Below are 68,978 nucleotides of genomic sequence, written 5' to 3'. Positions count from 1 at the left end.
TCTTGGTGAAATCACATGCGCCGTTGATTTTATTGGATAGTCCTCGCTTTTGACCAACCACACGGATTTGATGTCACACTCAGCCAACCAGAAGCTCCATTACTATCCACCACAGTAGACTTTCTACACCAGCGTTGGAAATTATTTTTGCAGACAGAGGTAACGAGGAGCGGGAGATTTATCTGAGCCCGATCAGTGAGAATGGTTCGCAAAACACGCAAATATAGCAGCAATCGCCAGTTGTTGGGCTAGGATAGGAACATTTTGACAGAGCGCCCAATTGTCAAAGCTTAATACAATTAACTGACCATTGAAGATTTTTCTCACCTTTTGGAAAATTATTTTTGTTCAAATCGAATTAACACCTCCTATTTTAATAGGAAATATTATCTTGTTTTTCGGGTCATAGCCCCACTTACAGCCTCGAGTACTGATTATCTAAGACTTTCCAATTTAATTTTACACACAGTGTGCTCTTAATTTTATGGTCTTTGGCCGGATATGATAAGAGAGAGCAGATCAAGAAGTGTGCAACAAGTGGGTGTTGAGTATGTTCAAGATCAAGAGATTATTTGTCACATACATGTACATGCTTTCCTTTTCATGGTACCAGGCATCAATTCTAGTCTGTTTAAAAAAAGGAGAAATATATTCCCATAAACAAGATCATAAATGGCCTAATGGAAAATCATTTCCTTGTTTTAGTTGCGCAGAAACTTTTTTTCTTCAATACACCGGGAGCCAATTATCCCAAGAGATGTGACTTAAAATTTGCAGCAATTTAATTTCCAAGTTGGTGGAAAAATAACTGGTATACAATGCTGCTATAAATAATAATCCAATGCCAAGATGGATAAACACCAGAATAGCCTCGTCATATTTTGGCTGTTTTGATCTGCTTTCACAGCCAATTCTGCCGGTAACCAAACACTGTATAGAGGCCTCCAACTAGTTGGGGAAATCATTAAAGTATCTATTGGTATCTATTGAGCACAGACAGGATGCCGGTTAATACTTTAGCACGGTGCCATCTTTTAGGTTTGACAAGCAACACAAAAGGTGAAAAGGTAACAGCAGACAATCCTTACATATGCAGAGCTTACACCACCTGTAACAAAATGCTTTAAGTCCCAGATACACAGTGGGACGCACATGGCAGCGCAGCATGAAAACAGCAGCTATCAGGATGGATCAAGTCAATTCACAGGAAGAAGCCTGTCCTAAATTCACGCCATGGAGACTCAGCAGTGTACGCACCCTAGGACACACAGTATACGAGGTCAGTTCCATGAACACTGATCCTCACTGATCCCCTGTTTTGGCATTTCCAAATAGCAACACTGGTGAACTCACAGTTTTGAAGTCGCGCTGGTTGCACTCCTGGCCCTGGTAGCGACAGTAGAGCATCATCTCCTTGAGGTCGTGGCCTACCCTCTCGGTGAACTCCTTCATGCTGAACATCTTGGGAGTGTACGCGGTGAAGTTGGCCCGCTCCTGGAGGAAGGCCAACACGTCGGGCTCGGCCAGGTGAGGCTGGGGGATGGTGAGGTGCACGTCCAGCAGTGCCAGCAGCTCCCCGGCATGGTACAGGTCATTGCGAGTCAGCCGGCTGAAGCGGTAGGCGTTCAGGTTGCAAATGGTGACCGCGGGGAAGACAAGGCTGCCGGACACCACGGCTTCCACGCTGGTCACGTGAGGGTAGGATAGGAAGTACGTCAGGCGCTCGGCACTCTCAAGGGCCAGCAGTCCCAGGCAGGCCAGCAGGGCGGCCGCCCAGAGCAGGCGGCGTGCTGTGGGCTGGCCATAGGGGAAGATGAAGCGCAGGCCGTGCAGCGTGCTGGAATGGGCAAAGGCCTGCCAGGACGTTGGCCGCAGGCTGGAGCTCTCGTGACTGCCCTCGCTCCCACAGCTGTCCTTCAGGTCCATCATCAATGCTCCGGCCCCTCCGGGGCCCGGAGGGGAATTCACTCCTGGAAAACACAGGTGAGAGACATGGGTCAACATACTCCCCATAGACACACAATGAATAATATTCTGTGATGTGCTGACCTTGCTCTACTATAAACTAGTATGAGAGATAGTCGAGCAGTGGTAAACAGAGAAATAGAGAGAAATCATGAGAAAGAAAGAAACGAAAAGACTTACGAAACACTGAACGAAACAAATTAGTAGAAAAGCACATCAATCAGAACGCCAAAGACAGAAAGGATCCGGTCAGATAAAACGATGCAGGCGGACAGACAGAGCAGAGAGCTTCACATCCTCTGTGACAAGAGGGAAAAATTGGAGGAGAGAGAGGAGAGGAAAGGAAGGATGCTCCCTCAGGGCATCCCCCTTCATCTCCCTCCCCCACTCTCAATCACTCCCTTGAGCGGTGAGTTACTGAGGATGCCAGCCAGCCTGTGGCTTGCGGCACGCGCGCACACACACCACACACCCCACACACCCCACACACACACACACACACGCGCACACACACACACACCCTCTGTCCAGACCCCTTAACCCCGACGGCCTCTGTTGCTCTCTGTGACACTTTGTTTTGTTTTTTTGGTTGAAGAGAATCCCAGAGGCAAGTCCGCAGAGCAAGAGTCACTATATGATTCCAGCCAGACGACTAAAGTTGCCTGTACAATCTGCCAACTTTACAGTCCTTCTCGTTCAAAATAAATCACCCAAAGACACACAGGAGTGCAGTCACATGCACATGCACGCGCGCGCGTGCACACACACACACACACACACACACACACACACACACACACACACACACACACACACACACACACACACACACACACACACACACACACACGTATGCACCGATTCCAGGACAACTAATAACAAGTACCTCTTGTTGAGCCTGGCGAAGTGATATCCAGCAAGTCTGAGTGTGTGTGAGAGAGAGAAGAGAGGGAAATAAATTGAATGTAGGAGAGAGGGAAAGAAGGAAGGCGCAAGGGAGTGAGTCAGGCAGGGACAGTGAGAGAGAGAGCGAGAGAGAGACAAAGAGAAGGATCAGAGCCGCCGGCTTGACGTTTGCGCCGATCCAAACTCCTCCCGCTCTCCCCCGGTCAGCAGCAGCCGCCGCCTCTCCCTTCTCTTCCCTTCCCGGCTCATCTGTGGCGGCAGCGGAACAGCGGCGGAGCTGGGAGAGACACACTGGAGGAGAGCGAAAGGGAGAGGGTTAGACAGCGGGAGAGGGAGAGAGAGAGGAAGAGAGCGCAGGGAGGGCGGGCAGACGACGCGCACAAAACGTGCTCCTCGCTCGGCTGTTCTTGAATCTGTTCCTATTTCAGCGTCCCTGCTAACAGCTGGTGATGGATGGATGCAGGAGATTTGTTGAGTGGATGGATGTATTATATTGTTATATCCATTTTTTTCCACCGTAGTGCAGACAGTATTATGTACAGATTTATATGAATTCAAACCTGCACAATTTCCACATTTTGACATGGGAATTTTTGATAGAGGTTTTATTTTTATTGTTTTAGGTTTATTGTGTACTGCAAATTGTTTTGATATTTTATGTATTTTAATAAGTAAATTTGTGAGTTTATTTTATATTGCCATTTTTTGTAAACTTTTGGTTTATTGTATATTGCCAATTTTCTTATTCTTATTACTTGATTATTATTGCCTATTGTTTTGATGTGTGCTGCTATAACACCGCAGTTTCCCTCTCGAGAAATCCATCGGTCTGTCTGTATGTCTGTCTACCTAGATGATTGGGGGGGGGCTGATGTACCAGGAGAAGTGGAGCATGAAATAAATAGAAAGCTAGAGAGAGGTGACGGGTCAACTACAGGTAATACTATAATATCCAGATATATATATTAAAGCAGAGAATTTAAAGGGTAGGAGAATAATGTGTGTGTGTGTGTGTGTGGGGGGGGGCGGGCATTACACAGAGCCAAGTCATGCACACACACATCACACATGTGTGGGGGAGATGAGCTGACACGCATGTAAAGGGAATAAGTCAATTAGTCAAGAAGGATGGGTACATGTGTGTGTTTTTCATGTATGAATAAATAAAAATGGCATCAGCTTTGGATTCTGTTGCATGTGTGTGTATTGCTTGTGCAATTGAAGACTTTATTTCACATTTCACGGTCAGGACGTTGGCTGGGGAGAAGGGTAATGAAGGAAATTTAAAGAGATAGAATGAGGCAGGGAGAGACAGGGGAGAGTGAGAAAACAGGATTGTAGAGTGTTAAAGGGCTAAAGGGGGGTAACAGCGAGCGAGGGGTTGGTGGGGGCGGGGGCTTGAATTCAAATGTAGAAAATGAGATATCATGAGAATAGACAGTGCTGACAGTGTGAGCTTCACACGGAGGGACAAATTCACAAAGAAATGGATTGCAGCCGCTAATAGCACCATGAATTGCGCATCAGTTTTTTACAGAAGAAGATTCTTTATTTATCACACACACCACAACACACGCACTCACACACACACATGCTTAATATGGTGGCTGGTGAAATGAGTTCTCAGCTTTCAACCCATCCTGGCTTGTCCTTCCTCTGGGGGGCAGCCAGGATCAGTGGACAGCATACAGCGACATGCCTGGGGACCAATTACAACTGTCCATTGCTGGTCAGATAATGATGTTCTGCATGTTTTTTGGGGGGGGGGTCCTTACTGATGTTACATGGAGGAAACCCCATGTGAGCACGGGGAGAACATGCAAACTCCACACAACTAGGAGCCTAATTGGGAGATAACCCGCCAGAGCACGGTGCCAACAGCGTACCCAGGCACTTCTTGCTGCAAGGCAGCAGCGCAATGCACTGTGCCACTGTGCCAACAATTTCACCCGCTATCTGCATCATCTCAGTGTTCGATTTGCAAAAGATATTGCGCTCACGATACGCCAGCGCAAACACGCCCATAAAGTTTTGCTGCTGAGAGAAATTTGCCCTTGTTTTGCGTCTGAACCCTTGGTCATTACGCATTTATGCCACTGCTCCATACTTGCCTGTTTTACGAATAATCAGCTTTAAATAAATAAAAGAATATCACTTATCAATTATAAAAATAATAATACTTGTAATACGTGTCAGACAGTTATTTTGGTTGTGAAGTGTTTAATGAAAATGTTCAATTGTAAGCAATTCCTTGGAGGTGCTGTGCCAGTGCTGTGCCAAATCCTAAAATGTAGAAATGATGACATTTGATTTAATATATTTTGCTCTTTAAAGTTCTGGGCCGCTGCACGGGAAAGGCCACGGCTTGCGAAGCTGTCTATGGTCCTATGAAGTCCGATTCCATCTGTGGTTCAATGCCAGTTTTGACCACTTTATCTTTATTGCCTATAACTTTACGTTGTTTTTTCAAACTATTATGAGATAAATTGGAATTATAGAACTGTCTTTGTCAACGTTTGCAATTTTTTGTACAATTTATTCAGGGCCTCAACAAGTTGCTTTTGGAGTGATTGAAAACCACCACGGACTGCTGCTCTGCTACCTAGAGATGCCATGACAGTAATAATAATAATAATAATGTCAAAATATTATTTACAGATCACTGGAAAGTCCGGGCCTGACACCCATGATAAATGCGCTTCAGTTGCACCAGCTCTCTGAAGACAGTGACGCAGCGCTGCCTTTTTTTAAAATATATAATTTAATATAATAATAATACCTAATTTAAATACGCTCAAAAAGTACCAGCCCACCGATGCACTATTTGCGTGGCAGCGCATTAAGGGGTGCACTTCACCGTTCACGGGTGCTTTGTGAATTACACGCTCACTTTTTCAGTTATTTGGACCTGTTTCCCGGTAGGGTAGTACAATTTGTGAAAATGATCAAATTGTGATTTTTTTTTTTTAGACCAATATTGCGATTTAGTGTGGAATGTCCTTTAAGTTCCTTATCTTCTGTATTATTCACTAAACACAAGCAATAAATCATTCTATAGTAAGAGAGTCATGGAGAAAGTGTCCCCATCACGCATGGTTTTGTTCCATACACACTTGTTTTGTTCCATAGCGAGGCATAAAATAAAATCACTGGTCGCAGGCATCCCGTCGCGGGCACGCACATCGTCCAGGTGCGCAAAATGCGCCCCGATCGCTCCTTCCCCACACCCCCCCTTGGGATGGCGCCCCAGGCGGCCGCCTATTTTGCCTATTGGAAGAGCCAGGCTTGTGTTCTACTACATTGCGAGGTCGGAATGAATGCCGTCAATCGTTCAACACTTTTTAGTGGCCCGCAAAAGCCGTGCAGTCCTTTTGTTAATTCACCCCTGAGTGTTCATCCACCTTGGACTGGATCGGAATGGAATAAAGGCTCGACTTTGCAGCGATATCAACTTGGACCACTAATGCGTTGTGTACATTCCCGTTGAGCCGCATAGCCTCGTCTATTCGATGAATACAGCGATCGAGTTCGGTCTCGCAGTGGACAAAAAAACAAAACAAATGTCACAATATTTTCTACAAATGATGCAGAATAATATTGATAATTTGAGATATTGATATTTGGAGTGATGAATAGGAGGCTTTAGAATAATGGAGAAACAATCAATCATCGCCAAATAGGTAGCAGTTTGATTATAACTACGAAGTTTCGGAAATGTGTAATTTTGCTGTAATGCAGCCTTAAGGACAACATTTAACTATATTGCGACCAAGATCCCGGAGAATAGTCTCAGACTGGTGATGTCAGACAAGCCCAGTCCAAGTTCATATTTTCCGTTTTTGAAATACTGTGCTGCATGGAAGATTTGACAGAATTTTGGAGTGTCTTCTACTGAAGGAACAGGGTATCCTACATGGATGCGAAAGTATTGGATTTGATTCTGAAAACACTGGGTAGAACATTAGTAATGTCTTGGACGGACTAGGAAGAAGAAAAAATACCCCTTTTGACGGACGGCTACGTGATGTATGATTGGTCTTATGTATGATTGGTCTTCTTGTGTTCTAAACGGATGGAATACACAATGGAATTCAAATATTTGAATTCAACAAGTCCCTCTCAGAAAATAGCTCAACATTATTCATCACAATATGACAGCGCAAAGTATTTATCTTGCATTGACAGTGTCGCTGATTCGTTTTTAAATGAATAACCTCCAAGCACATACGTGATGTATCCCTTATATTTTTTTATATGTTTAAATATTTAATTACTGGTTGTAAAGTTTATTAATGTATAAAATAGAGCATTTTAGCATTTGTTATTGGTTAATAATATGTAATAATTCATATTTGTGGTTTAACATTTAAGAAATTAAACTCTATATTTTCACCTCATCTCACAATGGACAACATTATAGAACAACAAATATATAAATTGCTCGGCTGCTGAGGCAATGCACCGCGTGTGGCGTGCAACAAGCAGGTGATGCAAGCCAGAGCGATAGTGACGCTAGAAAATGTATTAGGTTGACAGCTGCCAATTCCTATTAAGTCAAATATGAAGTTTTGAAAGCTGCGAGAAACATAGGGATGTGAACAGACTCCTTTTCAGATTGCATCCGATTCATTTGTGCCATGGAAAACGTCGCACTTTACAAGATCTATTGCACAGTAGCACGGTTCCGTGATTTATTTTGGTCTAAATCCGAAGTACTGCCACACCTGGGATGTCGTACTTTTTCGGGAGCCAAATCCTCTACCCTAATGTTACACTTCAGAAGTCAAGGTACAGCCCTCTCTCACTGCTATTGTGACTGGCATGCAGTGAACACTGAGCTATAATTTCACACCATTCCAGCAACATCTTTTCACCCACTCAGCACAAGCTTTCAGGATATTTGCTCTGATATAAACACAATGTTTGACCTTGAGGAAAAAAAAGTCTAAGACTCTAAGATTCTATAATCAACATCAATCCGCTTTGTAGGTTCAATGTAATGACAACCTGTCATGGCAACAGAGAGCTTTAATCAATGGTCTGAGAGAAAAAATATATACATATATAGCGTATTTCCTCAAATAAAAAAAAAAGGCCTCAAAAACAAGCCCAACCCAAGCTTGTTCATATTCTATTAGTAATTTCCCCCTGGGATTATTAAAGTATTTTCTGATTCTGATTCAGATTCTGTCTTGAGACCGGCACGCGCCTCTTTGATTGAGTGCATTTATGGGCCCAGCCGAGGAGGTGACACGTCACGTGCACATGTTGAAGAAGAATAATCTTTATGTCACACGACGTGCCACTACAACACACGCACACACACATGCACATGCTTTGGATGGTGGCCGGTGAAATGGCTCCTCTGCATTTGACCCATCCTGGCTTGTCCTTCCTCCGGGGGCGGGCAGCCAGGAGCAGTGGGCAGCATTCGACGACGCGTTGTGCAATGCACTGTGCCGCCGTGCCACAACTCTAACAATGCAATATTATAAGATCGAATGTTAAAATATATTTAACATTCTGATTATCACGCCTACGAAAATAACAACGTGAACATAACTCAAGCGTTTTCTCCTCAGCAGTGCGCCTTAGACACCGCCGATCGCTTCTGCGATCCACGACCTACACAGATGTATGTAGACAGATCTATTTATTTCCGTTAGTACTTGTATGAAACAACATTTTTAAACCCAACTAAGGGACTGTCGCATTAACTCAGTAAAAAAAACCTGTCTCCCGTCACCGTGCAGAACCACACACGACTCCCTGTTGCTGTAGGACTAAATTTAGGAAAAAATGGATGCTTCTGTGTAAATACTTGACTTGTAAATAATAAATCCTGCACTTCTGTAACGTGGAGACTGAGTACATTCTTCCGCTTACGCAGAGGACGTCAGTTGAGTAGGTGGCGCTTCAATGTGCCCCGGGACAAATTGGAGTTTACACTGCTTAAAGAATGTGGTCACATGTGGCCCAGACCATCTCGGAATGCGGTCTGAGCGATTGGATCTGAAACCGCATTGAGGACCCATGGGGTGCCTTTTCATCTGGCATTAGAGCTGTTCACTAGTGAACATCACCAAAGACGCATGTGACTGCCAGGTGTGAACGGGTCTAAATCCAAAGCTTTGCACCTCATGCTTAAGAGAGAGTGAAATACGTTGCAACATAATGTGTTTGCATGGCATTGGCACCCAGGACAGAAGTTTGATTTAAAAGTCGTACTAAAATGTGATCAAATATACTTAAATTAGACATGAGGGGATTTGATATAAAAGCCTGCCTCTAATGTAAGCCTGCTTCCAACAAAGGCCTGGTGCCCTCTGCAGTTGAGGAAAATAATGGCCCCTGTCACTACTTGAGGAAATACTGTTGACTGCATATATGTGGAAGCTTGTTGACTTAATTTAGTTCATTTTTATAGAAAAGTCGTAAAAAAAAAAAAAAAAGTTTGTTTTGCTAGCTGGTCACTAGTGTCATTAAAATCGATGAAATCCCAAAAAATGTTGACCATGTCAGGCATTTAGATCAAACGGCCTGTGCATCGTTCCTGATCCCAGAATTGGGTGACGTGTCCTGGTTGACGTCAATCTGGTTTGTTATAATACATTTTCATTAAATATTGAGCAAAGGGCCTGCCTATCACGATATGGACTGTGTTATTGGGTTCAAATATAGTTATTTCCCTGATAACAGATGACAGCAGTACCATCTTGTATGAAGATAAGATTGTACTTTATTTATCCTCCGAGGGGGGAATTCAAGCGTTGCAGCAGCTCAATGGGGAAACATAAGTACATTGTGATAGGAGCAGCAGCAGGAGAATGTACATTCAATTACGCTAAATAAATTAAAAAAAAAACAACATAAAATAGGCAATAAAGCAGTATAGGTGTAACTATTAGTTTTCTCTATGCGATGTATGTCTGGTAATTACATATTTTTAGACTGGTGAAAAAGCTGGTTGTCGTGTGGCACGGTGCCACTGCCTCACAGCAAGAAGGTCCTGGGTTCGATTCCCGCCTCGGGCGCTGTTGGCACCGTGCTCCGGGGGGGGGGCGATCTCCAAAATAGGAGACTTTCTGTGTGGAGTATAATGTTCTCCCCATGCTCTCATGGGGTTTCCTCCACCTAAAGTCAGTAAGGACCCCCACTGCTCCTGGCTGCCGGAGGAAGGACAAACTAGGAGTGAGTGTGTGAGAAGATTCTTCTATTCACATGTTCCCATACGGCGGCCATCAACATGTTTTACAATAAACGGGTTGCCATGGCTGGACAAACGTACACTCCATTTACATTTACATTTAGTCATTTAGCAGACCCTTTTATCCGAAGCGACTTACAAGGGAGAATAACATTCAAGTTACATTGCGACAGAGACATTAGTGTAACAATAAATACTGCTAGGTAGTGCTAAGTAATTGTAGGTTAGGAGAGGAGATACTCACTGAAGAGCTGGGTCTTCAAGTGCTTCTTAAAGACAGAGAGGGAGGCCCCTCCAACAGCAGTTCGGTTGATGCTTCCAAAAGTGACAGTTTGCTTGAAGTGTAAGATATATTAACTTTACTGCAAAATAACCCCTGACAGGACGATTATCACATCAGTGGAGCCTGTGCGTTTTCTACCAATTCTTTAAAGACGGGGGGGGTGGGTACCTTTTTCGTTTGTTTTGTTTTTTTAATAATTTAAATATAAAAATTGTATTTACTTATGTATTAATACATGGATCTATTCACTTACATTACAGCTGTTTGCTTTAATTTTCAAATTTTCTCAACAATAAAATGTGGCTTTTCAAATGCCATTCCAGCGGGCACCACCTCAAAGGTCAAAGGCCAAAAAACCATCAACCACCAAGACAGGAAGAAAATAACATTCATAGTTCTCCGGTTAACACGCATACGGTTGAAACCAGCCCGAGTAGGAGGTCAGTGTCATCAATGTTGATGTCAATCTGTCAATCACACATTATCATCATCATCATCTTCCTCCACCTCATCTACCTCCTCCTCCTCTCAGATGAGATGCAGTGCAGTCTCAGGCAGTTGCAAGGACTGCCGCTTCCTTGACAACTTAATTAAGCAAATCCCGCTTTTTCCAGTGAGGTAATGAGCACAGTTTTACAGGGATTAGCCGTCTCCGGGGCTGAAGATAAGTCTTTATTATATTTCCATGCTAAGCAAACCACATCCATCTTTAGAAGATTAAATTGAATACATTCCACTTTACTGTTTTTCTTTTTTTTTTTTTAATCCTAGAGATTGTTCAGAGCGCCCAATTAGCTTTGCCATCCTATTATCCTAGGGTAATTTGTAGGGTATTTATATTATTATATTATTATCTATCTCATGAGTATATATTTTTTTCAAGCTGGGGGCTTTTTCTTCAGTCTGGTGTTAAATGGAAACAAGTTTATGAGGAAGCATTTCACGAAGTACAAAATTCACAACGATAAGATTGTACGGGTACAAGCTGTATTGTAGAATAAGAGACTGATTTTGTCAGAATTCACTTTTGATGCTTGGGGAGATTGAAGAGTAGTAAAAAATAATAAAAATAAAAATAAAAATAATAAGCCTTCACGAGGAGATAATCCTGATGAGCAAGTAGCAGAGTATGCAAGACTTGGCCCAATTACCATATCTGGATAAAAAGCAATTTCAGTTTGAGCGGCAAATTATTCTGGCACATTGAGCAACAAAGATTTGATGCTGGTGTAATTGGCGGACATGCAGTTCACTGAAACTTGAAATCCAGCTGCTTGTATATAACGGTCTCCATATGAGAATTCTCTCTCTCTCTCACTTGGGGAAAGACATCTGAGAGCTAGTTTTCCACGGCCAGTAATAGTAAGGATACAAGATACTGCCACCTGCTGGTGCCAGTACCTAAAAACATTGGGGGACAGCGAGGTGTCGATAAAAACCCACTGGTCAGGCCGGGTCTAGCACGGACGCCCCGCACTCCCCCTCAGACAGGGTTTGGATAAACACTCCAGGGGCGGCTCCCAACATTACCTCCTGAAACGTCCCCGCCAAATTCGTCATGGACGGTGAAGAAGGACGGTCTCCAGCTTAACCGACAGGGGGAGAAATGAACCCTGCGAACGTAAATTGATGAAAAAAAAAAAACAACAACAAAAGAAAGCGCAGTCCTTATTGACTGCAGAGCCTTTTTCGCAGGCTCTCATTGGGACTAATTGGAAAAATAATTCAGTGCAAGTGTGATGATCGATAACAATTAGATGGGAGGGCGGGGAGATTGCACCCTCGCCATTTCAAATGTCAGCCTAAATGCGGCAGTACAGTAAGCATCCAATGGACGAGGCGTTTTTTTTTTTCCTCTCTTCCCGGAGCCGTTTAATTGCTGAGCGTGTTTCACAAACATATTTTCACAGCACATAATTATGGACAGTGACATCATTTTTCTTTTTTTATACAAATAAAGTAAGTACATTCCACCTCTGTGGACTATTGTGTTTTTTAATAAAGGAATACTGAAAATAATCACTTTGCTTTTTACAGTGCACATACTATACCAACCATTTAGTTGGGCGTGACACAGCGACTAATGAAGAAAAACAAGACGTGTTGTCCGTCAGGTGAAAAGGTGACGGAGGGACCTCCATTTGTGGGCTTTTCTTTTTTTTTTGTGTTTGCCTTCAGGTTAGAGGCCGTGGTGTTCTTCAAGTAACTCTCCCAGGAGCTCGTTCAGGCCATCGTCTGGACAAGAAAAACAACTGAAAGGTCAGGGTGCAAAATAAAGCAGGCTTAGGCACACACACACACACACACACACACACACACACACACACACACACACACACACACACACACACACACACACACACACACACACACACACACACACACACACACTTTATGACCTCATGAAGGTGGATGTTGAGAAGCGAAGAGAGGATTAAATCAGTTCTGAAGGAACCAGATTTTCTCTGTTCTGTTTACCTTAGGTTCAGGGTTAGCCAAAGGTAAAGCATCTGAAAATGTTGATGAGATTTGGTGGTTTTTGTAATAGCCCCATTTTTTTTGTAATAAGCCACCATATATACACACACACACACACATTTTACACACATTTTACACACACACACACACACACACACACACACACACACACACACACACACACACACACACACACACACACACACACACACACACACACACACACACACACACACACACACACACACACCACCTGCATCCCAGGCGGGGTCCTCCGGTGCAGTAGTGTTGTAGGTCCTGGGGGGAGGCTCCTCCAAGCTTGTTCGTCTGTCCGCTCGCACTCGTGGGGATTCCTCTCTCATCTCCTCCTCCTCTTCTTCTTCTTCATCATCATCATCGAACACCAGCTGCATCGCAGAAACATGACCTCCGGGGATGGCGGCGGACCGGGTGGTCGACAGAGACACGGGTTTCTAAAACGGAAAACAGTGCAAAGGAGACAGCTGGCGGCTTGACGGAACATCAAATATTTAATCAAAAGAGCAATTCATCTTTGGAGCTCCACTGTATTCCAGCTCCACGGCAGTGTGCCATGCCACTCACCAGTTGCAGTTTGGGGAGGTCTGCGGTCGAGGAGAGCGAGGCTCCGTCGGGAGGGTAGATCCTCAGCAGGTTGCTGGACGTGACGTTCAGGTAATGGTTGCGATGGGAGGGCGAAAATACTCCCACCTGTTAAAAAGAAATGGAGAATCTCATCTAAATCTGCCTATGTCAGCAAACAGTAGAGTCACTAAGTGTGTGTCCTGCCTGTTTGAGCAGCAGCACGGCCCCAGCCTTGAGCTCCCCCTGTCTGTCCTCCAGGAGGCGGCGATGCACAGTTCCCTGAATCTCTCCTAGGAAGAAAAAACATTCACACACAAGAGACAAGGAGGAGTGATGAAAGGTTCGGCTCTTGACAAGTAACTATGCGAAAAGACTTTCCGACTTTTGCACGGTGAGCAAGGGAGGACTTTCGACTCCATTTAATTACAATTATCGGAACGCAAAGTGTAAATCGGTCACATTCATGAGCCGTTTAAAAGACTCGTCCAACACGATCACATCGTCCGTGGGTATGGCATCACGAAGCAGGAGAGGAAGTGAGTGATGGTATGAATTAACACAGGCTCTGCTCACCCCTCTGCAGCCAAACCCGTTGTTGCATATGAATATAATCGCATGTGTTGCAATAATGATCCACATACTGTCCTGATCCACGTGAATTCTGATTGACAATGGACTGACTGATTCTACGGGTGCGGTACCAACGCGGCTGAAGTCGTGCGTTTGTTCTCTTGGACCCACGGCCACCAGGCTTAGCGTAGGTACGCATGTCTCAAACGAAACCGAAGAGGACAAGGAGGGAAACATAGCACGGACGTGTTCAGCAGACACAGCCTGGCTTTCAAAGCCGGTTTCTATGGTAGTTATGTCCACTTCAAACTGTAGAGTGAATCTTCGTAATGGTTGAAAACATGCGAAGGTCGGCTTCAACGAGATGATTGGAAAGTCGCTCCACGAGTAATTACGTATGGATCCGACAGTACTTGCAATTCCAGCCGCTCTGGGCCCCGTCTCACGGTGTCTGAGGAGAGTCACAGGAGAGTGCTTCACTGTGTTCCAATGCATCGACCAATCGCCGTCCGACCCGAACGGGCTGCTTGTATGAAGTGGGGACACTCTGGCCCCCTGATGTAGTCTGTCACTGATTTGACATGACACCGCTACTGGTGTTGACATTTCAAAAAATTACTTTTATGATTACTGGTGACAGAAAATGTCTGCATTCAACAATCATGAGATCATCTTTTAGGACATCGAGCATAGCAAGTGCTCTTAGCAGGAAATGCAGCGTCAAAGCAATAGCCCTGGAAGAAAATTCTCTCAAGAAACCCAAATATATAGACACACATACACCGATCAGCCACAACATTAAAACCACCAATTGTGTAGCTCCACCTCATGCCGCCACAACAGCTCTGACCCGTCGAGGCATGGACCTCTGAAGGTGTCCTGTGGAATCTGGCACCAAGACGTTAGCAGCGGATTCTGGAAGTTGTGAGTTGGAGCCCCCATGGATCAGGCTTGTTGTCCCAACGTATCCCACAGATGCTTGATCGGACCCTAACCCCGGCCATCCACATGATGTAGAAGAAAATGTGATTCATCTGACCAGACCACCTTGTTCCATTGCTCCATAGTCCGGTTCTGACTTTCACATGCCCATTGTAGGCACTTTCTGCGGTGGACAGGACTCAGCACGGGCACTCTTGACCAGTCTGCAGCTAGGCAGCCCCTTATACAGCAGGCTGTGATTTGTGCTACAGTAGCACTAATGTGGGATCAGACCAGATGGGCTAGCCTTTGCTCCCGACGCGAAGTGAGCCTTTGGGCGTCCATGACCCTGTTGCTGGTTCACCAGTTGTCCTTCCTTGGCCCACTTTTGGTAGGTACTAACCACTGCATACCAGGAACACCCCACATGACCTGCCGTTTTGGAGATGCTCTGACCCAGTCGTGTAGCCATCACAATTTGGCCCTTGTCAAAGTCGCTCAGATCCTTACGCTTGCCCATTTTTCCTGCTTCCAGCACATTAACTTCAAGAACTGACTGTTCACTTGCTGCCTAATACATACCACGCCTTGACAGGTGCCATTGAACGAGATGATCAATGTTATTCACTTCATCTGTCAGTGGTTTTAATGTTGCGGCTGATCGGTTTATAGACATGCTATAGATTTGTAATGATGAAACTAGCCAATTAGTAGAATACAAAGTAAGAACATGGTACATGAAGGTGTTTGCAGTATTCATAAAGCTTTCATGAAGGCACAAAAATAAAGGAATATACGGTCTGCAAATGATAGCTGGTAGTTGCAGGATTTTGCTCCCTTTCTTACATAGTCAATTTTTTTAACCTAAAGCCCCCCCAGCTCTTCTGCTTCAACCACCTCTTTTGAAAGCTAGACAAAATGTCTTTGAATGTTTTGTCATTGAGTTGAATTCGCCTTGAGCTTAAAATGAGACGAAAGGCGTGCGGAAGCAGAAACCTTTCAGGTTGAGCGAGCCAGCAACGGCAGATCGAGGTGAGGAACGCTGGAGTACCTGTTGGGTCTTTGAACACAGCCTTGGCGTCGGCGTGCGTGTGCAGGATGCTCTTCAGCTGCACCGCCATGTTGGGAACCTTGTTTTTCACCAGCTGCTTCAGGGCGGCCTTTACAAAAACACAACGGATCACAGGAGAAGCAAACTTCACCGCCACTATTTATTTATTTATTTACCGATCCAATGCATAAATGATTCATGGAAAGCCTCCGCTGGCAGCGATGCATGACAGCGGGGAAACAACTGAATCTCCATTAAGGGAGATTGATGAGTGATCGCGGCGTGTTTTGATTACAATGAACACATCCAGTGGGGCTCTGTCTCTTGCCTGGATTGTGCAAATTGAACCCGAGGTTTGTTTATAAAGGAAAAATAAATTAATATTGTTAAATTGTGAATAATGATGGATGGTAGCTGTGAATGTACTTCCTCCCCCAACGACGCAGTGTTTAAGAAGAAGAAATCTGAAAAGAAACTACCTCCAGTTGCTAACAAATGGAGTGCGGTGTAAAAAAAAAAAAAAAAAAAGATTATTGATTATGAATCACAGTGGCCATTACCTTGCGTAGCACCATGACAACGCTGTACGAGTGCAGAAAACACGACAGGTTCCTTTCATCTAATCCCATTTCCGTCTTCATCGCCGCCCACGGTCCACTGCTGAAATCCTCCTCTTCCGAAATCTGTGAACTGGCACACTGTAAAGAGAGATTTGTGGGCATAGGAAGTAAAAATGTATCATGAAAACGCTTCTAAATTGCTGGATTAAGTCAAAAAATACCTGATAAACTTGATATTAAACTGAATTTGCATGCCCCTAAAATTCTATTTATAAAAACAGTCAACCTAACAAAATCCATTAATTTGAACTTTGCTATAGTAGGCTACTCTATTACTGCCAAACATAAATATACTTCTATGTCATTTTACAGGGCCAATTCAATGTCTAATAAAAGTCGAATAAATCACATAAAAAGGGTTACAAAAGCCAAATTGTCCAGTCAAGTTTTTTTTCTTCTTAGATGGGATATTGATAAAAACAGATTAAACTGTTGAGTGCACAGCAGAATATGAGATCGACGACGCCAACTCTCAGATTTAATCAAATGTTATGATGTTTGTGAACAACAAATTCTTTAAATCCATTCGGGAGCCGGAGGGGCACTGGGCGGAGATAATCACATACAGTATATGTTCCTTCTGAGCCACAACAGCTGTGACCGCCCCCAAACAGATTATGACGGTAAATATTGATTCATCGCAGTCGTTGTGGAAATACCTGGCTTGGCAATCGGGCCACAGCTCCGTGCGCAGGAGTCTGAGGAACAGACACCACGATGTCGTCAAGGCTCTGGTTCAAGGGCTGGGAAGGAAGAAAAACAAAATACGTTTTTCAAAGGTTCATTTCAAGAGTCAGATGACAAATTAGAGTAAATGGGTTTGGCATCGTTTTGGCAAGTCTCGTTTCAAATTTCTGACACATGAAAAGGTTGGATAGGAGCTGGATTGGGTTCGGTGGCAGGATGGAGATCACCTGTTGTGGCAGGAGTCCCGCGGGGCCGGGAAAACGGCGGGTCTTGGGCTGGCGGTGGCCACAGCGGGGCCTCTTAACGAGTGGTTTATTGGAGGCGGACACCAACTGGACGAGGCGATTGGTGAGGACCGGGGTGTGGATGGGCCGAGGGGTGAAACCGGGGGGGGACGCGGACGAAGCGAGGGGGGACGTGGCCTCGAACAGGCTGCGGACCAGAGGGGAACGTCCCGGGGTCGCCCACGGTCTCAGGGCCTGATGGGACCCTCTGAGCGGCCGGGGAAAGCGGATGGAGTTGGGGGAGGCTGTAAAACCGGAGACAAAACCGGTGCTCTGGGATGGGGCAGGGACAAAGCGGGGACGGAACTCGGGAGATGCGACGGGTAGGGACGGAGGAGGTTGAGGTGGAAACGCCAAATTTCTACAGGACAGGCCGCGCGTTTGGGGTGCGGCGCCGGTCACAGTTTGTATCCTTGAGGTTGGGTACCGCAGTTTGTTGGCTGAGGATATAGTTCCCTCTGTGCATGCTGCTGTCGACAAGGGAGAAGCAGCTCTACAGGTGTGTGGATTATGAACTCCGACGCCCGTATATGGGTCGCTTTCATCCAGGCCTGCTAGGTCTACATCCACGTCCCAATCATCAAAACCGTCCTCGCCTAAGAACGATCTCTGTGGCGGTTCCCGCGTTGCGTGACTCCGCTGTAGCGCTACACCGGGACGGGCTGTGTTTATCGCAGGAGGCTGCGCGGGGCAAGAAGACGTCGGCAAGGAAAGCCTGCGAACGGACGTCGACGAGATCTGTCTCAATCCCGACGTGGCGATCCGGCCGACCGCGGCCTCTGCTCGGCCCCCTGATCCTGCCCCGTTAGGGAGATGCCCTGGGAGGGAGCCTTTGTCCTGCGCCCCCGGAGCGACGGCGGAAACCTGACGCGCACCGGACGACGGGGGAAGTGGCCCACTGCCCGGCACAAAGCTAGGCGGCGCTAACCAGTCGGTCCCAAGCAGGTCCTGGGGGAGGAGGGCGGAATTGGGAAACAAGAGACAACGGTTATATGTGTATTGTGCCGACCAGGCTATTAATGGAGGTTAAAATGGAATCTGGAGTGTGTGTGTGTGTGTGTGTGTGTGTGTGTGTGTGTGTGTCTTACCTCATCGTCGAAGTCCTCGCCGATGCTGAACAATCCGTTTACCTTGCAGGTCTGCAACAAGAGGAAAACCATTGGAGTAGTATTGTCAACAAAGGCAAACTAAAAACAGTGGTTTTCAACGTAGGGTCCTTCGATGGCGCTCCAGGGAGATGCCAGCGAAAACATGGCTAGTTCAACTTCGCCGTTGTCTGGGTTTTTAATCATTGGCGTTCGGAGAACGTACAATCATGATGTTTCGCCGCGTGTCTTTATCAGCAGGTACGGCGGTTGGTGCTAAAGCGCGCATCCATCAAATCGAAAATCCGCTCGTTTACGTACCATCGCAGGCGTTCGGTTCGATGGACCCGGCGTTATCTGACCAGCCGCGGCGGCGGGACACCGCCACGATGGGCCATTGAGAGTCACGGAAAGGCAGTGCGATGCCCGCGGGGTCCTGAAAACAAGCTCCCTCGGAAGGGAAGCGATCGACGGCGAAGGTGTCCGGGCGGAAACACGCCGAGCAGCGCCGCTCGCCGGCGCCGCCTCGTTCAAACACAACGTCATGGCGTCACCGGGTTTCACCCTCCCGCACGTCGGACGCGCGGGTGACGCTTGCGCTGCCCTCCCTCTGACGTCGGAACTCGGAAGAATGAACAGAGCCTCCGTGGGAGGAAATATGTATAAAATAAAATAACAAAATGAATTTAAAAAAGTATATATATATATGTGATTAAGTGCTACAATTCTCGAGAAATTGATTTGGAAATGTATTCTCCCATGGCGAAAGATATGTATGTCTCTGTATTTTCTGCTTTAAAAAAAAAATCGAATACAGATTTGTGGATTGCGGCATTTTATTCTTAGTTTTCCATTGGACTCCCTTTCAGATGCGTGCAGATTTCACGAGTTCGACAAAACAAAACACAGACGGAGACTGCGTCCACGTTTTCCAGAACAGAAGCGATCACGGACGTAACGGCGAAAGAAATTCCGATTCCTAGGAATGCAGCGTCGGACCCGAGGGTGAGCAGCCCTTGCGTGACATCGCCACCCAGTGGCCATGCCCTGGTATGACAGCACCCGGGTGTCATGTTTTATCTAATAATAACTTTTGCTAAACTTGTTTGTGGGGAAACAATCTTGGGACCGTCGGTGACATTTTAACGGCGATTTCGATTGAAAGAACAAATTTAAGTCCAACGCGATTGATTTAGATGATTTCGAGGTGAGATTAGGTTTTCATTAAGGTTTGCATGAGAGGGACTGGAGGATACGATTCAAGGTCCAAGAGGTTTATTTGTTAGGGTGAGTAACAGTAACCTTGAACTGTGCATTGCAATATTACAATATAATACTGGATATATTGTTATAACCATTTTGTTTCCATCCTGGAACACACAGTACATGCACAGGTTTTATTCTATATACTGTATATCCCTACAAACCTTTTTTTATATAGTTTATAGTTCATTTGTAGGTTTATCGCATATTGCCATTTTTTTATTATTACTTATTACTTTATTATATTGTCTGTTCCATCTATTGTTGGACCTATTTTTCATGATGAAATAAAAATAATGAGAATAAAAGCCTTTTTTGTGCAACCCGTAGTCTCGGGGTGGTCATCATCACCATGTCCAAGGACAGCTTTCCCTTCTCCTCCACCTCGCTACGCTCTCTCAAACTGGAGCAGGAGTTCCAGGAGTGGGAGGATGCTCGCCAGGCCCTGGCTCGAAGGAGAGCCCTGACCAGGGCCCCGCTGCCCCGGGCCCCCAGGCCCCCCCCCGGGCCAAAGAAGAAACTGCAGGAGGTCCGGGTCCCCCCGCCTCCGGTGCGCTGCAGGGACACCGCCGTGCACAACACCTTCATGTGTGGGGACATGAAGGGGGTGTACGCCGTGCTGAAGGACCCGGCCATGGTCAGCGCCCTGATGGAGACGGTGCACGAGGAGATGGTGTGGGCCCCGGAGATGGGTATGAAAGGAGCTATTCATACTAATACTAAATAAACACTGTCAGGTCATCACTTTAGGGTAAGCAATTAAAGGATCATAACCATTATCTTCTCCGAGCAGTTCAAGTTTAGGGCCCTTTCTCAATACATTTCTCAGATGGACTTTCCCCTCCGCCCCTATACCTGAGCCACAGTAACAAATACACTGGTACTTGTACATTCTTCGGAATAATTTTATAACAATTTTGGAATGATATGCAACGGTGTAGGCGATTGGTTATCTGAAAACATTGCCGAACGCATCTCCAGAATATCCCACTCAGACCCCTTTGACCTTCCTGGCCCACCGTCAGGCATGTGGACCTTGACCTCCACGATAAGACAGAGCTCCGCCTTGCGTCTGGCCGCCAGCCGGGGCCGCGCCGGCTGCGTGGAGGAGCTGCTGTTCCGAGGGGCGGAGGTGGACGCCGACCCCGGGGGGAACACGGCTCTCCACGATGCCTGCAGGGGCGGCCACGCCGTCTGCGCCCAGCTGCTGCTGTCGCACGGAGCCAACCCCGACCTGCTGGCTGCGGACGGCAGCGCTCCCCTCCACCTCTCCACCTCCGCCCGCTCACTACAGTGAGTGACAGGACGACACCCAGGCTACACTGAGCTGGACTCAGCACAATAGACGTCCGTGTAGTGATGAAATGTTGGCTATTTTGCATCACTACCTCAACACTGTCAAGTTAAACATATGATATTATACGGTATATAACCTAATACTTATGTTATGCAAATAATCTTGCCCAATCCACTGGACCCTGGTCATCCTGAAAGGGCGTTTCCTCCATTTGTGACACCTTCTCAGCAGACAGAGGAGCACATTCGTATTCTGGCACGTTCCTTAAAACGTGCCAGCCAAAAAAAAGTATAAAATATGGGAGTTTCTTACTAAAATAATCTCATGTATGAACTCCCACTTTAATTTGTAAGAAATATATAAACACTGTTTTTTGTTATCAGTGCATCGGTAGAATTGAGAATTTCTTGACTTGACTTCCAGGTGTGCTGAGGTGCTGCTGGCGGGTGGGGCAGAGGTGAACGCACTGACCAGGGAGTCCCGGCTCAGCCCGCTGCACGTGGCGTCCCGCCAGGGCCTGGAGGAGCTGGTGGAGCTCTTCCTCACCCACGGGGCCGACGTGCAGGCCAGGAGTCGAGAGGGTGAGACGCCGTTGAACGCCGCCTGCTCCGGGGCCGAGAGCCCCGCCGAGGCGGGGCGCTACCTCCGCACGGTCCGGGCGCTGCTGGACGCCGGCGCCGACCCTCGCACCGCCGGCCGCAAGCTGCACACCCCGCTGCACAACGCCTGCGGCAACTGCAGCCCCCGCATCGCGGACGCCCTCCTGCGGCGGGGGGCGGAAGCCGACGTGGCCAACTGCGCGGGATACACGCCCATGGACTGTCTGCTGCAGGTGGAGTGAGGGATGGAGACCGTGGGGGACGGGTGGCAGTGTGGAAAAATCAATTTTCCTTCATTTTTCTTATTTCTATTTCCTTCTGTTCCCCTCCAGGTGGTGGAGGATTACCCGGACCAGCAGACCGAGGAGATAGCACGTTCACTCCTGAACCACGGAGCTAAGCTGGCCTCACCAGAGGTTTGGTCGTAATATGATAAATAACAGAATTTATTACACGGCTGTGTGGAATGCTCCATTCTGGTTGGTCAATAGCGGCCTATCAGCAGTCATTTTTTTTCTGTATGATGGCTGCTATCGGCTCTCTGTCCAGTGGCACAGGCAACCTCATGGCGCTCGTATTGCCCCGCCTACAGGGTAATGCTGACACTCGAAGATACTCTCAAATTCAACACTAAATATGTGCTGTTGTGTTCTTTGCAGGTCGAAAAGTTCACTGTTCGATGTTGTAGTGGACTGTCTTTCTTAAATCAGGCATACCCATTATAATAGGATTTCAAATCAGTCTTCTTTTTCTTTGGGCTGCTCCCGTTAGGGGTGGCCACAGCGGATCATCTGCCTCCAACACCTTCTGTTCTGCGCATCTCCCTCCCTTCCACCAACCGCCCGCATGTCCTCCCTCACCACATCCATAAACCTTCTCTTTGGCCTTCCTCTTTTCTTCTTGACTGGCAGCTCCATCCTCAGCATCCTTCCCCCAATGTAACTCTCATCTCTCCTACACACGTGTCCAAACCATCTCAATCTGGCCTCTCTCACTTTTCCACCAAACTGTCCAACCTGAGCTGTCCCTCTAATGTACTCATTCTTCATCCTGTCCATCCTTGTCAACTCCCAATGAAAATCTCAACATCCTCAACTCTGCCACCTCCAGTTCAGCCCCCTGCCTTTTTGTCAGTGCCACCGCCTCTAAACCGTACAACATGGCTGGTCTCACGACCGTCCTGTACATCTTCCCCTCCAATCGTGCTGGAACCCTTCTGTCACAGGACACTCCAATATTCCATCTAGATATAAAAAATATTCGCAAAATAACCCCCTTCAGAGAGCCACACTGTCCAACCCCTCAAGGGTTATTTTACGGTAATGCCCGGCTGGCCGCACATGCTCCCTGACACTGACCCCTTAATACTGCGATACCACTCTTAAAAACCCCCAATTTATCCCCCCTGTGAAGATGCTGAAACAGTGCGCCTTGTCGCCCGCCACTCTGGAAGTGCTGCTGAACGCCTACACCACCCTCCCCGTCTGCGACTGGATGGGGTCTCTGCCCGCCCAAATATACCGTGTGAGCGTCCCGTCCCTCCGAGCATCCCATCGGCTCTCTCTTTCTTTCTTTTTTTCTGGAACTGCGCCACTCTCTTTACCCCCTTCCCTTCCCCACTCCCCAGGAACGCAAGGCTTTCTTCGACGGGGTGCGTGAGATGAGCGGGCAGCCCAGGTCCCTGCAGCACCTGTGCCGCAGCGCTTGGCGACGCTCTCTGGGAGCGCTGTGCCACTCGGCCGCCGGTCGCCTGGACGTCCCCGTCGCCGTGGAGGATTATCTGCTGCTCCGCCACCGCGGCTCCCCGTGGTGAACCGACGGAGCGTTTTAAAAAACAGACCGATCGTGGACTTTAAGCTGAGATTTCATCCGCATAGCTTGGTATTGTTTTATGTGTTGGCTGGTTTTGCTTTGTTGAATTAAAAAAAAGTAATAACCGACTGTGACCTCCTGCGTGACGTTCCTCGCAAAGGCTGCGAACTTGTAAGATATATAACTTTTTATTTGGTTTAAAATGGTCATTAGATGCATGGGAAAAGAGAAAAGAAGGGAAGATTGGAAATGGTCGAATCCCTATCTTTGCATTTGTAAAATGTGGCAGAAAAAAAGGAAGAAAAATAAAATGTGAACGCTAGGGTTACACTGTCGTTTCTGATTAAATGCAAGTGTTGACTAAAGCAGGTTCATAAAACAGTCGAAACAGATACAACCTGCCGAGTAAAATAAACTGTGTGTATATATATATATATATATATATATATATATATATATATATATATATATATATATATATATATATATATATATATATATATATATATAACAAACCGATCAATATATATATATATATATATATACGTATACTGTGTGTGTATATATATACATCATTAATGATTTTGCAGAACAGTTGTTTTCTACCGATCAGCATGAAAGCTGCATTTTTTTTTACAATTTAATTGTAATCATATAACAATGAAATTATGAATCAATTTATAATCGCAGTGGTTTTTTTTTCGTACATTTTCAACTAGCAAGGCATGTTGTTACAGCGACATAACGTCACATGTCGTGTGCGGGCGTGTGTGTTTGTGTGTTTGTGTGTGTGTTTGTGTGTGCGCGTGGGTATGTTTGTGTGCGTGTGTGTGTTTGTGTGTGTGTGTGTGTGTGTGTGCGCGTGGGTATGTTTGTGTGCGTGTGTGTGTTTGTGTGTGTGCGTGTGTGTGTGTGGAAACAAACCGGCGGCGTTTGGGCGACGCCCCCGCGCTGCGTCTGACCGGCGGTGACGTCACGCTGCGTCGGCGCCCGTGTTTATGTGATCTTTTTGCGAAAGATGTTGCAAAACCAGCGACGTCGCTAAGCATGATTTGATGAGGTAAGAGGCTGCGGGCTGTGGATTGCGCCACACGAAAGGTTGTTCGGTGCTAGGGTGGCTGCAGGGTTTGGAGACCAAACACTTTGAGCGATTGGAGGTCGTTTATTCGGCCAAATGAAGTGTTAGCTAGCTAGCGTGCTAGCTAACACTTAATTATCCCGGCCAAGTTAACTTGAACAAGTTAGCCTAGCATATTAGCATGTAGCATGTACTACTGGGTATCTGTCCCGAATCAATGGCAAGTATGGACACATGGAAGTTTTTGTTTTTTTTTACATATTACACATGCTCATAAATATACACATATATTTTACAGATTACCATTGTAATGTATAAGAACTACAGCTGTCACACTTATTGCATAATCGTCTGATCGCTATTATTTCAGCTAATCGCGATATTTTTGTATTATTGATAAGATTCTATAATTATATGTTTCCACACTTATTCAAGGGGAATTCCTAAGCCAAGTTGAAGCCATTTTATTTGTTGTCTCAAATTGAAATTCGAAATTGGTAGATTTTCATCAGTTTGGGTTGATTCAATTAACTGTCAACCTGATTTATTTTTAATGTTCCAACGGTCAATGTCAGTAAATGTCTCTTCTTGATCAGGTGGAGGTGTATTATTACACCGTTATAAGCCCATAATATGTAAAGTGAACAAAGGCAAATGGTAAATCGCAATTATTGTATGACCCATACGGCCCTAATAAGAACTATGTAAATACACGTGAAAGTAAAATGTTCGAAAGACATGCGTCACCAGTAGCATTAGAGCTGAATCATGATGCAATGCTTATGATCGGGTTTAAGCCTCTACCTCTTAACTCCTTTACCGTAACTTCCCCTTTCACCTTGCTTTTTAGGGTTTGGGGACAGAAATGGCAGTGTGTGCACTGACCATGCTGGACGGAATGGGAGAAGAGGTGATCGCAGCAGGCGGACTCTTCCTCCTGGTCCTGGCCCTGATTCTGGCCTGGCTGTCCACCCACGTGGCGGATCGGGGCGACCACATATTGGGCACCATCCTCACCGTCGGGGCTCATGCCTCCCTCATCGGACTGGGGGGCCACGACAGCTACAGCGGCGGATCCGCAAGCAGCGCCGACACGCCCGAACAGCAAGCCCCTTCGCCCCCGCAGGAGAACAAGCCCGACGAGGCGGCGGGCCCCGGGTCCGAGAGCGGCGAGGGGCCGGGAGACGGAGACGAGGGTGTCGGGACAGATCTGCTACTGGACATACAGAGCAAAGCACACGGTGGCCGGGTCGCTCGTGGTGATGACGACGACGACGATGAAGCCGACGAAGACGTCGACGAGGAGGAGGAGGAGGAGGAGGAGGAGGAGGCGGACAACGAGGCTGGCAAGGAAACATTAAAGGTTCAAAAACTCGATCCGTCGGCCGATGAGGCCTCCACCGCAACCACCATCTCCGTCCGGTTGAAGTTTGTGAACGACACGGAGGAAGTGGCCCTCGTGTCGCCGGAGGACACCGTGGGTCTGCTGAAAAGGTCCGTGACGCTTCATCAAACACGATAAGTAAAATGTTGTTACCCTCAGAGTGTGTTCTCACGCCTGCCCCCCTCCCTCTCGTCCCAGCAAATACTTCTCAGGTCGGGAGCATCAGGTCAAGCTGATCTACCAGGGGCAGCTGCTGCAGGATCCAAAACTGACTCTCTCGTCCCTCAACATCTCGCACAACAGCGTGATCCACTGCCACGTCTGCCAGGTGGCGGGCGAGGCGGCGGGCCCGGACGAGGATCCCCCGTCCGGCCCGGGCTCCGGCGCCGGCGCCGGCCTCTCCGGGGGGATCCGGGCTGCCGGCCTGGCCCTCAGCACCAGCAGCCTGGTGGTGCCCGTGTTTGTGGTCATCCTGGCCGTGGTCTGGTACTTCCGCATCAACTACAGGCAGTTCTTCACCGCACCCGCGACCATCTCCTTGGTGGGAGTCACTGTGTTCTTCAGCTTTCTGATTTTTGGGATGCACAGCCGTTGAATGGAGGAGAGGGGACAAGAATAGAAGGAAGTCTTTTTCCTTTGCTTATGAATGTTGGTGTCGTAAGGCATAATAATGAAAATAATAATAGTAATTAGGATGATGGCAACAGCAAAAGCTGGTGGTGTCTAGAAATCCAAGATGGGCCTCAGTGCAGATGCCACCATCACTGACCCAAATCCTCCAGTGTGTGTGTGTGTGCCTGTTATTGTGCATGACCCAGAGGAAAAAAAACAACACGATTGTTAAGTGTATGTGGAGTACGTAGTCACAAGAAATTGTGTGTCTGTCTGATACTTTGGCTGAACTGAGCTTTATCTTTACTCGTCTTTTAAAAGGAGCCATGAAGTAAAAATCCACGTGTGGAGCATTTTACAGCCTGGTTTGTTTTCCCCACTGTTCGACTCGAGCTGAACTGCTCTATATGACTGGAAATGGGAATTAGCTCCCCTGTGTCACATGGACAGTTTTTGTTTTTTTTGTGTGAACATTACAGGTATGTTGTTTTTTCTCATCTTTTAAATCAAACATGTTTAAACCCCCCCCCCCCCCCCCCCAAAAGAAAACAGGAAAACAAGTGACCAACATGTGACTTTTCTCTGAGCCGTATGTCGCCGACCATTGTTTTTTTTTTCCCCTGTTAATGTCACAAGGAACAAACTATAGACAGAACAGCCGCCTTAGTGCAAGGCTTAATTTTTGCTTGTGTTGCTTGAACTCTGTCGGTGTACTTAGAGGTAGGACAATTGAAGTTACAAAAACAAAAAAAAAATAACCAATCTGTCCACCAAAACAAGACTTTTTGAAGAGATTGTGTAAATATTGTGTATTTACTGTAAATAAAAGATTTAGATGACTTTGCATTTGGAACTTGAATATTTAGGAGGGCTTTAGCTACACATTGTCCATTCAATGTCCTACCTACATCGGACTGCTCTGGCATTTGTGCGGATTTAGATTAAATAATTTTAAACCGAGCTTCAGCTTGTCGTTGGCTGAATTATTCCTCGTGTGTTGGTGCGATTCTCTTTCATATACATTCAGAAGTAATTTGACACTGGAATGGTTGGCCAATAATACGGAAATGGCATCAAGTCCTATTAACAGTAATACATTTACAATATTTGAGAGATCTACAACCAGGTACAAATGACAACATATATTAAAACAGATTAAAGCATTTAAGGAAAACCCTCAATGTTTTTTTAAATTACCATTTGGTCTTGTGGCTAGAATAAATCCTTTGCTAGGTCATTTTAAATGAATTTTGAAGCTTCTTCCATAAATGATCCTAAAGATAAATCTTAAGCATCTGGGTGTTTTTAACCCATTCCACACTGGAAATGCAGATGTTGTACATGTTGTAAATAGAAGTTCCATCCTCATATATCTTGTTAAAAGGTTGTGTCCTCAGACAAGTCACATCATCTCCAAGTCTGTATGAAATATTCCATGGATGAGGGAAAATGTGCCAAGTGATTTATTCCTGGTATGGTTAATAAACTCTTCCAAATGAGTCTTGAGTGGAGTTGAGAGACCGTATTCTGACATGACAAACTTGCCAGAACACTGAGGGAGTTGGATTCATGCCACCGTTTCCCCAAAGCTTCTCATCAGATCTAAATGTGTGTGTACAGTGAAATTCCAGTTCATCCTTGGGGACATTCATCACACTTTCCTTTGAAGGGCACCGCGCCTTCCCCCGTTTGGCTTGCTGAAAAGGTTATGACGTAATTCTCACTCTTTCAATATCACAAGTGAAAATATGGACTGTGTAGCTCTAGTTTATGCGAGACAAGGTTTGAATAGTGAAGAACCCAACAGAGCAGCCGATGTCAAATTTGACGTTGGAAGACAGTTTCTTGAGTCATAATTCATTGGACACGGACACACGCACACACACACACACACACACACACACACGCAAATTTTCACAAAAGTGGCATGATCGACGATGCATAGTTGTCTTTAAAATACAAATGGCAACACATACACGGAAAACTGTCAAGTCTTCTACATTCCCACTGTACACCAGTAAGAGCCACACGCATGCACGCACACACACGCGCGCTCACACGTCACTGATAAATACTACAGTATGAATGCGCTAAGTGCCACTTAAGAAGCAGCATTTTGGGCCGTCATTTGTGACCATAGCAAAAAAATAAATAACAGAGGGCTATGTTCTGAAGCTAATCAAAGGGCAAAAGGGTTAAAAAGTGGAATGAGTCGTACTTCCCTTACGCCATTGTACTATCAGTCTACTCGGGGTTTGAGTTTTCCAAGTATTTACCAGACTGAAGACACTTTTTAAGGTGGATCGTGACTTGATTGTTTCCCCTCCTAATGTACTTTCCTTCTAGGAATGGAAAGATGCTCACGAAACTGAGGACACAAGTGCAGAGGGCCGGGGGTGACGAACAGCGGCGCTTTTCGCTAGTTTAAGTCATTGTAGAGAGTCGGGATGGAGACGGTGGGAAGTTTGGGTCTCTTTTTCTTGTTGGATGAGCCGATGTTACCCTGAGAACAGCTGCTCCCGCCGCCGCCGCCCTGGCAGCCACTGCCCTGGCAGCCACTGCCCTGCGGCCCGTCTCCCCCGCCCCCGCTGAAAGGGGCCGGGGCGCTCTTCTTCTTCTTGGGCTTTCGAGAATCCAAGTGGTTGGTGCCTGGGAGAGGAAGAGAGGGAAAAGTTGACAAGTGAGCGTTATCTTCCTACACACACGCCAAAAACAGGCGCGCCGCCGCCCGCCGTCCTTACTTGACTTGGACGAAGCAGAGTCCGTGGGGGAGTTTTCAGGAGAGTCCTCCCACTGCAGGCGGCTCATCAGGCCCTGTCCGTCCAGGACGCTGTAGCCGTCACTCTCCACCGCGGCATCCGCATTCGGCAGCGATAAACTACAGCCAATATCCCCAACGAGGAGAACAACGAAAGAAAAAGCTCAGAACCTGACGTGATGAGTTCCGGTCACAGCCTTTTTTTTTTTTTTTTTTTTTTTTTTTTTTGTTTCGTGGAGAGTGCGGTGCGGGGGTGGGGTTCGCGGGGAAGCCGGGCAGAAACTCACGCGGACGGCCCGAGCAGGAACACCCTGACAGCCTTCCTCTGCTCGTCCGTGTGCTGCGGGCACCGCTGGGACCTGACGGGAGCACAAGGGGCATTTCAATACACCCTGAGAAAAAAAAAACACCACGGCGGCACCGTACGGCCCTGCGAGAGAGAGAGTCCGAGGGGAGGGAGACGAGCGCGAGGTGCGTCAGAAGGGTGGGTTGACGGGGAGGCTCCACCCAACCTCGGAGGAATCGGGGCAGACAAAGGTTTCTCCAGACAGAGGGCTTTTTGCGTTGCCACTGGCCTTATTATGTTTCCACTTGTGGAGCCATTAATTGCGCCCAACATACATTTATGCTTTTCCTGCTACGCTTTTGTGTGTTATCACCAGGTGCGTTGCATTACATTTCACAGCATATATGTATGAAAGTATGTATATGTACAGTGGGGCAAAAAAGTATTTAGTCAGCCACCAATTGTGCAAGTTCTCCCACTTAAAAAGATGAGAGAGGCCTGTTATTTTCATCATAGGTTCACCTCAACTATGAGACAAAACGAGAAAAAAAAAAAAAAAAAAAAATCCAGAAAATCACATTGTCTGATTTTTAAAGAATTTGTTTGCAAATTATGGTGGAAAATAAGTATTTGGTCAATAACAAAAGTTCATCTCAATACTTTGTTATATACCCTTTGTTTGAAATGACAGAGGTCAAACGTTTTCTGTAAGTCTTCACAAGGTTTTCACACACTGTTGCTGGTATTTTGGCCCATTCCTCCATGCAGATCTCCTCTAGAGCAGTGATGTTTTGGGGCTGTCGCTGGGCAACACGGACTTTCAACTCCCTCCAAAGATTTTCTATGGGGTTGAGATCTGGAGACTGGCTAGGCCACTCCAGGACCTTGAAATGCTTCTTACGAAGCCACTCCTTCGTTGCCCGGGCGGTGTGTTTGGGATCATTGTCATGCTGAAAGACCCAGCCACGTTTCATCTTCAATGCCCTTGCTGATGGAAGGAGGTTTTCACTCAAAATCTCACGATACATGGCCCCATTCATTCTTTCCTTTACACGGATCAGTCGTCCTGGTCCCTTTGCAGAAAAACAGCCCTAAAGCATGATGTTTCCACCCCCATGCTTCACAGTAGGTATGGTGTTCTTTGGATGCAAGTCAGCTTTCTTTCTCCTCCAAACAGGACAAGTTGAGTTTTTACCAAAAAGTTCTATTTTGGTTTCATCTGACCATATGACATTCTCCCAATCCTCTTCTGGATCATCCAAATGCTCTCTAGCAAACTTCAGACGGGCCTGGACATGTACTGGCTTAAGCAGGGGGACACGTCTGGCACTGCAGGATTTGAGTCCCTGGTGGCGTAGTGTGTTACTGATGGTAGCCTTTGTTACTTTGGTCCCAGCTCTCTGCAGGTCATTCACTAGGTCCCCCCATGTGGTTCTGGGATGTTTGCTCACCGTTCTTGTGATCATTTTGACCCCACGGGGTGAGATCTTGCGTGGAGCCCCAGTTGGAGGGAGATTATCAGTGGTCTTGTATGTCTTCCATTTTCTAATAATTGCTTCCACAGTTGATTTCTTCACAACAAGCTGCTTACCTATTGCAGATTCAGTCTTCCCAGCCTGGTGCAGGTCTACAATTTTGTTTCTGGTGTCCTTTGAAAGCTCTTTGGTCTTGGCCATAGTGGAGTTTGGAGTGTGACTGTTTGAGGTTGTGGACAGGTGTCTTTTATACTGATAACGAGTTCAAACAGGCGCCATTAATACAGGTAACGAGTGGAGGACAGAGGAGCCTCTAAAAGAAAAAGTTACAGGTCTGTGAAAGCCAGAAATCTTGCTTGTTTGTACCAATTAATTCATTAAAAATCCTACAATGGGATTTCCTGGATTCTTTCCCCCCCATTCTGTCTCTCATAGTCAAAGTATACATATGATGAAAATTACAGGCCTCCCTCATCTTTTTAAGTGGGAGAACTTGCACAATTGGTGGCTGACTAAATAATTTTTTGCCCCACTGTATGTGACGAATAAACCTCTTGAATCTTGAACACACTTGTAATTATTGGACGTGGCTCTTCCCACAACAGTACACTGCAGACATTGTAGCCACGCAGTCTCCACAGAGGATCGTTGGTAGAAGCTTGGTGCTGCGCCGAGGAACTCAAGTGACTCCAGCAAACCTCTTTCACAAGCTGGTTCGTCAAAATTTCAGTCTGACGGACAAATCTAGGTTTAGTGGACCCCGGGAGAACTCTTACCTGCCTAAATGGGAACTCCAACCTTTGTAGGGGGAGGATTTGTGTGGTTGTGGCTTGGCAGCAAAGGGAAATCTTCACGCCACAATCGCATTCCAGGCGATTCTGCGCTTCCAACTTTGTTGGTTTTAGGCGGTTTATGGAAAGGGCGTTTTTACTTTTACGTGACTGACATGCACAAAACCCTTACCTGAACCCCGAGACTACCTTTGGGATGAATTGGAACGGCAACAGTGAGTCAGGCTTCAGTGCCTAACTTCAGTCATGCACCTGTGGCTGAACTGAAGCAAACCCCCAGAACAACGTTCCGACATTTCAAGGAAGGCCTTCTGAGAGTGGAGGCCTTTCTAGCAGCAAATGGGGACGCACAACTCCATATTTATTGCTTTTGAAATCAGATCTTTAAGGAGCGGGGCGGGTGTCTTTCAGCCATTTAGTGCCTGTATCTTGAGCCGACTGACATCGTCGCACACATCAGCCAGAGCAGCGTTTGCTGTTCACAAAGACAGTGAACCAGGGAGAGGGGCTTATCGCCGTCAACTCAATGTGCGCGGCGCTACTGTCATTACCTGGTGCACATCTTCTTGGTGTGCTCAGAGATCACCCCACACTGCTGTGGAGAAAACAACGACTTTAATGGCAATAAACACTTTCCTTTCAGACGTTTAAATGCAGGAAATAGAATAAGACAGAATCGGAAGAGATTGAGGCGAGTTGGATTGATGAGATACTTACTGTCGTCAAAAGGGACCTGAGCTCCTCAGGCCCGAGGGTTTCGTAATTAATGCCGACGCTGTAGTTGTACTGCAGTCAACAACGAGAAAAGGGAGCACGTCAACACTCGTGCTTTGTCCGCAAAGCCGTACTAAATACTACACGTGGATACTTTTTTCCAGAGCACTTTAGAGTGAGTAAAAAGAACGGCTTCTCGGACATACATCATCACATCAATGACGATGCTCGCAGACGTTCGCCGGTGTCCTGCCCTCACAAAGCATTGTGGGAGGGCTTTGGACATACTCCACATTCATTTGGCGTACTATACAGTTCGCTAGGATGCGATTCTGGACGCAGCCTAGGTTTGGAATGAAAGGAGTAACGTGTTACCTTGTAGGGCTCGGCGCTGGCACCGCTGCTGAGCTCACCTGAGGAAGGGGGGGAAAAAAATAAATAAATAAAAAAATTGTGCAAAGTTAGTTTTAATTACATGCAAACATCAGGAAAACCCTTAAAAGATGATCCGAAAAATAATTTCGACAACATGCTCTGCAAAATCTGATTCAGAATCGCACCAAAGGAAGAGATTTGGAGGAACCGTTCCAGAAATTAAGGGGTCGCTTTAATCTGCAGTTTGTCAGTCGGTGGTGTTGAAATAAAGAGGCAGACGGACGTTGGTCTTAAGCTTGTACATTTTGCATTGTGTTTATTATTTACACTCACTCCACATTATGTGCACTCGTCACAACTCCCGTTGAAACCAGTTAAAAACCAGTTCTTGTCACCCCATCGTCCGTTACTTTGTGACACTCCCTCCGATGTCATAATGCGAACTATCAACATGTCAACTTGTCTGTGTCCTGAATAAACTGTTGGTCTCAGGGGCTGCTCTCTCTCACTTGTACAAGATAATAAATTTACTTTTGAGACCAAGGGCATTCAGCAGAATACTTTTTCGAACAAACTCTGAATAGAGGGGCATGGGTGCAACTAATGGGAAGTTGAAGTGGATTGAAGTTTTTAGGTTTTGCTGCGAGAAAGCCTCAATGTGTACCTAAGAATAGGCCAAAAAATAATAATAAAAAATAAATAAATAGAAAGTAAAGCTTTCCTTTTATGTCAGACAAATACAGTACAACTCATGGACTGCAATGACCAATGTTGTGTGAAATTGGTTTAGGCTGTCTACAGTTTTAATCCAATTCACATTGTTCACATTCAAAACAGCATATTTTTCGAAGAACGTGGAAAAGTTATGTTCGACATGTTCGCCCTCACCTTGAAGGCCAGATCTTGCAGCTCGATCAAACATATGAATCAGTTTATACAAAATCACTTTTAAGCTCTACCCCATCACAGCTTCTTTAAATTGTTGAAATTACTACACAGGTCTAATCCAACTTTTTGTCTACACACCAACTTCCTGTACATGAGGAAGCCGAACTTCCTGATCTACAGTCTGAGGGCCAGCACTGCTGAACAGAGCGCAGAACAAAATAGCTCTGTTGTTGATCCTTATTTATTGTAAACATTACATTAAAATGATCTGAGAACTAAATTATTCAAATGATAATAAGATAGGATAATGACCAAGTCTAGAAACCCAATTCCTATATCCTGCATGATTCCTGTCACGCTCCTACAGCATATACATATCCTCACACAGTTCATAAGTTTCAAATAATCTCACCATTTTTATGCTTTAATGATTTGGATCTTCTGGGGGAAGTTTGATTCTGAATTAAAAGGAAAAAAAAATCTGGTAAGATTATAGCAACATACATAACTAGATATGAGCATATTCTGTTACTTGGCTGCATTTATTTTTTAGCTTTTAGGTTTAACCTCCATAGTTGGGCATCTTATCAAGCAAGACATTCAAAAGAATGTAACAATACCTTATCCGACTTCCTCTTCTTGGCTGAAGCAAAATGAAAGAGTTAAGAGAGAAAAATCACCATATGACAAAAAAACCCAAAAACGAATATTCACCGAAAATAAAATTGTCATGGGGGGGGGGGGCGTTAAGCAGCCACACCTGTCTTGGGTCTAGGTGATTGGGCCCGGGATCAGCGGTGGCTGTACGCCTGTTGCTCGTCAGAGCAATCAACGAGTAACAGGAAAATCACGCACGCACGCATGCTCCTGGCATGTTAAAATGTCTCACCTTTTTTCTCCGCCCCGTACGACCAGTCGTTGTCATTGAGATCATCATTGTCTTCCTGGTCACTCTCCGATTTGCTCATGTTGTTATTGGTAGCGAGCCTGCGGAGGAGCAGACACAAGGAACAGAAAACTTTCACCCACACACACACCTAATTCATAGAAACATTGGAGGATGGGCTTCAGGCTGACCTGCGGTTGGCGATACGGCTGCTGTTTCGACCCATGCCCAGGCATTTTTCCAGGTGTGGGGCGAAGCGAGAGGCTGCAATGAGTCGCTTGCAGTTGGGACACTCGCACTCCTTGTTCTTCCACTGATTGTAGACTTGCCCAAATATGTCCACACCCGGTTTGTCCACGATTTCTACAAGAGGGCACAAGGACAAAACAGAATAAGCGTGGAACACCAGAGAGGGAGGGAAGGAGGCAGGACAACGACGGAGCCAATTGCACCGACCAAATTCCTTCATGCTCTCCTGGTCCATCTCATCAAGGAAGAAGCACCCCTGTTTCACGGCACGGTGCACCTCGAAACACAGGCCCAGACAGGCGTCCTCCACCAGCTCAGAGTAGATGTCATGGACTAAGGCCTACAACACAAGAAATATTTCAACGGCAAATGTAATAAAAATCTCAAAAGCGGTAATGCAACTGGATGTGAGCCGCAGTCACACAAGAAGAAGCTCTGAAGGGCTACACAGCAGTCCGAATAAACGACAAGAAAAATAAAGTGAATAAAGGGCAAGTCAATTCCCTTACCTCTAGCTTGGTGTTGTCTGGGCCTGACAGGGACAAATCATCCATTTTCATTTGAAAACCTGAATGATAAATCTCGATAACAAATCACTGGAGTGTTGTTCTTGTAAAAAGAAATGGAGATATGGAGGGCAAAAAATGAAGACACATTGGAAACATTTGAATATGTTGTCTATGATTATGTTTTTACGTATAACACACTAATCACGATGACGTGTGTTTTATTATGAGCATACAACGTCACAACGTTGCTCCTCAGTTTTCTCCTACAGGTCAAACTTACCCCCGACTGGATCAGACGTAAGGCAGGTTTCAATCACGTATCTGGGCCTACGACATCCATCTTTACCATTCTGCTGCTTACAAGCTGGGCGTTTTATATCCGACAGGCGCGCTAACACACCGGCTTGACATACTAGCCACAGACACTCTGCCCAGACGTCAATAAATACACAGGACTCGGCGGTCGTTGTTTTCGGCAGTCGACTAGTTGCGCCTGGAACGAGCTGCGTGCTGTGGGAGTGTCGCATCGAGTACATCGTCGCTCGACCCCGAACACTGCGCACACCACGGCCCCCAGGCGCAACCAGTTCATCGCCGGAGCGGTGCTCGTCGGTCGAGCGTTTTCGGCAGTCGACTAGTTGAGCCTGGTCGGTGCCTCTCGCCGGACGTAGCAGTGACTCCGCTCGTCTGGTTTTCCTCGCAATGTGAGGTGTCCCGGAGGGATGGCTTCAAGTCTGGGAGACGGAAGAGGTAAGAGGAGGTATAATTAAAAAAAAAAAAAAAAAAAACACTCGTACTTCTACGTTATTTCCCCACCGCTAGCCCTGCTAGGCGGCCGTTGATGCAAGTTGGAAGTTCTGATCCTTGTGATGATGTTGCATGTGCATCGAAGCAGACGACACAAACACAACTTGTAAAGATCATTTTATTTGCCCAAACACGTAAATTGCAAGGACAAAATAACATCCCCAGCAATAGAAACCCCCTCCCTCCCTCCCTCCCCACCCCCCCCCCCCAACGGTCAGAAATAAAAACTTGAAACGTAAAGCTTTGCTGTCTTCCATACTTCGAACAAACAAACAAAACAAACATGGGGTGACGGATTGAAAACCGAAGCAGATCAACTCAGAACATTTCACCCATGTGAATGCGTTGCTAGTCTAAGATCACGGGTGAGGGTTGGCAGGTAACATTCTAAAAGGTAGAGTAAAAAACAAAAACAAAAAAAAGACAACAAAGAAATTAATCCGCACAATTCGTCCCCTTTTCATTGGCAGTTAAGGTTCCCCGGAGCGCCCCCTCTTCCACGGCCAACCCGCCCACTCTGCATCCCTCCCGTCAGTCATAGAAGTAGTTCCCGCTGGTTTTGTGTCAATTAACAATGAGATTCACAATTATCCAACTCCGAGTCTGAAGGACATTTACCCTGACCTTATTTCAAATACAAAATGATGACAAGCTCCAAAGAAACAAACAGCCAATCATTTCCCCAATGCCAATTAAAAAAAAACAACAAAAAAAAAAACAAGACTACTTAGAGGGACGAAATCTAAAGGAAAATCACTGATAAGCTTTGGAAGGAAAGGGGACTAAACAATATTTACATTCATGGTATAGGTGTAATGTCCCCAGTGACTGACACGCACGCACGCACGCACACACACACGTACACACACACGTAAAGGGACAAATTTACATTAAGTGCACACTTTTGGGATAAAGAGACCGAATCCCCACTTGGATTAGTCACTCAAATTTCAAAATTGACAAATGTAATTATAGGGAGGGGGACCATGTATGAGTTTTAAAAAAGGAAAGAAATTGAGTATTATCTGAACGCATTTAATAATTAAAGCAAAACAATGAACCATTTCCTCAAAATAACTGTAAATTAAATATAAAACAAGGTCTCAAAGAAGAAAAAAGAAAAGAAAAAAAAACACCAATTAAAGTAAATTAAAATTCTAAAAAAAAAAATAAAAATAAACGAAAACTAAAAAATAAAATATCAAAAACAAGATATGACAAACTCCTCAGCTTATACAATAAACGTTGATTATTTTACAGGCTAGGATGAACCATGAGGATGCAACTACGCAATAAACTGAATTGTTTCAGACTACAACAAATATCATCACAATATAAAAAAAAAAAAATCTGTATAATCAGAAAACTTCAGATTTATTACCCGTCAATGACAAACGCAAGGGGTAAGAAGCCAGTTCTAAAACTTTCCAGCAACAAAAATAAAATTTAAAAGAAAAACATTCAAAATGGCTTGTTTTTTTTTTTCCTGAAAAATACCACCTCTTTAAGAACCAAATGATAAAATCTACAACAGAAGTTGTGGAAAGAGAGGAAAGAAAGACGATGCTCTGGAAAGAAAGATTAAAGGATAAAGGAAACATTCTGAAGAGTGCAATTGTATCAGTACTCTCTGAGCCCCCAACCCAAAGTGATCCACCATATCAGATATGGACTTTGGCTCTTTCACCACTTACCCACTTCAACTATGTAACGGTTTTTGTTTTTTGTATAAACTATTGGAGGAAGATTATTTGCCCTGGACGTCAACGTGGAACTCCAGAATGAACCTAAACGTGGAAACGCGGACAACGTCGACCTCCCCCCCCGTGCCCCCGCCCCCCAGAGCCGCGAGACGACCTCGGCGTCGCCGGGGGTGGGGAGGGGGAGCGGAACAGAACTGGACAACACAAAGTGGGTGTGTGTGGACTGGAGGAGGCGGCGCAGGGGCTCCCCCTGGTGGTGTGAGGAGAGCGGGCTTGGCACAGTGGCGGAGCTCCCTGGACTCGTGGCTCAGCTCAGTTTAGTCTCTGCGGACGCAGCTCGGGCCCCACGTCAGTCGGAGTCGGACTCTGAGTCGGACGACGCCGCCGAACTCGACTCGCTGCCGCTCTCTTCGGACTTGTTCTCTTTGTCTTCCGCCTCGTCGTCGTCGTCGTCGTCGTCGTCGTCGTTCTGCCGTCGGGTCGAGAGGTTAACGTTTCAACATTTCATCCAAACAAACCGCATTTTGGACACGTTCTAGCTAAACGGAAATCAATCATTTCAGCCGATTGAAGTAATTATACACTAATAATAATTATAACACTCACGTCATCGTCGTCGTCCTCCTCCTCACTGGAAGACTCTGCTTCAGAGGAAGCCTTTTCTTGCTCGTCGTCGTCGTCGTCGTCATCGTCGTCATCCTCCTCCTCCTCGTCGTCATCATCCTCTTCCTCTGAGTCCTGTGAGGGTGGAGGTTTTACAGTGAGCGACAGCTGCTCTGGGGATGTTAAAGCAGCATTTTCTAACGGGGAACGAGGCTGAACCGTGACTCACCACCTCCTTGGCCTTAGCCTTGACTTTGGCGTTGGGTCCCCCGGGTTTCGCTGTACTCCTCCTCTTCTGAGATGAGGAAACACACAGAGGAGCAGAGCGTTACACAGCCCAGATAACGCAGCAAGTGCGGGTTAACGAGACAAAAATCGCGTAATGTGAGCAACTTACCTGTGAATTATATTCTTTGTAAGTGTTTCTCTCTTGCGAGGACAGGCTCTGTTGAGGCATGACGACAAGAGGTTAGGATTCGACCCCAAAGAGAGGAAAAAAAAAACCAACAACCTGGATTCCATTTTTATTAAAGATGAACAACATGTGCGCTTACAGCCAGCCACTGCTCCAGCAGCACTTTGTACTGCCTCTGCTTCTCCTCTGCAATCTTCTTGTAGCGGTCCTTCTCCTTCAGAGGGAGCCTCTGCCAGCGGCCCCCAATCTCAGTCATGCGCTCCTTCATGGGAAGGTGGTTCAGCTCCCCGTTGGACAGCATCTCCTGAGAGAACTTCTGGTACCCGTTTCTGAAAGGAAGCATGAAGCCGACCTGTTAGGACGGGTTCGGGGAAAACAAAAAATAAAGGAAAAAGAAAAATCGCAGGCAGTGGTGGAAGAAGTATTCAGAAAGTACAAATGCCCTGACACAACATGACTAGTTAAAGTCAAGGTGCCACATTGCCATTTCTGCTTGAATAAAGGTAGCCAAGCATTTGTTCTTAAATGCACTTCAAAGTATTAAAAGTGAAGTACAGATACTTGATAAATGTACTGAAGCACAGTAACTAAGTACTTGTACGCGATTACTTTCCACAACTGCTCACAGGACGTGGCAAACTCACGATGGAGGTTTTTTGGGTTCACCCTCAAACTTCATCTTCTTTCCCGGGGTGATGGTCGGGGCCGGTGAGCGCATCTCGCAGAGGTCTCTCTGTAAAGGAGGGATGAGGTCAGTGTGATGAGGTCAGCCCTCGACAGAGGTGGATGTGGAGCGTGGCTCCCCTCACCTCATATCGTTTCTGGTCCGCCGCTGCCTTCTTTATCCACATGATCTTCTCCTTTTTCTCCATGGTGTTCCACGTGCCCTCCATCGCTTTCTGGGCCTTGGGACGGTCGTTCTGCCGAGCACGAGTTTAAGAAATGTCAAAATTCTTCGAGAAATCGTGGCAATAATACTAAGTAATAGTAATACTAAGTTAACTTTATTTGTATCGCACCTTTCACAGACACCAGTCACAAAGTGCTTCACAATCAAGTAAAATCAAAGATAAAAACTGATAAAATGCACGAACCAGCTTTTTTAGTTTTTTTTTTTTTTTTGGTCAGTCAGTGTGTGTTACAATAACAAGACAAAACAGAATGCACAGGGATAATATTTCAATGCAATATAAATAAGGGGAATCATAAATATATTTTAATAAGTGAATCTTCCGCGACGGAGAACGTGTCCCCGTTGCGCACGGTTACACACAGGGATTGTTTTTGGTTACAATCAATTAAGAAAACTGAGTAAAATAAATAGATCTACAATAAAAAAAACACTTTGTTTGGAAAAGAGATCGCTCTGATCTGGACTGCGGATCGCGCTCCACAATTTCCCTGAATCAACAATGCATTTCTTCATGTGCATTTGCGAATATAGGCTAAAAGAAATGAATCATGATAAATTATAATATTCAGCTATAAATATTTAAGCTAGAGAACTGCGTAGTTTTACCCACACGACAGCAGTCTGACATAGCGAGATGATGATGATGGTGGCGTCTTATATAAAAAATGTTAAATTTTACTTTTGACTGTCGACCCATCCACAGTCTGTCGATTTAGTCTACATATTTTAACCTCCCTAACGTGTGCACCGAGATTTTAAAATTAATTCTAAAATAAAGAGGAAGCCAGTGCAGAGAGGTTAAAACAGGTGTAATATGTGACCATTTGCGGCAGCATTTTAGACGCTTTGTAAACGGTCCAGGGAAGATTTGTTCAGGCAGGTAAAAAGAGAAGAACACTGGTCCAAATGTAAGCATGACTTAGCATCTTCATTTCATCTCTTGACACAACAAACCTACGTTTGGTTATGTTTCTTAGGTGGAAGAAACATGATGGTGTCAGCGTCCTAATGTGAGCATCAAAACTCCCGGATTGTCGATACTAGACGGTAAAAGCCGCGGGACTCAGTCGATCGCTGCGCGGCGAGAAATCCCGGAGTTATTGGAACGGGTGTGGTGTGCGCACCTTGAATCTGGCCAGGTAGTCTCCGATGACGCTCTGCTGCCAGATATCCTGAGCCGTCTTGGGCGGGTCTGGAAGATGACTGCGATCCTCCTTCTTCACAGATTCCGCCTTCAGGACTATTTCTAAGCGCTTGTACTTCTCCTGAAGAGGAAACGCAACAAAAGAGAACCTTTAGCGAGCAGTGTATTTGAATAAGTTTTGAATGGAAAATTTTGCTTTCCATGTTTCGGTTCGCCCAGGATACACAATATACAAAAATGAAATCGCGCGGCTTCGATGCCTCCTCCTTTCATCAATTTAAGCACATCTTACACATCATACCTTTTTCTTGTCCGACAGCTCGTTCCACATGCGTGCCAGCAGCCTCGTGAGCTCGCTGTCAGACAAGTCTGGCCGCTCCTGCTGCAGTTTGGGACGTTTCTCCTCAGAGAAGATGAACATGGCTGAGATGGGCCTCTTAGGCTTCTCTGGGCTGGCCTAAAGGTCACCAGGAAGCACACACCAGCCAGGTCATGTAAACAAAATGCTTTATGGTCACCTTGGTATCAGTTTTACAAAATGGACAACCACCACAGCAGTCAGGACGTTTACCTTCGCTTTGACGGGTTTCTTTGTGGAGGCAGTACTGCCGACCGCGCTTCCCTTCTTAAAACCAATCATCTTCTGCTCGGCCAACACCCGCTGTTGCTCCTCCACGGACAGACTCTGCACGTTCACACGCACCGGCGAGGGGGAACGGTTTGATGTTAATGAAAATGGAAGTGGTCTCGTTTTTTCTTGTGCCAAAGAACACAGACTTGAAATCAGAATTTCTTTGAACAATGTTCAAGGGGCCACACTTACACAAAGAAATCTGTTCATGTCGATTTCATAGTCTTTCTTTCTCTGGGAAAAAAACAAAACAAAACATTTACAAGTTAATTTGTGGGGACGTTTCAGCAAATCTTTTGAGTTTACCGATCGGTTTTACGCTTTGAGTCTTGACTCACCTGCTCGCAGCGTTTCTGATAGGCATCCTTCTCGTTGGGCTTCAGCAGCTTCCACCGCTGGCTGCACATGACCATGCGCTCTGTACTCGGCACGTCCTTCATACTCGACATCAACTCGGCGCAGAACATCGAGTAACCGTTGCTGGAAGCGCAGAGATTACATACACGTGAGTCGGTGTGAAATAGCGGCGGGAAAGACGGCGCCACAAGATCAAGCGAGAAGGCGTCTCACGGCGGTGGTTTGTCGGGTCGCCCGTCAGACTTGTCCTTCAGCTGCCGCTCTGCCTTGGTGAGGGTTGACTTGACGATGTCCCCCTGGGTGATGTTGAGCTCCGGGTGCTGCTGGATGTACGTCTGCATGGCCTCCTGCGACACAGAGGCGTTAACAGTAATGAGCCTCCTGTGGACGGGGTTAGGCGGTGATGGTGGCGTCGTCAAACTCAAGTCCGTGTGACTCACCTCGTACTGTTTGTGCTGTTCTAGCGACTTTGCGATCCATTTGAGTCTCTTCTTGTCCGACAACAATGTCCACTGCTTTCCAAGACTGTCTTTGATGTCTTTGGTCGTTGCCTGAACAGAAGAACAACAAAAAAACACTATAGGCATTCAAATGTACACAAAGAGCGTGTCGCGTGAAAGCAGAAATGGAAATGCCACAACTCACGTCTGGGTGTCCTTTGAGGAAAGCCTTCTTCTCGTGGTTATACCACAGCTGCTGAGGGGTCTTGGGCTTCTCTGGGACGTTGGAGCCTTTCTTGGCCATGCTCTCGACAAGATCCGGGTGCTCCTCCCTGCATTAAGACAAATACAAATTTACACCCAAGAAACTTTATTTACTGTAACATTCTAAATAAAAACCAAATATGTTCATGGACACCTGCACTATGTTCTGCTGTTATACAAATACTGTTGAAAAGGTGGTATGAAAAGCATTCTTACCTGAACTTCATCATGTTCTGTCCAAACACCTCTCTGTCCCTCAGAAAGTCTTCAACATACTTTTTCTGTGGTCAGAAATGAATTTTGTGAAATGATTTTTGGTGAAATACAGGTGGAGGTTTTCCTTCCCCGGTCAAGCCCGCTTACCTTCTTTTTGTCCGGCAGCTCCCGATACTTTTTGGACAGGATCTTTGTGAGGTCCAGGTTGCTCATCTCTGGATGAAGTTTAGCGTACTTGGCCCGCTTTTCCATGAAGAAGCGGAAGTATGGAGTCAGGGGCTTTTTTGGGAAATCTGGGTGTTTCTGTTTATGAAAAGACAAAGGGGGATACAATTAGACATAACATAGGAGATCCACTGAAATAAGCATTTTCCACCATCCTTTTATTCAGACATCTACTTTGTAATCCAATGAGTAATGTCAAGTGTCACCTTTAGTTTCTTTCCTTTGTAAGGATTCTTGATGTAGTCCTGGGCATCAACGATTAACTCTGTGAGAGTCCGAAATTTGCGGATCTGCGGGAAAGACACACAGGCAGCACAAATAATGAAGACTGCAGACCACCTTGAAAGTCTTAAACAAAAGATTGCGACACAAGCTGTGTATACAAAGTATCCAAAAATCAATATAATTATATTATTATTATTATTATTATTAATAATAAAGAGAAAAAAATTAAGTAATTTAAAAAAAAAAACAGCTCACCTCTTTGGAGACCTCCTGCCACTTCTGCTTGCACATCTCTGCAGTGTATGAGTTGAAGGCCACCTTCTCCCAGTCCAAGTGGGACTCCGACGTCTTGTACTTTGTCAGATCTTTTGGGGGGAGAGCCACTTTCATGGCTTCCAGCAGTTTGAAAAGGTCATCCTGTACCCAAACTGTAACAACATAGAGATTGGATAAAAACTAAGTATTTAAAAAATGTACTATAGTAATACCCTTCACACACACCAACACAGCGAAAAAAAAAAAATAATAATCCAATGTTGCCCTGCAGATGACAGACTTCCATTTGTAGACTGTATCAAGGGTAGGGCAGAAAAGGACCCCACACACACACACACACACACACACACACACCCCCCAAATATAGAAATAATAACAAACTTTGGTCTTCGGTGGTTGTCTCCATATTGCCATTCATCTGTTAAGGTGATGTATTCTGGAAAAAAAAAAAAAAAAGAGCAAATAAAATACATGAAACAGGTTGAACAGTCTGCATTTTATTATTTTCTCCTCTCAAATTCATTTCACATCTGTATAGACATCTGTATAGTCTATTCTATATTGTTCAAACCATTTTGTTTCTCCACCCTCGTACACACAGTATATGTACAGGTTCTCCTCACTTAACGACTGACTTCCCTTCCGAGGACCAGGTCCTTAAGCAAGTAACTTATTTCACGGTAAGTGGGCGTGGCCATTGTGAAGGCTAGTGTCGTGAATACTAACAGACTGCGGGAACGAGACTGACTGAGAACAGGGGTGCGCGATTAGATGCTTGACGCTGAGACGCCACGCACGCCGCGGTATTGTACGCAGCGCACAATACAGACGGGTCAGAGAGCTGAGAGCTGGTCGTAAGGTCATTAAACAGGAAGGTCGTTAAGTGGGGAGTACCTGTTCAGATTTTATTTTATGTACACGGATCAGCCACAACATTAAAACCACTGACAGGTGAAGTGAATAACATTGATCATCTCGTTCGTGCCTGTCAAGGGTTGGGATGTATTAGGCAGCAAGTGAACAGTCAGTTCTCGAAGTCGATGTGTTGGAAGCAGGAAAAATGGGCAAGCGTAAGGATCTGAGCGACTTTGACAAGGGCCAAATTGTGCAGCGTTCCCGGTAAGCAGTGGTTAGTACCTACCAAAAGTGGTCCAAGGAAGGACAACCGGTGAACGGGCGACAGGGTAATGGTCGCCCGAGGCTCATTGATGCGTGTGGAGAGCGAAGTCTAGCCCATCTGGTCCGACTCCACAGAAGCTGGTCAGAGTGTCCATGCTGACTGACCCCTGTCCAACACCAAAAGTGCCTTTGATGGGCATGTGAGCATCAAAACTGGACCATGGAGCAATGGAAGCAGGTGGCCTGGTCCGATGAATCACGTTTTCTTCTCGACATGTGGATGGCCCGGGGTCAGGGTCCGATCCCATCAGGCATCCGCGGGATGTGCTGGAACAACAAGCCCGATCCATGGGGGGCCCCCACCTCGCAACTCCCAGGACTTAAAGGATCTGCTGCTAACGTCTTGGGGCCAGATACCACAGGACACCTCCAGAGGTCTTGTGGAGTCCATGCTGACGGGTTAGAGCGGTTTTGGCAGCAGGGGGGGCTTTACAATATAAGCGGTTATTTGCAGTGGTTTTAATGTTGTGGCTGATCGGTGTGTGTGTGTGTGTATATATGTATGTATGCAATTTCCCATGTTTGACAGTGAATAGCTGATAGAGGGATTTGTTTATTTTTAGGTTTATTGTATATTTTCATTTTTTTTTTCCTGTTAGTTAATGTTTGGTTTATTGTATGTTGACTTTTTATTCCTTTTATTTTTTTGTATATCGACTATAAAATTGTTGTTGCTTTTTATTATTATTATTGCGTATTGTTTTGATGAGTTGCTGTAAAGACAGAAATTTCCTTCATAAATGATTAAAGGAAGCGCCAATCTATTGTGCGACGTGCATAAAAAAAAACAAAAAAACAGTGACTCCAAATGTGCTTCGACATAATGGTTTTATGTTCATTTACGCCGCCCCTAAACGTGAGACGGGCTATTTGGCTTGTGACGGCTTCAAATCTCAAATAACTCCGCGGCGCAGCGGGTTTAAAACCGGCAGCTCCGCACAACAATCTGCCAGCAGGAATTATTCCGCCGTTAACACTATTCCACCACAAAGTGTTCGCGGGAGCGACCATTTTCTTTTTTCTGGTGAGCTCGCTAATGGAGGCTTTTCCTCGGCTGGGAGGTTCCACGGAGGAAGGAGGAAGCGGAGGGCAGCTGTGGGCGACCAGCTGACCACGGACGGGGATCTGCTTTCGGTGTCGGACGGAGGGAAATGGGGGCTCAGTGGTGACGGTGCGGCGTGTCCGGCTACACCACGGCAGTTATTGTTGTCCGAAAAAAAAAAAATATGCGCGAATTCGCGTTGACGTTTCAATAAACTGACAGAATAAATCTATATATATATATTTTTTTTAGCCCGATTTTGTTTCATTTTCGACGTTAACGGCGGCACCCGCGCTCTCCAGGACGCCGGGGATAGCCGACTTGCACCGCCATCATGGCGGCGGCTCGTCGTTCGCCCTGAACCTCGGAGCGGCCATTTCTAATCCAAACGCCGTGAACCAGCACACCCCGGGAGCGGGTTATTTCGCGATTTTGAGACATTTTAAGAACGACCACGACACGCCAGAGATTACAAATAAAATATCTTATTATTGTGTGGGGAGACGTTTGGACTGGGAAAACCACCTGGGAAAGGCTGATTTGGCGTGCCACCATGGCCGAAGGACAAGCTGCTACGACAAAGACAATTTGTATTATTTTAGGAATCTATTTTGAAATATACTTGGAGCTCGTTGTAGATTTTAGTGGTTTAAAATTCGCCGCTTACGTTAAAATTTCAGCTCCCATGTGGTGTGGTAACAATTTTAAGTAGAATTCGAAATAAAGCCGACAAAAACACAACCGTGGCGTTGTCGTGCCGCTTCGCGGTGAACCTCCGGAGGCCGAGAAGGAAGCGTGGTGTCCGCGCCGAGGGGTCTCGTCGAGGCGCGGTACGCGAGAACAAAACCCCGACAAATACACCGCCGTCGTCACCAAAATTACACATTTGCGATCGTCCAACGTCGACCGTAGTCACACCGCGGAGAAATCGCGTCGAGTTCGCATCGCTGCGAGTGGGGGGGGCGATAATACGACGGCGACCGCGAGGTATTGAGGCTCGGAAGCACAACGGCTCCGGGTCCGCCATGCTTCAGCCCGCCAGGACAGAGCGAGCCCGACCTACCTACCGTGTCGAGGTCCGAGCCGAGAAAGACGCTCTAAAAGCGAGCCGAGGCGTAGCCAAGCTGGTCCGCTTCCACCCCTCGACCCGAAAGCACAGGCGCGACGGAAGGCGGGTTTTCTACCCGCGGAGTGCTGCGAGCTAGTCAGGCGAGAGAGAGGGGGGCGAGTCCGCGCCGAGAGTCCTGATGGCGGACCAGCGAGGCGGATGGCCGTTACGACAACCGCATGGAGGTCTCGGTTACCCCACCCCCTCCAGTAAAGAAAAAAAAATCCGAATATAAGAATTTTATGCTGATATTAGAAACTACAGCCACGATTAATACGAGAAAATTGTCAGTTTTGTCACATTCTCGCCGGGTCTCGGATCCTATTTCTTTACCCGCTGCAGAGGACAAGGAATTCGGCTATGGCGACCTCGTCGTGTACCCTCCAGCAAGTCGGTATTTGGTAACGCACGGTTCTCCGTAGAGTGGAGGCGGTTTTTGTGAACAAACTCTGGAGCATAAACAACAGGAAAACCCGGTCACTGTGTTTTTTTGGGGGGGTGGGGGGGGTGCCCCCCAAAGCGCGGTTGTTTATCGCGCAGTTAACGCCATTAAGTTGATCCGGGCTCGCAGCTTACCTGTCTCGGCGTGAGTCAGCCTCGTTGTGGAGGAAGAAGGGGTGGGTTGAACGTTGGCCAGCACTGCGCCGTCGGTCCAGGGCACAGGCGCTCCAGTCCCCGCAGAGATGGAACTTCCCCCCGCCTCCATCTCACTCGCTGTCTCCCTCCACTCAGCGCGCAGCTCTCTCTCGATCCAACCAGTTCGCCTCTCTGTTGCGTGGCCGTCCACATTTTCGATCTCTCCCTCTCCGGGCGAGCTTCACGCTTTCCCGAGCCGGCGGGGGCTGATTTTTTTAATCCGCGTTTTCCAACCGGACGGAGCCGATCGCGTCGGAGCGACCTGTCACCCGCAGCGCGGGGTGTGTTTGCGAAGCTATTCGAGGTGGATTTTTCGCCCCTATCACGGATCTATCCCGATGTGTAGAATGCTATACTATAAAATATACATAATAATAATAATAATAATAAATCATCACAGTCATGTCACCTGTCCAATGTATTATTTTTTAATTCTAACTCGTAATAGTCAGTCTCCCTAAGTCAAAATCTCATGGAGGACGTTCCCCGTCAGTCTGCCTCGTATTTCGGACGGCTCTGGCCTTTTTGGTTGTATTAGAGGCTGCCGTTTGGTGGCTTCATTTTTGCCTCTCATGTATTTCTCTTCAACTCCACCTTGTCTGTTTGTGGGCGTAACCCGACCGTCCAATCCAGTCCGCCGGATTCCTGGAAAACAAAAACGTCTTTCCAATGAGCGCTCGGCGTCGCTAAATAACAGCGCTCCAGCCACTCGCTCGCGTCGGCGCGACGGTGCCGCGCGTCCTCTTTTGTGCGGCGAGAGAGCAGAACACCATCTTTAAAAGGAAATGTTTTTAATAAATCGGGGAGTATTACAAGCACGCAAAAAAAAAAAAAAACACATGAGGGGTCACACAAAATGCCCCCGTAGTTCATTTACACAAAAGAGTTTTCCCCCTCGTCCGTATGTCAACGCCACCCCCCTTACCTCGTCAGACTACACCTCCCTCTGCTGTTCATCCCACTTCGCCACTCTTAAAAAGCACTGTCACACGCACACACGCCCTGTTTTCTGGATAGAGCCAAGAAAGTCTCACTCACAAGCAGAAGTATGATTATTTAATCTTCCTATATACAAATTGTATCCCTATATCAACTGACTGTCAAAGACAAAAGTAATCAAATACCATGTCACCCGCCCCCACCCGCCCCCCCTTCCCAACAAACAGATGTGATTATGAAATTGAGTTATCAAACACATCATTAGATATGTCAAACAATTGAAAATGACAAACTAAGAGAAAATAAAATAGGCAAAGTTGTGGCTGGAAATACATTACATATTAAATATGCCTGAAACAATTGAATATAACTATTCTCTATATGGATGCTGATTGCTGGTAAAGTTAAGCTCATCATATAAAATCATATAACATGGAAATACATTCAGTGTTGTTGATCTTAAAATATGTCTAAGAGACATTAGTTCATAATGTCATCCTGAAAAATAAGCAAATGTCTAATAAGGGATTGAGGCTGTATTTCCATGGAAAAATTAAAATCCCTCACAAAAATGTTGTACTGAAAATTGCTCAAGTATGCATTTTTGATAGGCACATCACACAAATTGTTGAAATGTATATTGTTGTACACTGTAAGCACCTAAAGTTTCAAGTCATTTCAATCTTTGTGAATGACAAGATTATGTGACGACATGTTTTTTTTATGGTAGCGGCGACTCGTCGTACACATCCAGCCCCGGTTCTTCTTCAAATGTCACTTTGGCATCATCTGCGTCCAGCTGAAACAAAATTCAGTCCGATTACAACAGAGAATCATCAGTACACTTGACATTCTGTGACTTTGTGGTGAGTAATGGTGCATAACGCGTCAGATACGTACACATTTCATCTCCATGGGGGTGAAGAGCCTGCCAGTTATGAGCATACGCAGGGGGATAGTCAGAATAAGGACAAAAGGCAGTGCCAGGGAGAAGGGGCTTATCTTGATCACCCACAGAAGAGCCAGACATATGATCTGGATCACGGTGAATAGGTGCATATGCATCGGTTTCACCTTTAAAAGGGGTTGAGAGAGGAGAAACCAAAACAATTTGAATCCACACAACATCATGTATCATCAGCTTGTTGAATTACACTTTTTCTTTTCTCCTTAATCCCCTAGATATTATTTATAATTGTAATTATATAAATGGATGCAATAACAGGGTAAGATCAAAGTAGAATAGATGTAAAAGTCTCTGCTGTACCCTGGTAGCATAGGCCTCTGAAGGATAGTATTTCTTGGGCACCAACAGCAGACGCATCCGGTCCCACATCTGGATGCCACTGAGGGAGGTGATACCCATGTAGAGGAAAATCCCAAACAAGGCAGTCATGGGAATCATCTTCAGAATAGGTTCCATGAAAATAGACACACCTGGAAGTTAAGTTAAAAAAAAAAGTATGGTTATAAAATAGCAAAGGTTTGGAAACCTTTTATTTTTAACTTGTACTCTCTGGCTCTCTGACAGCAAAAGGGCTGTAGATGGCAGCACTTACCAACCATGATGGCCACAAGGATACCACTGATCCTTTGCTCGATCACCTTCTCAATCTCTGGTTTTGGGCCCTTGGTCATGATGGTCAGGGCGTTGGCATGAGTGACGGAACGCACGGTCGCAGCACTCAGCCAGGGCACGCCAAAGACGGAAGAGATACCCCCCATGGTAACCAGGATGAGCAGGTCAAAGTGGAAGCCAGACCCCTTCACCATCTTCCTCTCTGGCTTGCTCACAATAAGCCTGAGGTCCCACAGAGACAGTGAAGTAAAGGTCGGGGAGCATAGACAATGAAACTGGAGGGTAGGGCTCTCTTAGACTGGACTGGAATTACAGTGACCATGCTCTAGTCTGACACCAGAGTGGTGCTACTCACGTCGTGATCTGGGATTCCAGAAATATCAGGATGAACACCAGCAGGGCCGGCACGCAGGACGCTGCCATCATCCAGATGGGGAAGGCCTTCTTCTCTCCCATGGGGTTGATTATCCAGCCTCTTTCATTTGGGTTGGACACCTGGATGCCTTTCGGTACGACCAGTTTCTGCATCACAACATAGGAACGTAGGATTATTTATTCAGCAGGTCTATCATGCAGAAAATAAATCTAATCAAACTAAAGGCATAAAGTACAAAGGTGTTGAGCATATTTGATGAATTCTGGATGCAATGTCTGCTGTACCATATGTCAACTCAAAACAGATGAATGACTTGCCATCATCGCAGCACATTAAATTCAGAAATTCGATCAATCCCTTACCTGAGTGTAGGCGTCTTCAATGAAGATGTCAATTGTGATCATGATGAAAATAGCAATGGGGACGCCAAAATCTCCGATCAAGCGACGGAGCTGATGAAGCACAGCGATAGAATCAGACATGATAATACAAAGTACATAGGATTCTTTTGAATTGATTCTCTGATCTCAGCCAGCATATTCAAGCTCTTGATCCTCAATTTCATGACTGAATTGTGAATAAGTTGGTACATTGTATTGACACGCAACAAGAATTGAAGGTGGGTGGCAAATTATGAAACTTAGTATGTAACTTTCCAATGCACCAAACCACTCAATCTAGTTTAATTTGGTGGTATCAGTGTACTTGGTGAATAAGGCAATTGGTCTTACTGGGCCAGGCAAGAAGTGACCGTTCTTGAACTGTCGCAGGAAGTATGCGATGAAGAAACAGCCAAACATAAGGCACATGGACAGCAGAGCGGTGTTGGGATAGGGTCTCTCAAACTCCAGGTGTTGGACGGTGAAGTTGCCGTTTGGATTGAACTCTCTGTGTTCCTTGATGACTGGATGGAAGGGGTTGTCCAACGAATCATTCAGATGGTCGTAGTTCAAAATCAGAGGGTGGACTTCGAAGATCTAAAACATTCAAATCGGATTGGGCGGGGAAGGGAATAGGCACATAGAAAGAACATGAAACAACGTCATTTTCATTGGGCCGCAGACGATGAAAAATCGGTGCGACGGTCGGCGTCTTTTAAATGGACGAAAGGATGAAATGACCTTAAGGAGTTTCTTGAAAGTCTCATAGATGAAGATGAGAGAGATGAGGATGGAGAAGATCTCTTGGGTGAAGCGGGAAATGTATCGCACCAGGAAGCTGCCCTCCACAGCCACGATGATGATGACGATCACTATCAGCCACATTCCCACCCAGATGCGGCCGACTATGTACTCGATGCCCTGAGTTTTGCAGAACTTGCGCGGGAGAAAGAACGAAAATCGTTATGTTAACCAAACAAAACGGCTTTGAGAAAATCCAAATCTATTTAAATACAGTGAAAACCCTGGTCAGGGCTGTGACCTAGCTAGGAGTGAAGAGTGTACATACTGAGTAAAAGGCTTCCTCAAACACCAACAGTGGTCCAGAGAACCCGATAACAAGCACGGGTTGGGCAGCAATGAGACAGAAGATGACGCCCTGGATGCTGGTGGAGATCATCAGCTCTGACACACCCATCATCTTCTCCGTTTTGTCAGCTAGGATAGAACATCAAAATACATACTTGTACAAATCTATATAGAAAACAAATACAAAAAATATTATATGTATCTCCAGTTACACTATTTGAAAATGAATACTTACACAACAAGCCTCCAAAGGTGATGGCAGGGGACAGGGCGGCAAAGTAGATGAAGATGACGGCGGCCAAGACCTGAGGGTTCAGGGCGTCTGTGTAGTCACTAATGTAATGGCGGTATCGTCGCTTCAGGTCCCTCACCATCCCCCCGAAAGGAATACCAGTGCGGGCCAGAGGGTCCTCTCTCGGTCCCTCCGGTTCCACCTCAACTTGGAAAGAAAAAACAACCCAAAAGACTGATATTAACACCACCTACTTGTTCTGTAGAGAGTGCCAATGAAATGTATAAATCTGAAGTTTCAAAGGTTTGTTTGGTTTGAGTAAAGCATACATATATACTGACTTTTAACCCTGTCCCCATATGCCAGTCTGCTGTCAGCGGGACGTAGCCTATTCGACAGCATCTTCTTCTGGAAACCAATGATGGGCTCCAGCATGACCTTGTCTTGGATCTCAGTGGGAGGGATGACAATGCTGCAGTCCATGAAGTCGGCGATGGCGTCAGTCAGCTCCTTGTCCGTCTGGGCCAGGAAGGCCTCCAGACTAAAGACCTGCGAGACATGCGATACGGTGCGTGTTCAGCTCTCCATCTCCTCCGCACATTATGAATCATTTTAAAGCACACGTTGTCCTCTCTCTGGCTCACCCAGTCAGCCATCAGTGCGCCCATCGCTCGGCCGCTCTCGCGATAGTCCAGTCCGCTGTCGCTGGGGCCCACCAGGATGAAGACGAAGCGCACGGGGACCGAGGCCTCCAGCGCCGACTCCATCACCACAGAGTCACTCAGCCTGACGAAGGCGACAACTGGCTTCTTGAGCGTGTCCAGAGCACCTGGAGAAGGAAAGGGACACACATTCAGTCTGCCCCGTTTCGGCAGGTCGGTGGCTGTGGCAATCAGGATTATCTCAATGTTTCTCCTGACCTGAAAGGACGATGGAAGCCTCCATATTGTCAGAGGTGTCTCTCTGTAGAATGTTTTGTAGACAAGAGACGGAGGGTCATTTCGGATGTGCAAATACGTGATGGTAGCATTAAGAAAACACGTAGGAACTCATACCTGCTTGGAGACAGAAAAGGTGTCCATCGCTATGTCTCCTGAGGGGGTGACTACAGCTCCAGTCTGGCTATAGGGAAAAAAAAACATTCACGTTTGATGTTTATAAACTGTTTGCATTTATCCTCAGAAACCCTGGTTATTCTGGCAAGCGGCTGGACATCGGGAACGTTGTGGTTTTCACTGTACTGTATGATCTTACCTTCGTCTCATCAGGAAAGTTCTCAGAAGAGAGTCTCGGTCACTTGCTCCTATTTCACCCTTGTTCTGCAGTTCATCCACCACCTTTTCTGCCACGGTCGACAGACTGCTCGCGTTTAGGTCAAGGATGATGGCACCTATGCATTGGTAAGACAGACATGGTCACCAAAGAGAAGATTCTTCAAAACTTTTTTTTTAAGCAATCAGAACTACCATCAGCTCACAGAGGGCTTTTCAGTCACCTGTGGTCATGGCCTTGCGGAGCTGAATCAGACTTTTGAAGGTGAGGTAGGAGACATGTGCGGGGGACCACTTCCCAGTGGCTGGGGTGAGGTTCTCTTCATAGCCCGCCCATCGACCAGTCTCCTGCCAGGTGCTGCCCTGGAGCTCATTGAGCTCCACATAGGTCTGAAGTATTAGTACGATTAGTTATGATGTTGAATTTGCCCTAATGACAATTGATGGGCTCTGATTCAATGGAGGAGTCTTTTAAACGTAGGCTACAGGGCAAAGCCAAGGCGGGACTTACTTGAGCATCACCTCTTGTGTTGGCGTTGGTGTTCAGGTTGAGAAAGGCTGAAAGAGAGAGTGAATCACTCAGGAAACTTAGACGACATGACCTCCTCCTCAGTCACACCTTGTAGCAGTTCATCCACAGATATACAAAGTCGGTCCAGGCTGTCTTACCCTCTGAGTCAGCAGGGATGACGATGGACTCCCCGGGAGGCTCGGTCTCCTCTTCCTCCCACCTCCTCTGCTTCTGGTCGTAGCCTCCACTGTGGCCTGGCGGGGTCCTGGTGGCGAGGAAGAAACAGAACACAAAAATCATCCTGGAAAATCAGGGTACGGAAGGGGGGCGAGGGGCTGAAACACCTCTCTATGTCTCACCAGATCTTACAGGCAACAGGCCAGCAGCTGTTTTTTTTTTTTCTGCTTTTAAATTTTTTGTTTGCGTAATGGCAAACCTGCTATACTTTCCAAGATCAGAAGGGGGCGGGCTTTCCCAAAGTATTTCCTTAAACTATGATTGTCAGCTTGTCCATATTAGAGTGTGGGAGAAATTTCAAATATGTGTGTGACCGGGCAAGGGGTGGGTGCAAGCCACAAGACTTCCTCCAGCCATGTCTTTGATTTCTCAGGGGGCCTGAACTGAAACTCAGCCACGTTATTGTTGATAGTGAAGGACATATGTAACAAAAATAAAATGTAGGAAACGGGAGGAACTCACAGTCTCAGCGGAGAGGGGAAGGCCAAGTCATTGCCTTCATACGACATCTCACTACCCTGGATGACAGGAACGTCAAGGGAAAATTAAAGCAAAAACAGTGGGACGCGGGGGGTAAATCAAGGCTATAACTGACAAGGCACATCACCCAAACATGAATTAAAGTTGCTATCCCACAATATAAGGACATTCCTGCAGGAATGCAATTTTTTCAAGAAGTCAGGGAAACACATGCAGCACTCAGAACAGTAAAGGAATAGCTTCTAAGCAATTGCTTTGTCACAACTCAGACGTCCATCTCTCTACCTAAAGAAGTCTCACATTCTCTTCAATGAATATTTTTTTTTCTCACCTCCTCAAAGGTTAGATCACTCTCCATCGCTGTGTTTTTCGATTGTCTGCCCTTAAACTCCTAGCTTTGCTCGTGCATCGCCTGAAGAACAACACGTCATTATACAAACAACAATCACAACTTTTACTTTTGATCACTTTTACAAGATAATACCGCTAATTCATTTGAAGCGGCCTAAGCAACTCCCTTATCCTTAACTCCCCGATGTGTCTTTTTTCATCACAGGAGAGCCAGTTCGGAATCATTTTTCGGGAATCTCGTGTCGAGATGCCGCCATCTCAATTCGCAGAGGCTTCAAATAAAAAGATAAGGCCCCGAGCAGATAATGAATAAGCCGTTAGTGTATGCGAGCCACAGTTCGGTGTAAGTTGGAGATGTACAGGTCCTTATCTTTGGGTGACACCCTGGCTCTGCCGTACACCCCTGTTCCACCTACAAAAATAATAACTCACACGTAGCATATTGAGTTGGAAAACATCTACATTTAAGTAGGTGTAGTTCTCCATATCACCATACATTGGAATTATTATACAATATTTTAACACATTCCAGTATCCCCACGTTGTGAGTTAAGAGTCCTATTTTATATATATTTTTTTATTCTACATGAACACAGAGGTCAGCATACCGCAAAAACAGTCTTTTTTTAAGTGAATGTTTCATTAATGTGCTCTAACCGTTAACTCTGAGGAAACGTTTAATGATAAGAAAAAAAAAAAAAACGCATAGAAAGAATGGCGCTGTTGGACAGATAAGAGGCCACTAGGATGTTGTTGTTGTTGTGACCTTTTCCCACCTTCTTACACTATTCCAAAAGTGCGACATTGAAAGAATTGTGACATACGACTTGCATTTTCATTTCTGGCTGAAGAGAACGTTTTCTTTCAAATCATAAAAGCCGGTGCTTGAAACATATTAACGAAAAGGAACTTTTGACAAAATATTGAATGTCTAGATATTCAAAATCTTTATTCCCACAGAGATTAAAAAAATAAATAAAAAGTAAAAATTTTTGATGGGATTAAGCTAAATATGCAGGTACGGCGAAAGCGTTCGTCACTATACAATTTACTACGAAGTAACTCGTATTGAGTTACTCCGGACCCCTCTACACCATCTCAGCAGAGACCAGTATTTCACCCGGGGTCAGAAACGACCACACCCTTACCTGCAGCAGGTGGTCCCAGGTGTTCTGCAGCGCCAGGACCAGGACGACCTCGGTGCTGTACTGTACGTCCAAGACGCGTAGCTTAAAAGTGTGAACAGGGACTCAAGGGGACGTGTGCACAGCAAAAAAACAGAGAGTGGGGTACTCCGCTACTCCTCGGTCCCTCAGCACCCCAGGGGGAAAGGTAAGATAAGGCCCGTGCAGCACGCAAACAGCACTATCAGCCCGGGGCACCTTGAGACAGGGATATCCCAACCCTTTTCGACCCCCGCCCCAGCACCCACTTTGTCTGGACGACGGCCAAGGCAGAGACACCGCGGCACGAGGGTCAAGCTCAACTTTCGGCCGGTCTGAGGGGCACATGGGGGGTAGAGCGGGTTACGCCGGGGGGGGGACGTATCAGGGCAAGAGCTTCTTGACCCGCTACGTCATCTTGTTTACGTGTCGGGGATTCCCTCATGACATGGGGGGGGGGGTTGCTTACTTTAAAGATAAGAATGTGCGATAAATTGCATAAAACTTTATCTTTTTTCCATAAGGGCCCTCGAGCCCATCAGCTTTGCTTTCAGCTCAGGGGACATCGTCAGGTGACATCATAGACCGGGGTCCAACCCACGTCTCAAACTCAACGTGCATCTTATCATCGTCGCATCTAATAACTCGCTCCCAGTATGCTAATCATTGATTCAGAACCTCAAACGTGAGGAATAACCCTCGTTGAGGATGTAGCTAGTGAAAATAGTAATAATTACTTCAACAGCTGACTATTTTTTTTTTTTTTAGAAATGGCATACACGCATTGACATAGACTGATACCGTGACTTTAATGTGGTTCTTGAGCAATACTGTCGCCATGTACTGCTTTTAAAAACAAATGTAGGTTTTCTGGTTTATATTCTCTGCCAACTTGAAAAAAGAAAAATGCTGACGCACACACACACACACACACACACACACACAGCTGTGGCACTTTGGATAGGAGTGTTCTTAATCGCCTGTGAACCAGTTAAACCGCATTTAACGCGCAGAGATTAGATGTAGCACACCTATAAAATGCTGAGAGGGAATGATATTTCTGTTTCTTAAAATGGTATTAGCAATATGAAATGTGTTGCTAGGCCAACTAAAATGTGATAGGGAAACAAACATTGTGCATTGATCATAAATTCGTAAATTCTGATCCAATCGGACGGGGCGGGCGGGTGTTAGAAATTGGGGTGGAGACTCAGCAGCTTGTGTACTTTATATGAGGAAATACCCTATGATAAGTAGCAGATTAGTGATTTTAGTTTATATAATGTTTCTATCCAATTAATATTTTATGTGATATAAGCTGTGTGGTTTGTTAGAATGGCAAAACCAAATATCAAGCCAGAGCAGGGCTTGACAAAATGTCAAGGATATTGACAAAATCAAAGATCACAATATTTTTGACTGATTCCTTGATACTGATTATTGAATGATATTTAGAGGAGTGCCTTTATAAGATATTGACCCATAAGCATATGACCAAGCAGGTTGAGGCAACAGTTAGAAAAACTACAACAGTCTACGAAGTTCAGAAAGTGCATTACTTTACTGTCAAATCCTTGAAAGACATAATTTAATTTATATCACAATATTATGATATATGTTGTGTTTTTTATCAATTATATCAACATAGCACCCAGCCCGGAGCCAAAGCTACACGACTGTTTATCAATGCAATCGAATCGGTAATCGAACAAAAACTGCAGTGCTGCACACGTATACGTGGGCGTCGGCTTTTAAACCGGGGAGAAGTAAAAATGTCCTTTAGCCTGTAGTCGTGCGTCTGTGTGTGTGTGTGTGAGAGAGAGAGAGCATTTTTGTGTTGGTGCCCTGGCCCCCGGCTGCACGCACCACAGCACAGGCGCGTTATCACCAGTGTGGCTTCAGAAGCTCTATCTGCTCTGCCCATGTGCTTGTTGGCATTATCTCACGCTATACGAAGACACTCCCAGTCTCCATTGAGTAATTAGACACTTGCTAACGAATTTCCAAGATGCTCACACACATTATTCATTGTCGATATTGGGGAAAACCTTTGTTATTCAACGCGAATAAAAGTTATTTTTGGAGAAATGACGAAATAAAACAAATACTCAATTTGATTTTAAGCTGCATATTTCATATTTAACGCCTACACAAATGCAGTGTGTGTGTGTGTGTTTGTTTGTGTGCATGAAACAAACACACGTCAGAGGAAACACACTCACTTTTATATTTTAATAAAGGGCAATCGGAGAAAATCAAAATAGTCAGATGTTGGAATTTTGGTATTTCTTCAGGGAGGAGCCCTGTTCAAATGTTCGAATGTCATTACCGGCCAATCGCAGGAGACCAAATTCAAACGCTTCGATCATCAGACTTCTTCCGTGGGTGCTGGTCCCTATCAGCTGTGGAACAAGCGGTTTGTTGTCGAATTATCGCTGGTGGCCAGACGCCACCATGGACCCACCTCGGCACAGTTGTTTTGCATTCAGGCACAAGAAAATATAAAAACACAGTATTTCCTGTGATATTGTACAACAGCAGTTGTGATCAATTGACTCACAATAACAATTTCTGAATACATATGAGAAAACACGTACTGTATATCCAACAAGGTGTGGGTGATAGGTAGGATAGTTATTCCCTTAGAGGTGTGTAAGTAATGGAAAGCGAGGCCGTGATGACGTTGTATGAATATTTGCATATCACTGAACGGAGGGTGAGAATGACGTTGAGATGTTTGTTTGGACGGACAAATTGTGATCATTGAGCAATTGCTGATCAAAAAAAGTGGAGGAATCAAAACCAAGTGAAAGAAAAAGCACATGAATGGATGTAGTAAGGGTTTCCCCGTTCAGTGTACTATTTCCTGATCGTTATACAGTAGTGTGTTTGGAGACAAATTCTAATTGATGCAAAAGATCTTAGGCTGAAACTCAAAAACAGATGTGTTGCCATGGAGAGGAGACTCAGTGGAGGGTGCATGGAACAGGCTTGAAAATTATCAAGAGACCAATTACCTGAAATGAGAACCTGTACTCACAACACTTCTGCCCAGTCACAATTCAAACATCATGCTCCAAGGACAAAATGACTGCAATTCTGTTGCAGATATTTAAAATAAGAAATAACTCTGCCTTGACTTGTGAATTTATTTTTGTGTGTGTTGCAGCTGGACTTGCACAAAGTGGACTGATAAACAAGCAGCAAATGCTGCGTACCATCATGAGCATGGTGTGAATTCATAAAATAAAAATCCATAAGACAACCTAAGGAAAGGTTTGAAGTAAAACATGACAATGCTTGAATCATTATTCCTTTTATTGAAAGACTAGTGTCCATTGAGAATGACAGGTCTAATATATTTTAAGCCAGTTAGTGTTGCAACTCCCACACATTTCAAAAGCAGGATTAAATGGTTTGTTTAAGTACTAAGTCAGTTTCACTTACAGTTAAGCAAATGGGAAAAGGCCCAGGCTGTTGAAACAAATTAAATTCACACTACCCTGGAATTAATTAGTAACCATGATTGATGAGCAGAGGGGTAGCATTTAGTTATATTTTCACAAGATGACTGCCCATCTTCCCTTGTGCGTGCTTAACCCAAACTAAAACCCAAAGTGGCCCATTGAGTAAAAAGTGCCTAATATGAGCTAGCAGCATGTGTTAGCAGCAACTGATACGAGGAAGACCCAATGCCAGCCCCTAATGCATATAAATAAACTATTTTTACCCTTGTTTGCATCAAATGTAATTAAATGTTTTAGTCTCAAAAACATAAAAAAAAAAAAAAAAAAAAAAAAACAGGCAGCTTTCTGCCAGGCAGTGAGGCTTAGACAAAACAACCCCCAACCCCACCAATTTGGAAAAGTCTTCTCCAGGTCTTTATTTCCCATGGAGCTTCCAGGACAGAGCATCAAACCATAACCTTCTATTGCTTGGGTCACAGTAATCATTGATGTCCCGCAGCTCGGCGAGGAAGGACAGAGGGGAGAAAGAAGGCACAACCAAGCCCGGTGACGACGCTCTTTGCAAGAGCGTGAGAGAGGGCGGCTCTTGGTCACAGCTCGTAGTTGGTGCGAATGGTCACGTTCCAACCCTCTGGCTCAGGGACCGTTTTAACCTCATGGGACAGTGGTGGCGGGCGGTAGCAGCGGCTCTTCTGGATGGATTCGGGGGGGGGGGGGGGGGCTGTTTACATGATGACGCACGGTGGACGGCTTTTGGAGATCTTCTGAACGGGCTTCCCGTCGTGGGCCTTCTGGACCGCGTCCATGATCTGCAACAGGCAGCGTGAGCAGCGGGGTCATTTGGACTTGAAACGTAAAAGGGAGCGAGAGAGACGCCCAGGGCGAAATAAACAAAGGCAAACTTACGTCGTTCTCATAAGGAAAGCCACTGGTTTCAAGCTTGGAGAAGACTAGCTGCCCGCTGATCGTAATCTCAAAGCTGCCTGTTTGGTTGAACGAATTTGAAGTTGTTACACCTGGGCGCGGTTTCTGGTTGCTATGCATGCGTCGGATAGCCGCTTTAGTCTAGATGTCCCACTTACTTGACCGTCCCACGAAACCGGAGACATCCGCATCGGGAAACTCGGCGTTGATGACACGCTTGAGCTCCTCATAGCGGGGCCCGTACCCTCATCCACCACTGCAAGGGAAGGAAAACAAAGAAAAAACAAACACATTGAATGACATGGAAAAACATTTAAGTGCTCTGACACATGCAGTCTGACCAAAAAAAGTTATTGGACTCAAATCATAATGTAATAAACTAATGTAAATAAAATATGAACACTTTATTTTGTTGATACAGAAGTTTGTTATTGATTAGTTCTGTTTTTTTGGGGGGTTTATTGCATATAGGGAACGTGAAGCCGACGTCACAACGCAGGAGCGCGGAGGGCATTTGAGTTGGGGGTGTGCGCGCCTGCAAGTCCCGCTCGGGCGAAGAAGCGCCAGAGATCTCGTTGTTTTTCCCCTTCCTTTCTAAATGTTGTATATTTGAGGTCTCTCTCCACGCCATTGAATGGAGGCGATGCACTGAGGATGGCAACAGCGAAACTCCAAATTCCCTATGAGGCCATTTTTTTTTTCCGCCTTCATTATAGTTATTGTTACTTATAGTGCCTACTTTGATGTGGGGCCTTCTGCAACGCCGCAATATCCCTCCCGGAATCAATATATTCACGTATCTGCCTATTTCACAAGTTCGATGTTTGCCTGGCTACCTGCAACTCAAACGCCTATTCAACATGAGCACCACGTTCGCGTTGAAGCGTTGACGTTTAGTTATTGCGCTCGACCGTGGAAGTCCCACCGGACGCGTCGGGGGAAAATAAAGCGTCAAGACCCCCCCTGTCCCCAAAGCAGCAGCAGCAGCAGCAGCCCCCCTATTCCGGATAAATCGAGCGGAGGCGGCCGTGGCCTGAGAGTTCCGGACGGATATACGCTCGACGTCTGGATGACACGGACTTCACCTCGGGTCTCGGAACGACGACGACGCGGCGTCAGCTAGGCTAGGCTAGTTAGCATGCTAACGCTAGTTGAAAAAAAAAAAAAAAAAACCCCGTCCAATTCGACGGCTACATTTATAAGGTGGAAACGTTCTCATGCTTTTCAACGACGTCGTGTGCACGGAACAGCATTTAATTCAGCGCATATCTACCAATATTCCACTCTGACTTGGACGACCATTGTTTTTCCGGTTGCGCGTCGTGACAGTCGTCCCAGAAATGGGCGGAGCTAGAAACAGCGGCTTTATATACCCCACAGGGCCGCGCCTCAATCCGTGGCCTTGCTGGACGGTGTTCCCTTTGCGTGGGGGGGCCATGTCTCCTTCGTTTACTTCCTAATGACCACAAATAATTACTGTTAGTTTTGTCATTCTACTCCAATAGCCGCATTGCAGAATAATCAGCGCGAGGTTGAAATGAAATCTCCAGGGTTTTTTTGGGGTTTTTTTTTGTAACTGTAATTAGTATTTTTGTAATATTTTGCTGTGATTGTCTGTTATTTGTCATACATGTCTTTCTGTGTACACATTGATTTTCTACGTGATTTTTTTTTAAAATAAAAATAAACAAACAAATAAAGTTGGTTCAAATTAAATCCATTTCCATAGTGGATTGGTTTTATGAAAATAAATCAAATAATCTCTCAGTCCACAAAGTTATTTCCAGAACAAATTCTCATGTAGTGTGTTCAACTATACAATTTTGTAATTACATGAATAAATGAAATAAATGCAATCAATCATCTATCAATATATTGCTCCCAGTATGTACACAAGACGCAGCGTAACAAAAAGCCAATTCACACACCCTAGTGCTGATGATTAATAATGCTGCTGGAAGGCGAGGCTCATCTTATGCCCACTGCATCATCTAGTTACTCATTAGCATCAACCTTCAGACTCATAAACGCATAAAAAGTAACATTCGCCACCACTCCTACAAGAGGAATCTTCAGAACAGTAAAGACTGAACGCGGGATCGAGAGGACACGGCGACAAAACCGCGAACCCTTTTAAAATGTAATTGCTTCATATTTTGGCAGTGAAAACGGTGGCACCTAGAAATTGTGGATTGTGAAATGGCAGCCGGCGAACAATTTGCATGTAAGTCTGAATTTCCAATCTTTGAAAACATTCCTGAGATTCCTTAAAGTTTGTTATACTCTGTAGCAGCCGTGACCAGTCACTGGCCACCTCTGTGTGCGCCTCACTTCTGCAACTATCTTTTATGGAAGAGTTTTTAGACCCATTTTGTTTGCCTCTCCCCCACTGGGGTTCTGTGTCTAGGGAACGGGTGTTCTACGCCGCACTTAAGGGTTGTCCTTCTCGGCGGGCGAAACTCCGGAAAAAGCGCCCTCGGCAATGTGGTCCTCGGCAAAGAGGAGTTCGTCACCAGGGAGAGGACCACGTGCTCCCGAAGGCAGGCCGTCGTCGCCGGGAGACGGGTCACGGTGGTGGACGCGCCCGGCTGGTGGTGCGACTTTAGCGCCCGGGACACCGCCGAGCTGGTCAGGAGGGAGATCGCCGGCAGCGTCTTTCTGTGCCCGCCCGGGCCGCACGTCTTCCTGGTCGTGGTCAAGGCGAGCGCGCACTTCTCGGACAAACGGCGAAGGGCGCTGGAGGATCACGTCGGCCTTTTGGGCGAGGGGGCGTGGCGCCACTGCATCCTCGTCCTCACCGGCGTCGAGGGGCGAGCGCAGCGGGCGGAGGAGGAGGCCATCACGCGACTGCTGGAGAAATGCGGCCGGAGGCGCCACTCCGTTATTTTTAGCGGAGACACCGTCGGAGCTCAGGCCACGCGGCTGTTGGTGAAGATGCAACAGCTCGTCAGTGAGAATGACAACAGATATTTTGAAATGGACGCCGGCCTTTGGCAAATGATCGAGGAGAAGAAAAGTGCAGCGGAGGCAAGAGCCCTGCGGAGGTTTGTCAAGATGAGGGAACAGAGAGCGCTACTGCGAGGTAAAACATGCGATGTGTGAAATACATTGATTACACTGGTACTTGTCATTTGGCCCTTTCAAAATATCCTCCTATTTTGACTCCATTTCTCCCCCACAGAAGAATGGCGTCGCCTTCCCGCCGCCAGAATCCTGCTGGTCGGAGCCAAAGGTTCGGGGAAAAGTTCTGCGGCGAACACGATCCTGGGTCGGGAGGGAAGCCGGGCTCCGGGGAGAACGGCCCGGTGCGCCGTCCATCAGGGCTTCGCTGTGGGGAGGGAGGTCACGGTGGTGGACACGCCCGGCTGGTGGATGAACTACTTCGCCGAGGAAAGCGCTGCCTTTGACCGCACGGAGATTGTCCGCGGCGTGTCCCTCTGTCCCCCCGGGCCCCACGGCATCCTCTTGGCGGTTCGCACGGACCGGGCCTTCACAGAGACGTACAGGAGAGCGGTGGAAGAGCACATGGAGCTCATGGGCCGGCAGATCTGGACACACGTCATTGTCCTTTTTAGCATCGGGGACTGGCTCGGCGACACGACCATCGAGCAATACATCGAGAGCGAGGGCGCGCCTCTCCGGTGGCTCATTGAAAAGTGCCGGAACAGGTATCACATCTTCAACAATAAAACCCCAGGGGATGGATTTCAGGTGGGAGAGCTGATGGGGAAGATCGAGGAGATTGTCGCCAGCCACGGGGGACGTCATTACGAAGCTGAGGGGGGGGTGGGGGAATATGTGGAGGAACAGAGGAGGATGGAGAGGGAGAGAGCCAAGGAGAGGCGGCTGATGAAGAGGAAGCAAAGACAGACGTCAAGACGTCAACTGGGTGAGCCGTTTCTTCATGAATGCAGATGGGACGGTATTTTACACCTGCAAAGATTTTTTAATATTCGAGATTTGTTGTTTGAATTTTCATTGCATTGTTTGATTATTATGATATAATTATCCGATCCACTTTAATAATAGTGCATAATTAGATTCAAACTGGTTTAAGTTTGGCAATTTACGGCGCAGTCCAGTTGATCTTTGTGGGAGGATTCGGCCAGCAGTTTTTGCGCCGACAGAGATTTCTTATGGGGGAAATAGAGGGCGAGCAGAGAAATCCAATCGTCATGGAAACATGTACACATATCAGGGGGAACTCCCCGTATAGCCCCGCCCTCCCGGTTGCTGCAGCTACCCGGGGGCATCATATGTGACGTCACAAAACTCCCCCTATAAAGCTGAGTGTTGGGGCCCCCTCCTTGACACGGTGAGACATACACCCCAAAAACACAACAACAGGTATAATGTTTTTTTTGTGTTATTTGTTTAATTGGTTTTTCTTTATCTTTTTTTCACGACTTAGATCACAAATTTATGCCGAAATTCAGAAAATTCTAAAGGGTGCGATTTGAGCGAGACTAGAGCAGAGCAGGTCAACCCCATGGCAGCAACTTGTCTTGAATGTCTATTCAAGACCTTCACTATATTCAATTCATCTGGAGCTTCCGCTAAATCGAACCAGATAGAACGGACAATGAACGTGACAGCTTGGACGGTGCTGAATGAAATGCGTCTGGAAGGGGGGCTGTGTGACGTAGTGATCACAGTGGATGATGTGGAGTTCAACGCTCACAAGATCGTCCTGAGTGCCTGCAGCGACTACTTCAGGTGGGTTGCCCACAGGAAGCTGTCACTTAGTGACAGAGTCTTGACTCACCAGTCTATCACAATCACATTTTCTGTCAACGAGAACGAGTTGGTTTCACTGTCCTCTTTTAAATGTCAGACGTCTTGGCATCTTGGCTCCTACGCATCAACATTGATGTGGTTTTTGATGTATTTGAAAGTAATATGACGTGACTTCATTAGATGTTAATTACAGTTCTTTGAGGCTCCTCCTTGTGTGGGCTTTCGTGTGTGTGTGTGTGTGTGTGTGTGTGTGTGTGTGTGTGTGTTTGTGTGTGTGTTTGTGTGTGTGTGTGCGAGCGCATGTTTTTTAAAGAAAAGAAAAGGACACTGTCAAATGTCGTGCAGGTCAACAAGACGTCTACCATTAGGACACGGTGCTGTCTCTGCAAACACAATTCCAATCGTAGAATGATTGTGTCCTTTCCATCAGCCTGATAAGCTCAAACTCTACCCGCAGGGCTCTCTTCACCGGTAGCTGGGCACAACCAGACAAGAGAATCTACAGCATCCCAGGCGTTTCTGCAGACATAATGCGTCTCCTCTTGGACTACGCCTACACCAGCTCTATCACCGTAACCATGGAGAACGTGTTGCAGGTTCTGGTTGCAGCGGACTACCTCTCCATGCTGGACCTATTACAACTCTGCTGCGACTTCCTCCAGAACCAGCTCTGTCCAGAGAACTGCATCGGCATCTGGAGGTTCGCAGACATCTACTCATGCACCACGCTGAAACGCAAAGCCTACCTCTACATGCTGCAAAACATTGAGGAGATGGTTCGCGTCTCCAAGGAGTTTCTGGAGCTGACACTGCCGCAGTTGGCCGCCGTCATCGAAGAGGACAAGCTGAATGTCGAGCAGGAGAGCGTTGTGTTTGAGGCCGTCCTATGCTGGATCAACCATCGAGCCCAGGAAAGAAGTGATCACATGGCCCTGCTCCTACCCAAGATTCGTCTGGGCTTGATGACTGAAAGCTACTTAATAAACAATGTCAAAAACAACGCACTGGTGAAGGACAGCACTGAATGCAAGCCCATCGTCACTGACGCTCTAAAAGCCATGTATGACCTCAACTTCAATGGACCCTCCATCTCGTGTTTCAGTAACCCCCTGACCCGCCCCCGCCTGCCCCGCGCCATCCTACTAGCCATCGGAGGCTGGAGTGCCCATAAATCAACCAATGGCATTGAGGCGTACGATGCCCGAGCAAACCGCTGGGTGAACGTGACCAAGGCGGAGGAGAACCCGAGGGCCGGTCACGGCGCTGCCTTCCTTAATGGCTTTGTGTACTGCCTCGGCGGTTTCGACGATGTTGATAATCTCAACAGCGTGCGGAAGTTCGACCTCGTCACCCGCGCCTGGCACCAGGTGGCGCCCATGCACATGCCACGCCGCAATGTGAGCGTCGCTGTGCTAGACGGCTGCATCTATGCCATGGGAGGCTTTGATGGACACATGATACAGAACACCGCCGAGCGCTACGAGCCGGAAGCCAACCAGTGGACTCTGATCGCACCCATGCACAAGAGAAGGAGTGACGCTAATGCCACAACACTGCATGGCAAGGTTTACATCTGCGGTGGGTTCAAAACAGTGGGTGGACACATGAAGAGTGCAGAGTATTACAACCCTGCGACCAACCAGTGGACACTGATCCGCAACATGACGCAGAGGCGTAGAGGACTGGGCGTCATTGCCTACGGAGACCGCGTTTATGCGGTGGGAGGCTTCCACGGAATCGAACTGCGCAGCGTCGAAGCATACAACCCAGTCAATAACACCTGGCGTCCGGTTTCCAGCATGTCCAAACCTCGCCGCAACTTTGGACTGGAGGTAGTGAACGACCTCCTCTTCGTTGTGGGAGGCTTCAACGGTTTCACCAACATGCTCAAGGTGGAGTGCTACGACGAGAAGACGAACCAGTGGTCCAATGCTAAAGACATGGGGATCTCCCGCAGGGCGTTGAGCTGTTGCGTTGTGCAGGACCTCCCCAACATGGAGGATTATGCTGCTCCTCGGAACGTCATACCCATGCCCGATAACACAGAGGGGGAAGGATCCTCCCAAAACTCTGCTACCTTAACCTAGTCTAACCCCCCTTAACCTTTCAGCCCATACCCCAGTCATCCGACTCAGCCTTCAGCCCCTACCTCATGCCTTTTAGGCCAGTGCTCTGGTGTACCGTGACTTTTTCTTGTGCATAGGAACTTCTCACAAGCTTCTGGTACTCTGTTCTGCCCAATCAAGTGGACATATTGTAAAATATATCATATCTTATTGATTTGGAGCTTTTTTTAAATTATTATTATTAGACACACAAGCTGCGAGCTCCGGCTTATGGTTGCCGTGACATCATTGTCCACATATGCACATGGATGGGGGATTTCTTTAGATTATGGGCATCCGTGTTTGCGCTTTCTATTTCGGATCTTTTTGGTTGAAACAGCTGGCTTCACTCATCAGTTCCATCAGTTCTGGTGCCATCGTTGCTCAAGGCTGCTGCCCGCGCTCTCTGGTTCAGGTGGATGAGAAAGCGCTCCCAAGTTTGTGTCGGGTCGAGAGACCGCAGGAAGTGATTCTGATTTCCACGGGAACAGGGAAAGCTGTAACTTGTGACGGTTGTTCACCGTTAACAGTGCGCGCCACCATATTGCCCCGACGTCGGGTCTGTGATCAACCACGAGCGAGCAACCAGCTCTGAAATTCCAACTTAAATAGCACCACCCACCCGCCAACATGTGAATAAGGGGAGTACCGACCCATATTATTTTCCACTTCAAGCATTGTTTCCACCTCCCCACTGAACACCAACAAATGTGTTGTTAGAAAAAAAAAAGTTATTGGGTGGGTGTAGAAAAGGACAGTATAGAGGGAGCACAGGTGCTTGTATGCATTCAGGGAATGCTCCAGACTCCAGACCCTGCAACATAAAATGGATTAAGCTCACATGAGCGCCAACAGTACTTAAACTCACTAAAAAAACGAGAACAGTGTCACGCACGTCATGTACGATTTTTATTTATATTATCCTGGAAAAATGTAAAGCAATCAGTCTGTTAACCATACAGTAAAGACTCTTTTTTTTAATCATTGCACTGAATTCTTATGTGAATCTACTGTATAAGGGACCCAAAGGAAAGAGCAGAATTGAAAGCCTGCTCGGACCTAGAAGGGACAGTGAACAGGTACGTTTTGCACTTTAATGTATAGCTGCCCTCTAGCTTCTGACTTGCTATGGATCACAATGATTTTCCGTATTCGTGAGTATCGCAATTCAATTTTACAACTTTTTGGACAAAAAGAAGGTGCTACTCCTCTTACCCTTGTAAATAAAAATCTAACCATGCAAATCAACTTTCAATTTCGGAGACATTGCTATCTCTTCTTACCTCATCGAAATGATCACCTATGAAATAGTGGAGC

The 68,978-nt window shown here is 46.2% G+C and overlaps 10 protein-coding genes across 13 annotated transcripts in view; 4 read left to right on the top strand and 6 right to left on the bottom strand.

The window, feature by feature from the left end:
* Positions 1-1,926, bottom strand: part of asic2 (acid-sensing (proton-gated) ion channel 2) — a gene marked incomplete at both ends in the record, with an annotated part of 331,233 nt that extends 329,307 nt beyond the window's left edge. Inside the window, one exon of the mRNA XM_080009943.1 lies at positions 1,354-1,926. Coding sequence (XP_079866069.1) covers positions 1,354-1,926 — 573 coding nt within the window. The remainder of the gene's footprint in view (positions 1-1,353) is intronic.
* A 10,362-nt stretch (positions 1,927-12,288) lies between these two features.
* hrob (homologous recombination factor with OB-fold) lies at positions 12,289-19,062 on the bottom strand. The gene is made up of 11 exons (XM_080010008.1): positions 18,982-19,062; positions 18,664-18,714; positions 18,347-18,523; positions 17,519-17,848; positions 17,264-17,347; positions 16,545-16,682; positions 15,985-16,093; positions 13,647-13,732; positions 13,443-13,568; positions 13,090-13,312; positions 12,289-12,596 (listed from the first exon to the last, which is right to left on the bottom strand). Exons 1-11 carry the CDS (start codon positions 18,982-18,984, stop codon positions 12,541-12,543), a joined length of 1,383 nt encoding a protein of 460 aa, XP_079866134.1. The 5' UTR covers positions 18,985-19,062; the 3' UTR covers positions 12,289-12,540.
* A 703-nt stretch (positions 19,063-19,765) lies between these two features.
* Positions 19,766-23,970, top strand: asb16 (ankyrin repeat and SOCS box containing 16). Its single transcript, XM_080009832.1, has 7 exons — positions 19,766-19,947; positions 20,254-20,615; positions 20,949-21,216; positions 21,644-22,052; positions 22,152-22,235; positions 23,233-23,343; positions 23,447-23,970. Exons 2-7 carry the CDS (start codon positions 20,276-20,278, stop codon positions 23,630-23,632), a joined length of 1,398 nt encoding a protein of 465 aa, XP_079865958.1. The 5' UTR covers positions 19,766-19,947; positions 20,254-20,275; the 3' UTR covers positions 23,633-23,970.
* Positions 23,971-24,636: 666 nt separating this feature from the next.
* tmub2 (transmembrane and ubiquitin-like domain containing 2) lies at positions 24,637-26,688 on the top strand (the record flags this gene model as incomplete). Its single annotated transcript, XM_080009488.1, has 3 exons — positions 24,637-24,691; positions 25,560-26,203; positions 26,292-26,688. Exons 2-3 carry the CDS (start codon positions 25,575-25,577, stop codon positions 26,686-26,688), a joined length of 1,026 nt encoding a protein of 341 aa, XP_079865614.1. The 5' UTR covers positions 24,637-24,691; positions 25,560-25,574.
* Positions 26,689-29,124: 2,436 nt separating this feature from the next.
* atxn7l3a (ataxin 7 like 3a) lies at positions 29,125-36,084 on the bottom strand (the record flags this gene model as incomplete). Of its 4 annotated transcripts, none has more annotated exons than XM_080009484.1 (13): positions 35,917-36,084; positions 35,637-35,736; positions 35,335-35,467; positions 35,070-35,241; positions 34,882-34,979; positions 34,613-34,635; positions 34,405-34,450; positions 33,105-33,142; positions 32,733-32,801; positions 32,567-32,610; positions 29,751-29,822; positions 29,447-29,583; positions 29,125-29,354 (listed from the first exon to the last, which is right to left on the bottom strand). In XM_080009484.1, the coding sequence occupies exons 2-13, from the start codon at positions 35,685-35,687 to the stop codon at positions 29,125-29,127; spliced, it is 1,113 nt and encodes a 370-aa protein (XP_079865610.1). In that variant the 5' UTR covers positions 35,688-35,736; positions 35,917-36,084. The 4 variants fall into 4 exon arrangements, with proteins under 4 accessions (XP_079865610.1, XP_079865613.1, XP_079865612.1 ...); XM_080009487.1 differs by having other exon boundaries at positions 32,567-32,607; XM_080009486.1 differs by having other exon boundaries at positions 35,637-35,695.
* A 576-nt stretch (positions 36,085-36,660) lies between these two features.
* Positions 36,661-47,901, bottom strand: ubtf (upstream binding transcription factor). The gene is made up of 21 exons (XM_080009751.1): positions 47,761-47,901; positions 44,237-44,291; positions 43,835-44,007; positions 43,561-43,644; positions 43,277-43,432; positions 43,130-43,194; positions 42,855-42,981; positions 42,650-42,760; positions 42,423-42,556; positions 42,191-42,332; positions 42,045-42,086; positions 41,793-41,906; positions 41,523-41,678; positions 41,202-41,342; positions 39,974-40,084; positions 39,809-39,897; positions 39,304-39,493; positions 39,147-39,194; positions 38,979-39,044; positions 38,753-38,884; positions 36,661-38,615 (listed from the first exon to the last, which is right to left on the bottom strand). Exons 2-21 carry the CDS (start codon positions 44,271-44,273, stop codon positions 38,496-38,498), a joined length of 2,238 nt encoding a protein of 745 aa, XP_079865877.1. The 5' UTR covers positions 44,274-44,291; positions 47,761-47,901; the 3' UTR covers positions 36,661-38,495.
* Positions 47,902-48,626: 725 nt separating this feature from the next.
* slc4a1a (solute carrier family 4 member 1a (Diego blood group)) lies at positions 48,627-56,520 on the bottom strand. Its single transcript, XM_080009744.1, has 21 exons — positions 56,414-56,520; positions 55,246-55,326; positions 54,897-54,952; positions 54,356-54,462; positions 54,198-54,244; positions 53,911-54,076; positions 53,670-53,805; positions 53,471-53,537; positions 53,336-53,378; positions 53,060-53,244; positions 52,757-52,964; positions 52,419-52,622; positions 52,164-52,312; positions 51,836-52,030; positions 51,446-51,691; positions 51,077-51,166; positions 50,694-50,860; positions 50,319-50,560; positions 50,027-50,196; positions 49,660-49,833; positions 48,627-49,558 (listed from the first exon to the last, which is right to left on the bottom strand). The coding sequence occupies exons 2-21, from the start codon at positions 55,270-55,272 to the stop codon at positions 49,481-49,483; spliced, it is 2,757 nt and encodes a 918-aa protein (XP_079865870.1). The 5' UTR covers positions 55,273-55,326; positions 56,414-56,520; the 3' UTR covers positions 48,627-49,480.
* A 3,208-nt stretch (positions 56,521-59,728) lies between these two features.
* Positions 59,729-62,150, bottom strand: LOC307236516 (migration and invasion enhancer 1-like). Its single transcript, XM_080008965.1, has 4 exons — positions 62,093-62,150; positions 60,978-61,075; positions 60,802-60,878; positions 59,729-60,704 (listed from the first exon to the last, which is right to left on the bottom strand). Exons 1-4 carry the CDS (start codon positions 62,119-62,121, stop codon positions 60,621-60,623), a joined length of 288 nt encoding a protein of 95 aa, XP_079865091.1. The 5' UTR covers positions 62,122-62,150; the 3' UTR covers positions 59,729-60,620.
* An 868-nt stretch (positions 62,151-63,018) lies between these two features.
* On the top strand, positions 63,019-65,103 carry LOC307237294 (GTPase IMAP family member 8-like; the record flags this gene model as incomplete). Its single annotated transcript, XM_080010007.1, has 4 exons — positions 63,019-63,043; positions 63,227-63,901; positions 64,001-64,605; positions 65,059-65,103. The coding sequence occupies 4 exons, from the start codon at positions 63,019-63,021 to the stop codon at positions 65,101-65,103; spliced, it is 1,350 nt and encodes a 449-aa protein (XP_079866133.1).
* Positions 65,104-65,401: 298 nt separating this feature from the next.
* LOC307237293 (kelch-like protein 10) lies at positions 65,402-67,643 on the top strand (the record flags this gene model as incomplete). Its single annotated transcript, XM_080010006.1, has 2 exons — positions 65,402-65,535; positions 66,014-67,643. The coding sequence occupies 2 exons, from the start codon at positions 65,402-65,404 to the stop codon at positions 67,641-67,643; spliced, it is 1,764 nt and encodes a 587-aa protein (XP_079866132.1).
* Between the last annotated feature and the right edge of the window lie 1,335 nt (positions 67,644-68,978).

Source organism: Zeus faber, assembly GCF_960531495.2.
Source record: "Zeus faber genome assembly, chromosome: 11".
Lineage (NCBI taxonomy): Eukaryota > Metazoa > Chordata > Actinopteri > Zeiformes > Zeidae > Zeus > Zeus faber.
Note: the sequence above shows the minus strand (reverse complement) of the source record. Positions and strands in the feature narration are given on the sequence as shown.

Excerpts from the sequence above, each read along its gene's own strand:
- slc4a1a (XM_080009744.1), bottom strand. The coding sequence starts at position 55,272 with ATGGAGAGTGATCTAACCTTTGAGGAG. Across the intron at positions 53,806-53,910 it reads CCGCAAGGCCATGACCACAG|GTGCCATCATCCTTGACCTA; the intron begins GTGACTGAAAAG and ends ACCAATGCATAG. Across the intron at positions 49,834-50,026 it reads CAGAGGCCTATGCTACCAGG|GTGAAACCGATGCATATGCA; the intron begins GTACAGCAGAGA and ends CCCCTTTTAAAG.
- asb16 (XM_080009832.1), top strand. The coding sequence starts at position 20,276 with ATGTCCAAGGACAGCTTTCCCTTCTCCTCCACCTCGCTACGCTCTCTC. Across the intron at positions 20,616-20,948 it reads GGTGTGGGCCCCGGAGATGG|GCATGTGGACCTTGACCTCC; the intron begins GTATGAAAGGAG and ends GCCCACCGTCAG. Across the intron at positions 23,344-23,446 it reads TGCCCGCCCAAATATACCGT|GAACGCAAGGCTTTCTTCGA; the intron begins GTGAGCGTCCCG and ends CCCACTCCCCAG.
- hrob (XM_080010008.1), bottom strand. Across the intron at positions 17,849-18,346 it reads GGGGCCGAGCAGAGGCCGCG|AGCACCGGTTTTGTCTCCGG; the intron begins GTCGGCCGGATC and ends GCCCCATCCCAG. Across the intron at positions 16,683-17,263 it reads TGGCCCGATTGCCAAGCCAG|TGTGCCAGTTCACAGATTTC; the intron begins GTATTTCCACAA and ends CTCTCTTTACAG.
- ubtf (XM_080009751.1), bottom strand. The coding sequence starts at position 44,273 with ATGAATGGCAATATGGAGACAACCACCGAAGACCAAA. Across the intron at positions 43,433-43,560 it reads ACAAAGGAAAGAAACTAAAG|AAACACCCAGATTTCCCAAA; the intron begins GTGACACTTGAC and ends TTTCATAAACAG. Across the intron at positions 39,898-39,973 it reads CGGACCAGAAACGATATGAG|AGAGACCTCTGCGAGATGCG; the intron begins GTGAGGGGAGCC and ends CCTCCTTTACAG.